The sequence below is a fragment of the Triticum aestivum genome, chromosome 3B (assembly GCF_018294505.1).
Source record: "Triticum aestivum cultivar Chinese Spring chromosome 3B, IWGSC CS RefSeq v2.1, whole genome shotgun sequence".
NCBI lineage: Eukaryota > Viridiplantae > Streptophyta > Magnoliopsida > Poales > Poaceae > Triticum > Triticum aestivum.
In genome coordinates this window covers 127,243,890-127,315,978 of record NC_057801.1, presented here as the reverse complement: position 1 = coordinate 127,315,978, position 72,089 = coordinate 127,243,890, and the positions used below count along the sequence as shown (strand labels likewise).

At 45.8% G+C, this 72,089-nt stretch overlaps 2 protein-coding genes across 2 annotated transcripts; both read right to left on the bottom strand.

Annotated features, from left to right (window-relative positions):
- Nucleotides 1-30,112: 30,112 nt before the first annotated feature.
- On the bottom strand, nucleotides 30,113-33,052 carry LOC123068959 (60S ribosomal protein L18a-like protein). The gene is made up of 5 exons (XM_044491666.1): nucleotides 32,786-33,052; nucleotides 32,079-32,221; nucleotides 31,395-31,527; nucleotides 31,193-31,310; nucleotides 30,113-30,601 (listed from the first exon to the last, which is right to left on the bottom strand). The coding sequence occupies exons 2-5, from the start codon at nucleotides 32,086-32,088 to the stop codon at nucleotides 30,533-30,535; spliced, it is 330 nt and encodes a 109-aa protein (XP_044347601.1). The 5' UTR covers nucleotides 32,089-32,221; nucleotides 32,786-33,052; the 3' UTR covers nucleotides 30,113-30,532.
- Nucleotides 33,053-36,395: 3,343 nt separating this feature from the next.
- Nucleotides 36,396-39,685, bottom strand: LOC123068958 (phosphatase and actin regulator 4A). Its single transcript, XM_044491665.1, has 2 exons — nucleotides 36,943-39,685; nucleotides 36,396-36,844 (listed from the first exon to the last, which is right to left on the bottom strand). The coding sequence occupies exons 1-2, from the start codon at nucleotides 39,244-39,246 to the stop codon at nucleotides 36,797-36,799; spliced, it is 2,352 nt and encodes a 783-aa protein (XP_044347600.1). The 5' UTR covers nucleotides 39,247-39,685; the 3' UTR covers nucleotides 36,396-36,796.
- Between the last annotated feature and the right edge of the window lie 32,404 nt (nucleotides 39,686-72,089).

Sequence of the window (72,089 nt, the reverse complement as noted above, 5' to 3'; positions counted from 1 at the left end):
AAACCAGGAGGAGGTGGTCCTGGAGGCGTCGCAAGGCGACCTCCCTGACTCCAGATCCCAAGGGGGTAAAGCCCCGGAGGGATGTAAGTTCGGCCCTGGGCCAGACACTGCTCCGGAACCTTCAGTGGTTCCGGAGTCCAGCAGGCGGCGCCTTCGTAAGAAGGGCAAGCCTACGACGCCAGCGACCTCCATCCACCCGGAGGCGCCGGACAATTTGCTGGAGGTGCTTAACGGCACCTCCATCAACGAGGAACACCGCACTGTTATGAGTGCGGTGATTCAGAAGGTTCAGTCCGCCAAGAGCGGGCTAACAGAAGCCTGTACAAGCCTGTTGACAGGCTTTGAGGTATGTATTCAAAACATATAAAAATGTTACCGCATAGACAGTAGCCCCTGATGCTCAGTTTGGTGTTCGGAAAGAAAAGCCGAGCTGAGGATCTAAAAAGATATATGCAGGAGTCTAACATAAATATGTCGATATGGGAATGCAGGCTACGCTGCTGACCTCTGCCGCGCTGACTACGGAGGTCAATGCATTGAAGGAGAGTCTCGAGCGGTCCGAGAACGAGCTCGGCCGTGCCAAGAAGCGGCTCGAGGACAAGGAGGGTATGTAATACCGTATGTAAATGTATATAGAAATACATGGTTGCAAAAAATGACAGGACCAACGCGAATGTTGCAGGGGCCACGACCGAGGTGGCGACCCTGAAGGAAGCGGTGTCCAAGGCCGAAAACAGTGCGGCCTTGGAGCGCACCGAGCGAGAGAAGCAGGAGGCGCGGGTGGCAGAGGTGCGGCAAGAGCTCCAGGCTCTCGTGGAGAAACACAATAGTTTGGAACGTGACTCGAAGACTCGAGAGTCCGAGCTCGCCTTGGCTCTTGAGAGTGCCAAAACCGCTAAGGCCGAAGCCCAGAAGGCCCTCCAGGAGATCGAGGCGATAAAGAAAATAGCGGTGGGTAAGGCATTCTTTATGCAAAGCAAGCATATAAAAGTAAATTATCTATTACTTACCTGAATCTGGAGCTCTCCAGGAGCGTTCGCCGATCTGCCCCGTAGTGTGTCTGATGCTCCCGCATTCTACCGAGCCAAGGAGGGGAGCTCGACGGAAAATGTGTTCTAGTCTCAATATGCTGAGGCCGGATATCCGGTGCCCCTAAGCGACCAGCTGAAGCAGCTGGTCGAGCTCCATAAGGTGGCCGAACAGGCCATGAAGGGTCTCATAGTTCGGTTGTGGCCTAGAGAAGCCATGCCTGGGAGTTACTTCGGTCTGGTGTGGCGGCTGGTGGACGCTTGTCCATGGATTGAAGTCATCAAGCGCTCTGTCTGTATTGAAGGTGCCCGTCGGGCCCTCACCTGTGCTAAAGTGCACTGGGGCAAGCTAGACGCTGAGAAGCTATTGACGGACGCGCAACCGTCGGGCAAGGAGTATCGCACGCCCGAGATGTATTATAAGGGCGTCCTGAAGGGTGCCCGCCTTATAGCGGGTGAATGCTCCAAAGATGTAATTTTTTAGTAGACTCGCATCTGTTATCCTGTACGTTGAAAACTTTGTTCATATGCGAAAAGCAACGCTTGTTAATTTAAAATATTACCTTCTATGCGGCCGTTTATCAAATCTGAGAGATGCAAGTCGTCGGCTTCTACCCCCATGCCACGAGTGTTGGGGTGTTCGGGATAAACCTGAGCGCTCTTGTTCCCATTCTTGGGTCCATCTAGGGAGGCGCTCAGCACAATGAACAAGGCCATCGGACTTATAATACTTTATCACTCTCACTTAGCCATAGAATTCTATAATTTTAAATTTCGGCGAAGCCCCTAGTATTCGGAAGACCGAGTTCGGGGCGCTATCCACACCTAGGCCAGATAAATCCGGCTCCTCTCTCTAAGCGGCATAAGTCTTTAGGGACTCGAAAAACCTCGCGAACAGCGACCGGCCTATCGCACTATCATGATGGTCAGTTTTAGCTTTCTCTATTGAGGTGTTAACCCAGCTCAACTGGGGCACAATCGCAGTAGTTCTCCCAGCGCTACCTTAGCCAACATTGCGGAACGTAAGGTACCAAAACATGGGAGCCGGGCAAACCCAACTATTGACCCAAGACATGATTCGGAGCCGATGCATATAGTGCTATAAGTTCGGGGTGCCGCACTCATGAGAGTGTTCGGTCTTCTCACACCATGTTATGGGGTGCTTAAGCCCCTGGTGTATTGGTCGTACCAAAGTGTACGGTTGCATAATGTCATGACTGAACATATTTGTATAAAAATAGATGAATACAATAATAGATAAGAGTTATGTATTGTTTATTAAAAAGGGCTGCTATGAAAGCAGAACAATACAAACAGTGCGATAAGCAAGAGATGGGATTATTTGACATGTCCCCCTCCAGGGGCAAGCTGCGGGACTTTAAGTAAAACAGGTATTTAGCTTGTTATAGAGACCACCTGGACATTTTGACGTGGCTTGTTCTCTCCCTGGCTGTTGCATCGTGAGTTCGGCGAGTGTATTGCCGGACAGGCCTTCTGAATAGTTGGTTCCTGAAAGTATATAAAAAAGGAAACGGCAGATAGGGAGCCCCTTAGTGGGGTTGAGCCGCATTCTGGGCATGCCGTAGTTGTGCCCCTCCCCTTATGCCCATGGTATTTCCAAAGCGTAATTATGTACGCGTGGTACCGATATCGCCATCTGGCAAGGGCTGGGGTTGGGTCTGCACTGCTATGCTTGCTCGGAACATGCCGACCGGTTTTGTTGTAGGTTACTTCGGGCGTGCTTGACGTTGTCCAGACGTTTAACACCCGGATTGGAATTGCCTTGAGAGGCTACTTTGTACTTCCGCCGCCAGGGCCGCTGTGTGCTCCTCCGTTCGGAGAGAGCGTTTGGTGTTTCCATTTACCATAATGACTCCGCGAGGACCTGGCATCTTGAGCTTGAGATATGCGTAGTGCGGCACCGCGTTGAATTTTGCAAATGTGGTTCGTCCGAGCAGGGCGTGATAGCCACTGCGGAATGGGACTATGTCAAAGATTAACTCTTCGCTTCGAAAATTATCCGGGGATCCGAAGACCACTTCGAGTGTAACCGAGCCTGTACAGCTGGCTTCTACACCTGGTATGACGCCTTTAAAGGTTGTCTTTGTGGGTTTAATCCTTGAGGGATCTATACCCATTTTTCGCACTGTATCCTGATAAAGCAGGTTCAGGCTGCTGCCGCCGTCCATGAGGACTCTAGTGAGGTGAAATCCGTCAATGATTGGGTCTAGGACCAATGCGGCGAATTTGCCGTGACGAATGCTAGTGGGGCGGTCCCTTTGATCAAAAGTGATCGGGCAGGAGGACCATGGGTTGAACTTTGGGGCGACTGGCTCCAACGCATAGATGTCCTTGAGAGCACGCTTCCGCTCCCTTTTGGGGATATGGGTTGCGTATATCATGTTCACCATCCGCACTTGCGGGGGGAAGCCCTTCTATCCTCTGTTGTTTGGCGGCCGGGGCTCCTCCTCGTCATCGCTATGCAGCCCCTTGTCTCTGGTTTCGGCACTTAACTTGCCTGCCTGCTTGAACACCCAACAATCCCTGTTGGTGTGGTTGGCTGGTTGTTCGGGGGTGCCGTGTATCTGGCATGAGCGATCGAGTATCTGGTCTAAACTGGATGGGCCCGGAGGGTTTATTTTGAATGGCTTCTTCCGCTGACCAGGTTTAGAGCTTCTGAATCCGGCATTAACTGTCGTATCCTCAGTATTGTCGTCGTTAATGCGGCGCTTGTGCTTGTTGCGACGTGACCTGCCATTGTTGTCCTTGGTATCCGAATTGCCACGGCTCTTGGTTATGTTATTGCTACGAGCTAGCCAGCTGTCTTCTCCCGTGCAAAAGCGGGTCATGAGTGTCATGAGGGCCGCCATAGATTTCAGCTTTTCCTGTCCTAGGTGTCGGGCAAGCCATTCGTCTCGGATGTTGTGCCTGAAGGCTGCAAGGGCCTCGGCGTGCGGACAGTCGACTATTTGATTTTTCTTGGTTAGGAACCGTGTCCAGAATTGTCTGGCCGATTCCTCTGGCTGCTGGATTATGTGGCTTAGGTCATCAGCGTCTGGTGGTCGCCCATAAGTGCCCTGGAAGTTGTCGAGGAATGCGGATTCCAGGTCCTCCCAGCAACTAATTGACTCTGCTGGCAGGCTGTTAAGCCAATGCCGAGCTGGTCCTTTAAGCTTGAGCGGGAGGTATTTGATGGCGTGTAGATCATCACCATGGGCCATGTGGATATGAAGGAGATAATCCTCGATCCATACCGCGGGATCTGTTGTGCCATTGGATGATTCGATGTTTACGGGTTTAAAACCCTCGGGGATTTGATGATCCATTACTTCGTCTGTGAAGCATAGTGGGTGTGCGGCGCCCTTGTACTGGGCTATATCGTGACGTAGCTCGGATGAGCTTTGTCTGTTGTATTCGGTCTGCCCGTATTTATCATATCCGGCGTGATGGTTATCATCACGTGACGTAGGGCGCCCACGCGATCCGTAGATCGATCTTGTTTGCCTTGCCTTATCCTCCAATATGTCTCGCAGGTCTGTTGTGTTTCCCCGTGCTCTGGTATTCTTGGAGCGGCGCCGGGGTGCGGCTTGGGTTGAGGGCCGAAAGGCCTCTCTGTCGCGGCCACGGGGTGGCCGATCGGGCGCATCGTACGCTGGTGATGTAGGTTTAGTTGCTTCCTCCTCTAGTTGGGGTAGCAGCCTGCGCTTTGGGTAACTCTTGGAGGGGCGTTCGAGTTTATACTCTTCGGCCGCCAGGACTTCAGTCCATCTGTCGGCTAGCAAGTCTTGGTCAGCTCTAAGCTACTGCTGTTTTTTCTTGAGGCTGCTCGCTGTGGCCATAAGCCTGCGTTTGAAACGCTCTTGTTCGACGGGATCCCCTGGCACGACAAATTCGTCGTCGTTGAGGCTTGCCTCGTCTTCGGAGGGAGGCATATAATTGTCGTCCTCGAACTCCCTATCTGTCGCTCTCTCACGAGGGCTGGCTCGTCCGTCCTCCTACGCTGAATCCTGCTGGAGGGGGTTGTCTTCGGCACTGTCCGGGGTGTTGATGTCTCCGGTGCCAGACTCGCCGTTTTTGCTTTGGCGGGATTTAGAGCGGCGCCGCTGACGTCGGTGCTTGGGTTGCTTCTTGGAGGGGTCATCCTCCATTTTTTCATCGCCATCCCCTGCTTTGGGGGTGTGCACCATGTATATGTCATATGACGAGGTGGCTTTCCAGTGCCCTATAGGTGATGGTTCTTGGTCGTCTCCTTCATCGGCGTCCATACCGTCGATGTCTTTGGAGTCGAAGTCGAGCATGTCGGTTAGATCGTCGACAGTGGCTACAAAGTGCGTGGTGGGTGGGTTTCGAATTTCTTCGTCGTCTGCATCCCAACCCTGCTGACCATAGTCCGGCTAGGGCTCTCCTGACAAAGAGAAAGACTTTAGTGAATTCAGGATATCGCCGAAGGGCGAGTGCTGAAAGACGTCTGTGGCGGTGAACTCCATGATCGAAGCCCAATTGGGTTCGATCGGAAGAGGTGCGGAAGGTTCGGAGTCCGGACAGGAGTAAGGCACCTTGGAGTCACTGGCCTCGCAAAGGACTAAGCCGGTATTCGGCTCTATCACCGTAGAGATTGCGGCTCCTGGGGCGGCGTCCAACCGTCCGTCCCCAACTGGCGCAGTCGGCTCCGAACTAATGGTCGGAGCGGACATCTGAGCAGCGCTCTGGGCGCTGTCTGGCGGCAAAGCTAGATCATGCCCATCGTGACAGTGCGGCGCGCTCGGCCGTGGCTCGAATCCGTCGAAGATCAAGTCCCCGCGGATGTCGGTCGTGTAGTTTAAGCTTCCAAACCTGACTTGATGGCCAGGGGCATAGCTTTCGATCTGCTCCAGATGGCCAAGCGAATTGGCCCACAGTGCGAAGCCGCCGAATACGAAGATCTGTCTGGGGAGAAAAGTCTCACCCTGGACCGCGTCATGGTTGACGATCAAAGAAGCCATCGGGCCTAAGGGTGACGACACAGAGGAACTCTCAATGAAAGCACCAATGTCGGTGTCAAAACCGGCGGATCTCGGGTAGGGGGTCTCGAACTGTGCGTCTAGGTGGATGGTAACAGGAGACAAGGGACATGATGTTTTTACCCAGGTTCGGGCCCTCTCGATGGAGGTAAAACCCTACTCCTGCTTGATTAATATTGATGATATGGGTAGTACAAGAGTTGATCTACCACGAGATCAGAGAGGCTAAACCCTAGAAGCTAGCCTATGGTATGATTGTTGTTCGTCCTACGGACTAAAACTCTCCAGTTTATATAGACACCGGAGAGGGCTAGGGTTACACAGAGTCAGTTACAATGGGAGGAGATCTTCATATCATATCGCCAAGCTTGCCTTCCACACCAAGGAAAGTCCTGTCCGGACACGGGATGAAGTCTTCAATCTTGTATCTTCATAGTCCGGGAGTCCGGCCAAAGGTCATAGTCCGGCCATCCGGACACCCCCTAATCCCCGACTCCCTCACTATGGTTGGGTTTTACCTTAATGAATCTTTAGTAGTTGCGGATGCTTGCTAGAGTTCCAATCATAAGTGCATATGATCCAAGAAGAGAAAGTAGGTTAGCTTATGCCTCTCCCTCAAATAGAATTGCAATAGTTATTACCGGTCTAGTAACATAGTCAATTGCTTAGGGACGATTTCACAACTCCTACCACCACTTTTCCACACTCGTTATATTTACTTTATTTGCTTCTTTATCTAAACAGCCCCTAGTTTATATTCGTGTACTCTTTATTATATTGCATACCTATCCTATCACACCTACAAAGTACTTCTAGTTTCATACTTGTTCTAGGTAAAGCGAACGTCAAGCGTGCGTAGAGTTGTATCTGTGGTCGATAGAACTTGAGGGAATATTTATTATACCTTTAGCTCCTCGTTGGGTTCGACACTCTTACTTATCGAAAACTGTTGTGATCCCCTACACTTGTGGGTTATCAAGACCTTTTTCTGGCGCCGTTGCCGGGGAGTCATAGCGTGGGGTGAATATTCTCGTGTGTGCTTGTTTTCTTTATCACTAAGTAATTTTTATTTGTTGTTCTTAGTTGTTCTCTATCTTTAGTTATGGATATGGAACACAAAATACCAAAAAAATTAGATGTACTTGCTACTCATGTAGATGGGGTAACTCCTAAAACCCCCGATTCTCATTATGTGAAAGATATTAAGTACTACTTTGATAATCCTGAGAAAACCCCATTCAACTTTATAATGGGAGGCACGTTGGATCAACGTGAATACTTTAGGGATTATCGCTCGACACAAAACGGAAACTATTATGGGATCAATTTATTATGTTGCGTTGGTATGCCCAGGATCTATGCTTGAGATATGATATTACTTGTTGCACTAGGATGAAGGCTCCACACCTTCCCTTTTCATGCAAATTTAATGATAATGAAACCTTAGCTTCTTATGCTAATGGTATGTATGATTACTATGATGTGGAACAAATAGAAGAATTTGTTGCTTTTAAGGCTGCTTATGAAATTGAAACTTTGTTTGAAAAGTATGAAGCTTTTGATGATGATGGTGTTTATAGGCCTGAAAATCTTGCTATACTTAGATATTGCTATGAAAATTATGAATACAATTACTATATTAATGCATTTATGGAGAAAGTCTCCGCTGTCCAAGAAGAGACTAATATTTTGCAGGAAGCTATGGAAGAAGAAATTGATGAAACAGTGAGCTCATTGGATGAAAAAGATGATAAGGAGAGCGAAGAACAAAAGGAGGAAGAGCGGATTAGCTGCCCATGCCCACCTTCTAATGAGAGTAACCCTCCAACTCATACATTATTTAATTCCCCTTCGTGCTTACCGAAGAATGATTGCTATGATCCCTTGAATTTGTTTGAAATATCCCTTTTTGATGATGCTTGCTATGCTTGTGGCCAAGATGCCAATATGAATTATGCTTATGGAGATGAACTTGCTATAGTTCCTTATGTTAAACATGAAATTGTTGCTATTGCACCCACGCATGACAGTCCTATTATCTTTTTGAATTCTCCAAACTACACCATATCGGAGAAGTTTGTGCTTATTAAGGATTATATTGATGGGTTGCCTTTTACCATTGCACATGATGATTTTGATGAATGTAATATGCATGTGCTTGCTGCTCCTACTTGCAATTATTATTAGAGAGGAACTATTTCTCCACCTCTCTATGTTTCCCATACCATGAAATTGCAAGAAACTGCTTATACTATGCATTGGCCTTTACTATGTGTGCATGAATTGTTCTTTTATGACATGCCGATGCATAGGAAGAGATTTAGACTTTGTTGTTGCATGATATATGTTACCTTGTGCTCACTACTAAATTACAAATCATTGTTAGTTAAAATTGGCTTTGATATACCTTGGGATCCGGGTGGATTCATTACTTGAGCACTAAATGCCTAGCTTAATGGCTTTAAAGAAAGCGCTGCTAGGGAGACAACCCGGAAGTTTTAGAGAGTCATTTATTTCTGTTGTGTGCTTTCATATAGTTTAAAAACAAAAAAATAAAGAGGGGAACCTAAAAACTTTTCAAAAAGGAAAGTGAAAGTGAGAGAGACAAGCATTCTTGAAGTGGGAGCTAGCCTTGAACTTTGTTCATGCTCACGGAAACTTTGTGAATCTTGATTACAGAAACTTTTCATAAAAAATAATTATCCCCTTGTACAATTCCATTGTATTATAAAAATAATGTGCCAAGGTTTGCCTTTAGGATGTTTACAATGCTTGTTGGTTTGTACGGTGCTGGACAGAAACTTTGGCTCTAGTGCGCGATTTTACATTTTTAATTGGAAGGTCCATTGGTTCTGATTCCTTTTGCACTGTCTTTCTATACAACTTTTTTATTGTTCCTAATTTTGGTAGAATTTTTGGGGTACCAGAAGTATGGTGAGTGCTCAGATTGCTACAGACTGTTCTGTTTTTAACAGATTCTGTTTTTGATGCATAGTTTGCTTGTTTTGATGAATCTATCAATTTATATTAGTGGATTAAGCCATGAAAAAGTTATACTACAGTAGACACAATGCAAAAACAAAATATGAATTGGTTTGCTACAGTACTTGGAGTGGTGATTTGCTTTATTATACTAACGGATCTTACCGAGTTTTCTGTTGAAGTTTTGTGTGGATGAAGTGTCTAAACGAGGAGGTCTCGATATGAGGAAAAGGAAGAGAGGCAAGATCTCAAGCTTGGGGTTTCCCAAGGCACCCCAAGTAAATATTCAAGGATACTCAAGCGTCTAAGCTTGGGGATGCCCCGGAAGGCATCCCCTCTTTCTTCAACAAGTATCAGTATGTTTTCGTATTTGTTTCGTTCATGCGATATGTGCAAGTCTTGGAGCGTCTTTTGCATTTAGTTTTCACTTTTCTTTTATGCACCATGCTGGTATGAGATAGTCCTTGGTATTTATAGAATGATCATTGCACTTCACTTAAATATTTTGAGTATGGCTTTATAGAATGCTTCATGTGCTTCACTTATATCATTTGAAGTTTGGATTGCCTGTTTCTCTTCACATAGAAAACCGCCATTTGTAGTATGCTCTTTTGCTTCACTTATATTTGTTAGAGCATGGGCATATCTTTTGTAGAAAGAATTAAACTCTCTTGCTTCACTTATATCTATTTAGAGAGATGACAGGAATTGGTCAATCACATGGTTAGTCATAAAATCCTACATAAACTTGTAGATCGCTGAATATGATATGTTTGATTCCTTGCAATAGTTTTGCGATATAAAGATGGTGATATTAGAGTCATGCTAGTGGGTGGTTGTGGATTGTAGAGACACTTGTGTTGAGGTTTGCAAGTCCCGTAGCATGTACGTATGGTAACCGTTGTGTGACAAATTTGAAGCATGGGGTGTTTCTTTGATTGTCTTCCTTATGAGTGGCAGTCGGGGACGAGTGATGGTCTTTTCCTACCAATCTATCCCCCTAGGGGCATGCGTAGTAGTACTTTGCTTCGAGGGCTAATAAACTTTTGCAATAAGTATATGAGTTCTTTATGACTAATGTGAGTCCATGTATTATACGCACTTTTACCTTTCCATCATTGCTAGCCTCTTCGGTACCGTGCATTGCCCTTTCTCACCTTGAGAGTTGGTGCAAACTTCGCTGGTGCATCCAAACCCCGTGATACGATACGCTCTATCACACATAAGCCTCATTATATCTTCCTCAAAACAGCCACCATACCTACCTATTATGGCATTTCCATAGCCATTCCGAGATATATTGCCATGCAACTTCCATCATCATCATATACATGACTTGAGCATTTATTGTCATATTGCTTTGCATGATCGTAAGATAGCTAGCATGATGTTTTCATGGCTTGTCCGTTTTTTGATGTCATTGCTATGCTAGATCATTACACATCCCGGTACACCGCCCGAAGCATTCATATAGAGTCATATCTTTGTTCTAGTACCGAGTTGTAATATTGAGTTGTAAGTAAATAAAAGTGTGATGATCATCATTATAGAGCATTGCCCCATAAAAAGAAAAAAAAGAAAAAAAGGGAAAGGCCAAAGAAGCCTAAATAAAAAAGGGGGCCAAAGAAGCCCACCCAAAAGAAAAAAAGAAAAGAAAAAGAAAAAAGGGGCAATGTTACTATCCTTTTTACACACTTGTGCTTCAAAGTAGCACCATGTTCTTCATATAGATTGTCTCCTATGTTGTCACTTTCATATACTAGTGGGAATTTTCATTATAGAACTTGGCTTGTATATTCCAACGATGGGCTTCATGCCCTAGGTCTTCATGAGCAAGAAAGTTGGATGCACACCCACTTAGTTTCTTTTGTTGAGTTTTCATACATTTATAGGTCTTAGTGCATCCGTTGCATGGCAATCCCTACTCCTCACATTGACATCAATTGATGGGCATCTCCATAGCCCGTTGATTAGCCGCGTCGATGTGAGACTTTCTCCCCTTTTTTGTCTTCTCCACATAACCTCCATCATTATATTCTATTCCAACTATAGTGCTATATCCATGGCTTGCGCCCATGTATTGCGTGAGGGTTAAAAAAGCTGAAGCGCGTTAAAAAGTATGAACCAATTGCTCGGCTCGTCATCGGGGTTGTGCATGATGGGAGCATTTTGTGTGACGAAAATGAAGCATGGCCAAACTGTATGATTTTGTAGGGATAAGCTTTCTTTGGCCTTGTTGTTTTGAAAAGACATGATTGCTTTATTGGTACGCTTGAAATATTATTGTTTTTATGTCAAATGATAGACTATTGCTTTGAATCACTCGTGTCTTAATATTCATGCCATGATTAGACATATGATCAAGATTATGCTAGGTAGCATTCCACATCAAAAATTATCTTTTTATCATTTACCTACTCGAGGACGAGCAGGAATTAAGCTTGGGGATGCTGATACGTCTCCGTCGTATCTATAATTTTTGATTGTTCCATGCCAATATTCTTCAACTTTCATATATTTTTGGCAACTTTTTATATTATTTTTGGGACTAACATATTGATCCAGTGCCCAGTGCTAGTTCCTGTTTGTTGCATGTTTTATGTTTCGCAGAAAACCAATATCAAACAGAGTCCAAACGGGATAAAAACGGACGAAGAATTATTTTGGAATATTTGGGATTTTCCGGAGGAAGAATCAACATGAAACGGTGTCTGAGGTGGCCACGAGACAGGGGGCGCGCCCTCCCCCCCTCCCCCCCTGGGCGCGCCCTAGACTCTCGTGGGCCACCCATAAGGCGGTTGACGCTCTTCTTTTGCCGCAAGAAAGCTAATTTTATGGGGGGGAAATCTGGGCGAAAGATTCACCCCAATCGGAGTTACGGATCTCCAGATATAAAGGAAACAGTGAAGGGGCAGAAACAGAGAACCCAGAAACAGAGAGATAGATCCAATCTCGGAGGGGCTCTCGCCCCTCCCAAGCCATGGGAGCCAAGGACCAGAGGGGAAACCCTTCTACCATCTAGGGAGGAGGTCAAGGAAGAAGAAGAAGAAGAAGAAGGGGGCCTCTCTCCCCCTTGCTTCCGGTGGCGCCAGAGCACTGCCGGGGGCCATCATCATCACCGCGATTTTCACCAACACCACCGTCATCTTCACCAACATCTCCATCACCTTCCCCCTTCTATATCCAGTAGTACACTCTCCCGCAACCCGTTGTATCCTCTACTTGAACATGGTGCTTTATGCTTCATATTATTTTCCAATGATGTATTGCCATCCTATGATGTCTGAGTAGATTTTCGTTGTCCTATCGGTGATTGATGAATTGCTATGATTGGTTTGAGTTGCATGCTTTATTATTGGTGATGTCCTATTGTGCCCTCCGTGTCGCACAAGCGTGAGGGATTCCCGCTGTAGGGTGTTGCAATGCATTCATGATTCGCTTATAGTGGGTTGCGTGAGTGACTGAAACACAACCCCGAGTAAGTAGGTTGTTGCGTATGGGATAAAGAGGACTTGATGCTTTAATGCTATGGTTGGGTTTTACCTTAATGAATCTTTAGTAGTTGTGGATGCTTGCTAGAGTTCCAATTATAAGTGCATATGATCCAAGAAGAGAAAGTATGTTAGCTTATGCCTCTCCCTCAAATAGAATTGCAATAGTGATTACCGGTCTAGTAATGTAGTCAATTGCTTAGGGACAATTTCACAACTCCTACCACCACTTTTCCACACTCGTTATATTTACTTTATTTGCTTCTTTATCTAAACAGCCCCTAGTTTATATTTGTGTACTCTTTATTATCTTGCAAACCTATCCTATCACACCTACAAAGTACTTCTAGTTTCATACTTGTTCTAGGTAAAGCGAACGTCGAGCGTGCGTAGAGTTGTATCGGTGGTCGATAGAACTTGAGGGAATATTTATTCTACCTTTAGCTCCTCGTTGGGTTCGACACTCTTACTTATCGAAAACTGTTGCGATCTCCTACACTTGTGGGTTATCACCCCTCATGCTAGCCAAATTCCTTGCACCAAGTAGAGATACTACTTGTGCTTCCAAATATCATTAAACACAGTTTGCCATGAGAGTCCAGCATATCTACCTATGGATTGAATAAGATCCTTCAAGTAAGTTGTCATCTTGCATGCAATAAAAATTTCTCTCTAAATATGTTTGACTTATTAGTGTGGAGAAAATAAGCTTTATACGATCTTGTGATATGGAAGCAATAAATGCGACGAACTGCATAATAAAGGTACATTTCACAAGTGGCAATATAAAGTGACATTATTTTGCATTAAGATTTCGTGCATCCAACCATAAAAGCACATGACAACCTCTGCTTCCCTCTGCGAAGGGCCTATCTTTTACTTTTGTCTTATACCTTATGCAAGAGTCATGGTGATCTTCACCTTTCCTTTTTATATTTTATCCTTTGGCAAGCACCTCATGTTGGAAAGATCCTGATATATATATCCAATTGGATGTAAGTTAGCATTAATTATTATTATTGACATTACCCTTGAGGTAAAACGCTGGGAGGCAACACTATAAGCCCCTATCTTTCTCTGTGTCCGATTAAAACTTCATACCCCTAAGTATCGCGTGAGTGTTAGCAATTGTGAAAGACTAAATGATAGTTGAGTATGTGGACTTGTTGAAAAGATCTTATGTTGACTCTTTTCGGTGTTATGATAAATTGCAATTGCTTCAATGACCAAGATTGTAGTTTGTTCATTTTCAATGAAGTTTCTGATTCATACTTGACATTGTGAACAGATTGTTACTTGAGCGTAAGAAATCATATGATGAAATATATATATATATATATATATATATATATATATATATGTTGTTGTTATAAGAATGATCATGATGCCCTCATGTCCGTATTTTATTTTTATTGACACCTCTATCTATAAACATGTGGACATATTTTTCAATATCGGCTTCCGCTTGAGGACAAGCAAGGTCTAAGCTTGGGGGAGTTGATACATCCATCTTGCATCATGCTTTTATATCAATATTTATTGCATTATGGGCTGTTATTACATGTTATGTCACAATACTTATGCCTATTCTCTCTTATTCTACAAGGTTTACATGAAGAGGGAGAATGTCAGCAGCTGGGATTCTGGGCTGGAAAAGGAGCAAATATTAGAGACCTATTCTGCACAACTCCAAAAGTCCTGAAACTCCACGAAATTCATTTTTGGAATTAATGAAAAATACTGAGCGGAAGAAATACTTAAGGGGGGCCACCCACCGTCCACGAGGGTGGGGGGCACGCCCTACCCCCCAGGGCGCGCCCCCTGTCTCGTGGGCCCCCTGGCAACCTTCCGGTGACCATCTTCTACTATATGAAGTCTTTTACCCTGGAAAAAATCATAAGCAAGATTTCGGGACAAAACATCGCCGCCACGAGGCGGAACCTTGGCGGAACCAGTCTAGGGCTTCGGCGGAGCTGTTCTGCCAGGGAAACACCCCTCCGGGAGGGGAAATCATCACCATCGATCCTCTCATCGGGAGGGGGTGAGTCTCCATCAACATCTTCACCAGCACCATCTCCTATCAAACCCTAGTTCATCTCTTGTATCCAATCTTTGTCCCAAAACCTCATATTGGTACCTGTGGGTTACCAGTAGTGTTGATTACTCCTTGTAGTTGATGCTAGTTGGTTTATTCGGTGGCAGATCATATGTTCAGATCCTTAATGCATATTAATACCCCTCTGATTATGAACATTAATATGATTGTGAGTAGTTACGTTTGTTCCTGAGGACATGGGAGAAGTCTTGCTATAAGTAGTCATGTGAATTTGGTATTCGTTCGATATTTTGATGAGATGTATGTTTTCTCTCCTCTAGTGGTGTTATGTGAATGTCGACTACATGACACTTCACCATTGTTTGGGCCTAGAGGAAGGGATTGGGAAGTAATAAGTAGAGGATGGGTTGCTAGAGTGACAGAAGCTTAAACCCTAGTTTATGTGTTGCTTCGTAAGGGGCTGATTTGGATCCACATGTTTCATGATATGGTTAGGTTTACCTTAATACTCTTTTGTAGTTGTGGATGCTTGCAATAGGGGTTAATCATAAGTGGGATGCTTGTCCAAGAAAGGGCAGTACCCAAGCACCGGTCCACCCACATATCAAATTATCAAAGTAACGAACGCGAATCATATGAGCGTGATGAAAACTAGCTTGACGATAATTCCCATGTGTCCTCGGGAGCGCTTTTCTCTATATAAGAACTTGTCCATGCTTGTCCTTTGCTACAAAAAGGATTGGGCCGCCTTGTTGTACCTTATTTACTTTCATTGCTTGTTACTCGTTACAAATTACCTTATCACAAAACTATCTGTTACCGATAATTTCAGTGCTTGCAGAGAATACCTTACTGAAAAACGCTTGTCATTTCCTTCTGCTCCTCATTGGGTTCGACACTCTTACTTATCGAAAGGACTACGATAGATCCCCTACACTTGTGGGTCATCACTTGTATTCTTACTACTTTACAGTGACCCGGTTGTGCTGCAAATGGCCACAGCCGGCTCATGAGAACTACACAAGTAAGTACTTCTTTTTACACAAGAATATAAAGGACCAGCTCATTCATGCTGATTAAACCGGCCCTTGGGGGCTACGGATTCAGTGTTAATCATTACAACTCTACTTTAAACCATATCCTTTAAGCCGGATTTTTAAAGAGTTTGACAAAGAGTGTTATTTATGCTCATGGTTAATCTAAGTCTACAATATATTCATCATAAACAGTAGACTTGGGGGCTGACAGGATGTGCATAATTCAATAAAGGAAGAGCTTATACCTCAAATTTTAGGTGCATTTCCTTCACCATGTCAACTTCAAGTTCATGGCTGATGTGTACTTGACTGAGATAGCCAGAATATACTTCGCCAATGCTTAATTGGGAGTAGTCAGCAACATAAAATCTTACTTTACGCCGTTCAGTGCACTCCTCCTTGGCAGAATGTTTGGCTAAAACAGTAGGCCTGCCCGGCTCTCTAAAGCTGATATTGGTAATCACCACATCGTCATCATGTGTCTCAGTTGTTTTAACTGGGCTTGATGCTTCAGTGTTCAAAGGGTCATCATTTGCTTGATCAATAGAAGAGCCAGGGATTTCTGGTGGAACATCAAGAACCGGCTCTGATGGTTGAGGAATAGAGGCCTCAGGCACTGCAGTTTGTTGCTCCGGTTCACTGACTTTCGGGTCTTCGACCGGCTTATTCACCTTTGCCTTCTTGCTGGGCTTGGCTTTTCCACTACATGAGTTATGAGAGGTCAGTATAAGTATCAAGGGGCACAATGAGCAAATAAGTAATTATTACCCGGGAGCAGTCTTGAAAGTCGATAGATGAGACTGAGATGAATTGCCGAAAGAGGAACGGGATGTTTCCTGATAATTTGAGTCGGAAGAATTAAGTGGTTGGCAGGTGAGACCCGCCAGAGGATAAAAAGAGCTTAAATCGAGGGTGACCTTGTTTCGACGCTTCCTCAGAGTGTTCGGTAAGCCGGAAGATAATTCTTCATCCCTGCTAGTCTGAGTCTGTCGCCGGCTCTCGTGTTGTTGTTGCTTCAAAAGAAAGTGAGGATCCATATGAGCTAAGGGGTGTGAAAAGCTTACTTTCCAGGTTACTCTTCGAATTTTCTGTCTTGGCAAGGGCTCGGAGTCGGAGGAAATGATAGTTGCCTCTTCTTCGATTGCTTGACTGGTCCCCGTGTCATCCTGATGATAATCAATGTCAATAAGATGGTTGAAAAAAGAGCCAAGGGAATCAAGGGCTACCTACGACTCAGAGCTGTCGTCCAGTTCAAGCATCTCAGAAGCACTGGTTTTCTTCCCCTTCTTCTTGGTCATTTTCTTGGCGGCTTTCTTGGCTTTTCTGGCCCTTTTGGCAGCTTCATGGTCATATTCCTTCTTCCAGAAGTCATCATCAGCCTGTGAAAGTCATCAAAGTTGAGTTAAACAAAGTATTTAAGGATGAAGGCAAAGTAAGTAATTTAAAGACTTACTTTTGGTGCCGGGTTAGATGTGCAGAAAGGGTTTAGGCCCACTTTGCTTCAGTCCACCGGGCTTTCATGCAGAAGGGACTTTGTCATTTCGTTGATGGCCAGTTAAATCCTCAGAGTTGTGGCGCAGTGGATCTTTTTTTCCACCAGTGTAAGTGCACATTAAGACGGTGCGGCGACACAATGGAATGACCCGCCATGAAACCCAGCATTGAACCAAGTCAATGTCAGTTAAGCCGTTTCCCAACAGAGCCTTGACCTTGGCAATGGTAGGGGTGAATTTCTTCCGTTCAGCGGTTGTCAGCTTGTCAGGAAGATGATGTTTTGAGTCCAGACGCAAGGGTGAAAGCCGGGAAGTCGGTTCTCGTCAGCCGGAGAAGTATCCTTGCAATAGAACCATGTCTGATTCCAATCCTTGGGATGACTCGGTAGGCGGGCATAAGGGAAGATAGCATCTCTCCTTCACTGAATTGAGATTCCACCAAGTTCTAGGCTGGGTCCATTTGAGTACTCGTTCTGGCGGTTCAAATAAAAGTACTCTCCGAACAGCTCAACACTGGGCTCCTCCTGAAGGTACACCTCACAGAAAACTTGGAAATTGCATATGTTTGACACGGAATTGGGTCCGATGTCTTGAGGATGAAGATTAAAAAAGTGCAGAACATCCCGGAAGAATTTAGAGTTGGGCGGTGAGAAGCCCCGATTCAACTGATCTATAAAGACAATGACTTCGTCCTCCTTTGGCTGAGGTTTCTCCTCTTTCGGCTTAGGGGCACGGTAGTGCATGACAGACTTCTTTGGCAAATAACCGGTTGTTACAAAGTCCTGGAGTGTTTTCTCAGTGACGATGGAGGGAACCCAGTTACAGAAGGTGGTTGTCTTCAGGGCCATAGTGAAAAAAGAAGCCTAAAAAGGAAAAGAACAAGTTTGCTGGTTCAAATTAAGCCGGAGGGAAAGTATTACAACACATATTCAGAATGGCGTCTTAGAAAGGGGCCTAATGGTATATGACTAGTTACATCGGGCTATGTAAGCCGCCATGACCAGTTTTTGATGTCTGTCAAAGGTGAAATTTGTTGAGTTTTGAATTTAACTACAACCGATGATGAAAGCCGACATGGTCAGATTGATTTATCAGGAAGGAAAATTTTTGCTAAGTACTGGTGTCGGTGTCAAAACCGGCGGATCTCGGGTAGGGGGTCCCGAACTATGCGTCTAAGGCTAATGGTAACAGGAAGCGGGGGACACAATGTTTACCCAGGTTCGGGCCCTCTCGATGGAGGTAATACCCTACTTCCTGCTTGATTGATCTTGATGATATGAGTATTACAAGTGTTGATCTACCACGAGATCATAGAGGCTAAACCCTAGAAGCTAGCCTATGGTTATGATCGTTGTTGTCCTATGGACTAAACCCTCCGGTTTATATAGACACCGGAGGGGGCTAGGGTTACACAGAGTCGGTTACAGAGAAGGAAATCTACATATCTGAATTGCCAAGCTTGCCTTCCACGCAAAGAGAGTCCCACCCGGACACGGGACGAAGTCTTCAATCTTGTATCTTCATAGTCCAACAGTTCGGCATATGCATATAGTCCGGCTGTCCGAGGACCCCCTAATCCAGGACTCCCTTAGTAGCCCCTGAAACAGGCTTCAATGACGATGAGTCCGGCACGCAGATTGTCTTCGGCATTGCAAGGCGGGTTCCTTCTCCGAATACTCCAAGGTAGATTTTGAACACATGAATCGTGTTCGGCTCTGCAAAACAAATTTCACACACCACCGTAGAGAGCATAGTATTCCACAAATCTAATCTGCTGACAACTTTTCATAGCGTGACATAACGCCGCGGCCCGGTCATTATACGAACCGTTTTTTTAGCCTGCTATTGCACGTATTGCGAGGCGATTTTATTGGCACGTCTTGTCGAAGCAGAGATCGTGTCCCCCTTATCACGGGATTCTCATCAATACGGGCGTGGGTAACCCAATCGTGCCGTTAGTATGACTCCTCGGTTTTAGGCAAGTTCCAAACGGCCACGCGGAGGACGCTTGATATTCACTTTTTTTATAAAGAGGTCCAGACCCGTCCTTTTCTTTCCACGCCCAATCCTTCCCTTCCCCTACCTCGAGTTCCAACACCCAAGGTTTAGGCTAAGCGCTTCGGACCTTCAATCATCTCCGGATCCAACCTTCAAGGCCGGTGGATGACCTTCTCTGTCACAGAGGAGGACATCAAGAAGCTTAGGGAGGCTAGGTATCTGACCGCCGAAATCCCCCACGGGCTACCTGCTCAAGGGCAGGTTATTCCTACTCCCGAATCCAACGGGAGTGTCGTATTTGTCTCCCACTTCCTTCGAGGGCTTGGCTTTAGTCTTGATCCCTTCATAAGAGGGCTCATGTTCTATTACGGGCTAGATTTCCATGATCTACCTCCAGATGCCATCCTTCACATCTCGTCGTTTATCATCGTGTGTGAGGCCTTCCTCCGCATTACCCCACACTTCGGCTTATGGCTCAAGACCTTTAATGTGAAGCCGAAGATGATCGACGGGTGACACGTGGAGTGCGGAGGTGCTATAATAAGCAAAGGTGCCAAGGCCCTATGGCCAAAGGGTTCCTTTCCGGAGGTGTCCGACTTATGGCAACGGGAGTGGTTTTACATCACAGCACCCCGAGGTACAAAGCAGGCGGCCGCCCCGGCCTTCCGCCCGGGCCCTCCGCCCCAGCTGGCATCATGGGTCAACAAAGGGCTGGACTGGGGGGGCAGCTAATGACATGCTGACATTGCAGAGTCGCATCCGAGATCTCCTCAAGAGGGATGTCAGTCTCGTTAAAGTAATTCAAGTAATGGTAGTTCGTCGGGTCCTTCCATGCCAACGTCGATCTCTCGTATGTGGGAGTTCATCCCGGAAGGACCACGAACTATTCAACACTTCTTCGGTGTGACGCTCGAAGGGATGTATCGATTGTTCTTCGGATCATGAATAAAGTGTCCGGACACCACCGAGGATGCGGGTTTGAACTGTAATCGTCCAGATACCCTAGTAAGTAACTCTGCGACCGATCCTGCTGTTATTATATTTGTCACAACATCACTCTAAAAAATTGCCCTCTGCCAGGACTGGATAAGGAAGGCGGAGAGGATCAGGTGTTCGGCCCCTCTTCCCGAAGACTCGCCAGATCCTTTGCTAATCAGGATGCTGGCTCACGCACCGTATCAAGTGCCCTCAAGAGAAGATGAGGGGAGGAACAAAGAAGCCGAAGGCAGGCTTCATACGTTACACATCCAAACCGGGGGAATTAGTGCCTCCGCGAAGGAGGATGTTCGGGGAGGTGAATCTAGAATCCCTTCTCCCCACGGGAAGAAAAGGGCCGCCCCTGAAGACTTGGAAACAGAGGTTTCCAGACGAAGGAAGAAACCTTCACCAGGGGGCCCTACCCCGGAGGGCATCCTTACCGCGCAGCACCCGCAAGGGAGCCGGCCGTGAGCCAAACTGTAAGTGATCAGAGGCACATTGGTAAATATGCCCTGCTCTTTTTCTGAGAATAACAACCGAAATATATGTTTTACAGTCCGGCTCATAGCCCCTCTCCACAATGTTCGTCTTCGGGGGATCTTCTTCCGGAGATGATAGAGAGCGAAACGCCTCCTCTTGCTTCCCCTCCTCGTGAGACGGACAACCCTTAGGTGTCGTCGCGGAGGATTTCCCCTGATCCGCAAAGGCCAAAAGGTAACTCTTCACCCGCCCGAAGTCCGGAGTTCTCGGCTCCTAAGGAGACCAACAGAAAAAGGCCGGGACTGTCCGGTGTACAACCGGACACGTTGATGGATCTTTTGGAGCAAGCGACTATCTTAGAGGCACATCGTACCTTAATGGGTACGGTGATTGAGAGGATCTCATCCGCCAAAAGCGGGTTGAATGAAGCTTTTGCGAGCCTGCTAAGAGGCTTTGAGGTACGCAAGGTAATATATGTATTTTTGAATGTACCCCACACGCTAGGTGTGCTCTGTATAGATAGTAGCCCCTGAGACTCTGGTTGCCGCCCAAACACGGTGAGGAGAGGATCATAGTCTCAGGTAATAACGGCGCTGCTTTCGTATGCAGGTGGCCGCAGATCCGGCGGTTGACCGAACTACTGATTTTGCCGAATTGAGGCGGCGGCTTGACGTGGCGGATGCGGACATCACGCTTGTGAACAAGCGGCTTGACGAGGCACAGGGATGCATATTCGGGTGGTCAGCAAATATTAAGAGGAGCATAATGCTAGCATCTATAATATGCTTTGGCTGTAGATGGAGCTGCCACCGTGGAGGCCCTTCGGGTAGAGCTTGCTCAAGCCAAAAAACAAGCCAGGAGAAGCGATGCGGCCACCCTGAAGGTAGCCGAAGAGTTGAAAGCCGAACAGGTTGCTCATCGTCGGTGCGAAGATAAAATAGCCAACATGGCTCTTGAGCTGCAAAATGCCGCCAGCCGCTATGAGCTCCTGGAAAGGGAAAACCAAGCGAAAGCAGCTAACTTGAAGAAGGCTTTGGAAGCAGCCAAGGAAACGCGCTCTAAAATCAGAGCGGCGCGGGAGGAGCTTCATCAAGCCGGAGATATCGCGGCTGGGAAGCCCTTCTTATTGCGGACAAAGTTCGGCGATCCGAAGTATGCCCCTCTTGACCAATTGTGGAGTTCGGTAGACGCATACTTGGATTTAGCAAAAAGTGCTACTGATGCGACTAAGTATTTCAATGATCAGAAAGATCATATGGTGGAAAGATTGTTCTGGTCGTAGTTCAGTAATCCAAGGCGTCCGTTGTTGTTGAATGAGCAAATGGCCGAATGGGCTGAGCTCCATAGGTTGTCCGGGCTTGCCATGAGGTCTGTCGTGGATCATCTTTGGCCGAAGGAACCAAGTTCGGATAGTTATTTTGGTTTAGTGCAATGATTTCTTCGTGCTGTGCTACATATCGATGCTGTTAAGAGGTCGGCGTGCATAGAAGGTGCGCAGATGGCTCTTCCCGTGTTAAGACATATTGGGCGGAGATGGAGGCCACCGCTGTTGCAGCCAGGGGTCAGCCCGGGGGTCAGGACTCGCCCGAGCACTATTTTGAAGAAATCTTGGAAGGTGCCCGTTTAATAAAGGCTCAGTGCTCAAAGGGTACCATGTTCCAGTGACATATATCTTGATTGTAAAAACAATGCTATTTTGATTATAAAGGCTACATTTTATACTTTTGCCCGTAAAGTATTGAGTGCCTCCTGTGCGGCCGTTTATCTATGTATGTATATAACCTGAAAGTTTGCAGTCGTTGGCTTCAGCCCCCACGCATATAATGCGGGGGTGTTCGGTAAATCACGTACTCACACTTGATCCAACGTCTTGGTCCATTTAAGGAGGTGATAGTGCGGCGAATGAGGCAATCGGACTATATAGCTTTAACACTTTCACTTAGCCATAGGAGTTTGACAGTGGGGCTACTATACAGCCCCTGGTATGTCCGCCTTCATCCGAATACGGTACGCATACATACGTGATCGGGAAGCCGGTCCTTCGTCAATACGGAGGAATCGTGAAGATTCCGCTGAGTCCTCGAGTGGTTGACTAGTCTCTCGCTTTATCATGACAGTCAGTTTTCGGCTTTCTCTACTGAGGTGCTCATCCAGATGAACCGGGCACAATCGCAGTAGTTCTCCGGGTGCCACCTTAGCCGATAGAGCGAAACATAAGGTAGCAAAACATGGGAGCCGGGCAAACCCAACTATTGACCAAAGACATGATTCGGAGCTGATGCATATAAGGCCAAACTTGCAACACTGAACACTCCCTAAGGTATTCGGACTTTTCAACTTATGCTGGGCTGAGAACCGCCCTCGATAATGAGCCCTGATTTTCCAGGTACATGCATTAATCTGGCATGACAAAAAAGCTTGCCAATAACGCCAGTATCCCTCTCGGTTGTTTTGAGTACCCGGGGGTGTGAAGCAACAAGAGACAATAAAAAAGGTTTATACAGGGTCTTAATCTAGAAAGAAACCTTTGAACGGGCCCTGCTGCACGGCTGCGCCTTTTTCTCCGTTGTGCAGTATCCTGGAAGGGTGTAGCACGATGATCATTTGTAAAGAGGAAAAACCCAGGTAAAAGAGTCTGGTGTAATCGTGCAAAAAGTTGGTTATTCTCAATGAACAATGAAAATGCAATCTATTATTGTATTAATAGGGTCGAGTCGAACTATGGGCCTTTTTTACATGCGGGCAGCCCCTAGCACCACCTATGGGGGTATATCCATCCACCCAAGCTCGGGTTTATCTGGGCTGCTACAACTAGTGGTGCACCGGACACGTCTAACCGTGTTTGTGGTCTTGACGACCGATTAGTTATTCCGGTTGGAGAGGCCGTTCGGCTGCTAGAGCCGCCACATATTCTTCCGCACGTAGAGAACGCTCTGTATTTCCGCTAATTATGATGACACCACGTGGACCGGGCATCTTGAGTTTAAGATAAGCGTAATGCGGAACTGAATTGAAACAGGCGAAGGCCGTTCTTCCGAGTAGTGCGTGATAGCCGCTTCGGAATGGAGCGATGTCGAAGATTAGTTCTTCGCTTCGAAAGTTGTCGGGAGAACCGAATACAACCTCTAATGCTAGAGAGCCCAAACAGCGGGCCTCTACGCCTGGTATTACTCCTTTAAAGGTAGTACTGCTTTGGCTGATTCTTGATGGGTCTATCCCCATTTTGCGGACAATGTCCTGATATATCAGATTAAGACTATTGTTGCCGTCCATAAGGACCCGGGTGAGATGGTATCCGTCAATTATTGGGTCGAGCACCAAGGCGGCCGAGCCTCCATGCTGGATACTAGTCGGATGATCCTTGTGATCGAAAGTGATCGGGCAGGCCGACCATGGGTTGAATCTGGGGGCAACAGGCTCTATAGCGTATACGTCTCGGAGTGCGTGTTTGTGCCTTCTCTTTGGTATGTGAGTTGCGTAATTCATGTTCACTGTTTTGATCACTGGTGGAATTTTTTTCTGCCCCCCAGTGTTCGGCTGGCGTGGTTCATCCTCATCTTCACTTGGCTGCTCCCTTCCCTTGTGTTCGGCGTTTAGCTTGTCGGCCTGCTTGAAGACCCAGCATTATATGTTGGTGTGATTCGCAGGTTTGTCGGGGGTGCCATGAATCTGACATGATCTGTCGAGAATTTTGTTTAGGCTGGACGGTCCATCTCTGCTGCCTTTAAATGGCTTTTTCCGTTGACCGGGTTGAGAGGCCTTGAATCCGGCGTTTACCGTCGTGTTGTCTGGGCTGTCTTCATTATTTCGACACTTGTTTTTATTGCGTCGCGGCTTCCCATTGCCATCCCTGACTTCGGATGTGCCTGGGTCGCTCGTGCCACTGCAGGCCAACCAGCTGTCCTCGCCCGCGCAAAAGCGGGTCATAAGGCTTGTTAGGGCTGCCATTGTCCTTGACTTTTCCTGGCCGAGGTGTCTGGCGAGCCATTCGTCCCGGATACTATGCTTGAAAGCCGCTAAGGCTTCGGCATCCGGGCAGTCGATGATTTGATTCTTCTTGGCGAGAAATTTGTTCCAAAGCTTACAGGCTGACTCTCCGGGTTGTTGGATTATGTGACTTAGATCGTCTGCATCCGGAGGTAGGACATAGGTCCCTTGAAAATTAGCCTTGAAAATGTCCTCAAGTTCCTCCCAACTTTCGATTGAGTTTTCGGGGAGACTTTTCAACTAGTGCCGAGCTGGTCCTTTCAACTTGAGTGGCAGGTATTTGATGGCGTGGAGATCATCTCCGTGAGCCATGTGGATGTGAAGAATAAAGTCCTCAATCCAGACCGCAGGGTCTATCGTTCCGTCGTATGCCTCTATGTTTACGGGTTTAAATCCCTCTGGAAATTCATGATCCAGCACCTCATTAGTGAAACATAGAGGGTGTGCGGCACCCCTGTATTTGGATGTGCCATGGCATGCCACCGACGGTTGTAGTGTTCGGTGTTGATTCCGAGCTGGTATTCGTTCAGTATAATCGTTTTGGTGGTCGTGATCCTGCGCTGGAGCACGCTTCCTGGATCCAAAGATGCACCTGGCCATACCGGCTTTTTGGTCCAGGTGCTCGCGTAAATCGTGTGTTGACTTGTGTGCGGCGCCATTAGCCGCCCTGTCGCGGCCACGGGGTGGTCGGTCCGGTGGATCGGCCGTATTATTTTTCGGCGGAATGGGCTCTATAGCCGCGTCGTCGAATTTGGGCAGCAGCTTGCGCTTTGGGTAGCTCTTTATGTGGCGATTGCCGCCGTATTTTTCTTCAGTGTTGAGCACTTTGTTCCATCTGCGGTTGTGCGTGTCCTGCGCGGCCTTAAGCCTTTGCTTCTGCTTCTTCAAGCTCCTCGCGGTGGCGATAAGCCTTCTATGGAGGTTCTCTTGTTCCAAGTGCCTTTCCGGGATGATGAGTGCATCGTTGTCCAGACTGTTCTCCTCTCCGGAGACAGGTTTATGAGTTTTATCTCTGCCATCGCTATGATTGGACAGCGGCCCCGGACTATGTTCGCCGTCCCCTGGCTTGTCCTGCTCCATCGTTGGGTCCATGGGGTCGTCGTTGCCTTTGGAGTCGACTAGGGTATTATTCTTTCTTGCGCTGTTATCGCTGTTTTTACTGTGGCAGGATTTGGAGCGGCGCCGACGTCGTCGCTTTGGTTGCTTCTCAAGAGGATTATCCTCCGTTGCATCCTTTCGTTCTTCGCCGTTGTTTTCTTTGGGTGTGTCCACCATGTATAGGTGGTTGTCCAGTGACCTTTAGGCGGTGGTTCCTGTTCTTCTCCTGCATCGTCGTCCATACCGTCGATGTCTTTGGAGTCGAAATCAAGCATGTCGGTTAGGTCATCGACAGTGGCTATTAAGTGGGTGGTGGGTGGGGAACGAATTTCTTCGACGTCCCCTTCCCACTCAAGCTGGACATAGTTTGGCCAAGAGTCTCCTGACACGGAGAGACTTTAATGAATTTAGCATGTCGCCAAGGGCGAGTGCTGAAAGATGTCCGCGGAGGTAAACTCCGAGATCGGTGCCCAATCAGATTCGATAGGCACGGATGCATGCGGTTCGGAGCCTATGATCGGAGGCGAGTCCGAGGGTCCGATGACACAGACCTCATTGGAGGCGAAGTATGTGTTCGGCTCTAACGCGGCTGAGTGTGCGGCCTCTGTGGCGGGGTCCATCCACCCGTCCTTGGATGGCACTATCTGCTCCGGATTAGGGGCCGAGGCAACCGCAGGTGTGATCTCCCGAACACCGTCCGATGCCAGATCTACATCATTCTCATTGTGACTGTTCGGCGCACCTATCATGGGCTCGAATCCGTCGAAGATCAAGTCTCCGCGGATGTCGGCGGTGTAATTCAGGCTTCCAAACCTGACCTGATGGCCAGGGGCGTAGCTATCGATCTGCTTCAGATGGCCAAGCGAGTTGGCCCGCAGAGCGAAGCCGCCGAATACGGAGATATGTCTGGGAAGGAAAACTTCTTCCTGGATTGCATCGTTGTCTATAATCGAAGGATCCATCAAGCCTTACAGTGACGACACAGTGGAACTCTCAATGAAAGCACCAATGTCGGTGTCAAAACCGGCGGATCTCGGGTAGGGGGTCCCGAACTGTGCGTCTAAGGCTAATGGTAACAGGAGGCGGGGGACACAGTGTTTACCCAGGTTCGGGCCCTCTCTATGGAGGTAATACCCTACTTCCTGCTTGATTGATCTTGGTGATATGAGTATTACAAGAGTTGATCTACCACGAGATCGTAGAGGCTAAACCCTAGAAGCTAGCCTATGGTTATGATCGTTTTTGTCCTACGGACTAAACCCTCAGGTTTATATAGACACCGGAGGGGGCTAGGGTTACACAGAGTCGGTTACAGAGAAGGAAATCTACATATCCGAATTGCCAAGCTTGCCTTCCACGCAAAGGAGAGTCCCACCCGGACACGGGACGAAGTCTTCAATCTTGTATCTTCATAGTCCAACAGTCCGGCATATGCATATAGTCCGGCTGTCCGAGGACCCCCTAATCCAGGACTCCCTCAACTGGACAAACAAGTTTCATAGATTACAATTATAATTTTGGATCAGTGACAGTTCAGAAAAAGAAAATAAATCAAACCCTACAAATAGTACAGGGGAGTTCATAAGTCCTGATGAGATCTTTTATGAAGGAAAATGGTCCGCTAGCGTTCAAGGAAAGGGTAAAACTACTACCAGGCAAGTTTTATGCTATCTTCAGATCAAAGGGTGCTAGGATTAAAGAACTACGAAGAACTATGAAGAACTACGAAGAACATGAAGAACTCCAGAAACCCTAATGCGATCTGGAGTGTAGAAGGAGGAGCGCTTACAGAGGCAGGTGAACTGCGGTGGAGCGCCGTCGATCTCTGGTCCGTTCAGGTTGATGCAGTGGTCAAGGACGAGGCGGGCGGTGAGCTTCGCGACGGCGATGGACCTCAAGTGACAGGAGAGTCGCGGGAGGAGGAAGACGAAGGAATGGGGGAGAATGAGAAAAGGCAGTCGACCCTATTTATAAGGAAGGGATAACAAGTGGGCACGAAAAACGAGGAGGCCAAAACATGATTATCCAGCTGCTCGAGCGCCTCGATTTTCAGGACAACCATTAAAGATAAAGATCTGTTGAGATATGTTGGATATTGTGTAAATTAATAACAGGTGATGTCATGGTGAGTTATCACAAGTCCAGGAGATGATGTCATGGCGGGTTATGAATTCTCGTACAAATGAAGAAGGAAGGATTTTTTTAAGTGTTGAAGATCGATATGAACCAGTTCAAATCAACCTGGGGCCTGATGTTGGGGATATAACTATTAGGTATGACCCGCCCAGGAGACCGGGTTATACTATGGCGATTCATGAAATGAAGCCCACGAGGATATTGAAGATGGCGGTTCACAAGCAAGGGCCCAAGACCCAAGGGCGACTTAAGGCCCGTAGGGGTAAACCGCCATATATGTAAGACTTGTATTGTAAGGCATGTATAGATAGTCACCGAGCCGGACACGTTGTCTATGAGCCGGCCGGGATTCCGTGAGCCGCTGGGCGTCAATCTGTGTATATAAAGGGACGACCCGGCGGCGGTTCAAGGCAAGAAACAACATATCGAAAGCTAGGTCAAGCGGATTCGCTCCCTGGTAATCGAGACATAAGCAATACCACCTCAAACTGGATTAGGCCTTTACCTTCACCGCAAGGGGCCGAACCAGTATAAACTCATGTGTCATTTGTCCCGTTTAACCCCTTTAAGCTAACCTAGTTGCGATGGCTCCACGACTAAGTCCTCACACTAGGACATCTGCCGTGACTATTCCACGACACCAGGGATCAGTTTGTTGTTCTGCCAGGAACACTCCTCCAGTTGTGTCTACCCCTCCTTCTGCTCTAGCCACCTCATCCACACCGGCAGAAGCATTGCACATGGATTCATCTCCACTCCATGGCACGCTACCAATGGTGTGAATGTTTGGCCTTCATCGCCAATGCCTGTCGACAAGTTAGTCTTGGGAGCCGTTTAGGACTCTTTCTCCCTTTTGGTATCTTGATGCCAAAGGGTAGAGATGTCATAGATCTTGACTAGCTTCAAGCGAGAGCTGTTTGGATCTTTGCTTTGATTACATGATATCATGGTCATGGGAGGATTTTGGATCCATATTTAAATGGACAAGCGGCGACATCTGTCTTTTTGGAAGCAACCTCAAGCAAGTGCAACAGAAGGCAAGCTGACCTCTAGTATGAGACCATCCTTTGGTACCGGTGAGTGAAGGAATTTCTTCACTTAGATCCATCCGGACTCCTCCGTAGCAAGATCCCCCATTCCACAGAGATCCATTCTTGTACAACTAGGGTTTGTAAACTCGATTCATGCTTGACTACCGGATCGTGATTCGGATATTCATTCGTATTGTCGTGGAGAACTACGGTATTATTGAAAGAAAAAATGCAGAAGTATTGTATTATTGATCTGATTCCCTTTTACTCGACCTCTTTGTTACACATTTATGGTCCTTCTAATATTTGTGATATCTATTCAAGTCTTAGCAATAGATTATAGATGCAATTGTTAAAATAATTTCGGTGACACAAAATCATGTGGCGGCTCAAGAGAACATTGCATTGCGAAGGGGCCGACTTCGGTGATATGAAATTATGTGGAGACTGGAGGAGAGCAACATTATGTGGAGACTGGAGGAGAACTCTATTATGAAGGGTTTGATTTAGGGATTGTTTTCAGACTATTCCGTTACCTTTTAGTTGGAAATCGTAGGCATATAGGTTGAAAACTTCAATCTTCATATAGATTGAAAGCTTCAATTTCCGCATTGAAAAGCTACGAGTGTTCAGCTTCACAGCCTGATACGATAGGAACATCCCAACCAAAATTACAACCGTCTTTTTGTTTTGCGGGTACTAACTGAATGTCTGCGTCTGTTGCTTGATATTTGTTACATTTTTTGGCATTTTAAATACATTCTGTGGCTTTCAAATAAGCATAGCAAATTACTGAAAAGTCCTTGATCACTTATAAAACTAATTTAAACACTTTATCATATATGTTCAAATGCGAATGCTGTATCTTGTTCGACATTGAGGCGCTTGCGAATTCATTCTTGTCTGCATATTTCAACCATGTCCGCCTGATACGAATAAGGCCGCACATGTTTTAGCTAGGGATGGTGAGCTTCCCTACTTTTTCTGTTTTCCATGATGTTGCCCCTGAGCTCATCCCTCAAATTTTCTATGATGATTCTCTGGAATAATGAAGTGCCAGATGTTTTGGAAAAAGAAATCCCGGTCGGACTTCAAACTGTAACCAGCAAATTCATCCTTGAACAGATCTGTGCCATAAATCAACTCTATATCCAAACAATGGAATCAACTGGAGAGACGGAATGGCTCGCTGAAGCGCGCGCTCTTGAGATGAACACTCGATCTGGATCACCGTCTCACATGGTACTACCATGAAAAACCCACCACAACACGCCCCGCAAGTAAAATAGGCGTATCGGAAATTTAACCTCTTAAGAATTCGACAAGTTCAGAGGACGGTGCTATACTAGATAATGACTTCCAGGTGTATCAGTGCATCATCTCCAATGGTGAGTTGGTGATAATGACTACAGTTTCAATCCCAGCAATTACCTGCTGAATGGGCTACCTGTATGGATTTTTCCTCTAATTTATGTAAATCGATCTGTAACCTCTGGATTGGAAGCTTTTCAGAAGAAACAGTCAACTGTTCGCACCCTCTTAGAAAGATTGAATAACTGACCCAGGAGAGATGACAATCAATAGATGAAGCCCTTCGATAAACACTTGCATATGCATTGCCACTATGATTACATGATGAACTAAGACGATCTGCTATCATCAACATTACAAGTTGCCTTCTGAATACCTCATCTGCAGATAAACAACCAATCAGCCCTGTTCTCCCTGCCTTAGAAATCACTTTTGTGCCCAGATTATCAGAATGATGGAGAGGGTAATAGTTGCCGCGGTAGTGAAGATGGCCGCCTGCACATACCAAAAAAATTGAAACATTCAGAAGAAAACTTACTGTAAATAGAACTATTTCAGAAAGCTATCAGGACAGAAGAAGAAAAACTGCAAATTGATGTAAAGAGTTGCCAACATGACCACTGTTTAGTAACTGAAACATTACGAACGACACTCACTGTGAAGAACAAGTTTGTCAAGGTCAAAAACTGTTACAAGGACTGCACACTGGTTTGAAACCTAGCTTTGATGTTTCCACAAGCAAACAACGGCGCGTAAAAATAGAAAATAGAAAATATACAAATGGATTCATTTCCACAGATGTGCATTTTCATAGAAAAGGAAGGAGCAAACGGGGTTAAAACACACCTTCACTACAAAAATGATCAATCTGTGAATCAATTTGGTGGCAGAACCATCAACACATCTGCTATCAGGTTGCATGATGGTTTACATGCATTAAGAAATGATTTTTTAGGAAAACTCTTTTGCTTTCCGTACCTAGATATGGTTTATCTATTACACTACTTTGCATCTATGAGTTGTTTTCTTTCAAGCTACATTGATTATAGCAACATGTTCAGGATTTACTGTGGAAGGACAACCTACCGCAATAGCAGAGGCAGCAAGACCTGGGCGCTCTCGGGGATCCCTATTGTAGTACTTGCAGCAGTAAAGAGTCGTTGCATAGTACCAAAGCAATGGACACAAGAAACCTAAAAGAAATCTGCAACCAGAACATGTTTGATATTGCCAGATGCAGAATTTGAAAACTGAACTGAAGTTTGTGTAGGTGGTAAGGGATTCTTACGAGGACCACCCTATTCCGCAACCAAAGCAAGGAAGGCGTCTCTCAAACTTTGCCAGCTGTGGGTTCTCTTCATCTCTGAGTAGGGTGTACTTGCCAAGACACCCTTGACAATGGCAAAGATCATCTGAGCTTGCTGTGCAATGCCAAGTGTGATTCAGATTAAGAAGTAATCGAATAAACAAAACTCAAATAATGCACATCATGATCAAGCTAAAGCCCTAGAGCAGTTTTAACATGGTCCCTCTTACCTCCTCTTTTCGTATGAGAGGTAAGAGTATGAAATAGATCTGAACCGTTGATCACATTAATTAGTGGCCTGAGTAACTCTTACCTTCTTACCTCATATGTAAAAAGAGGGGGTAAGAGGGACCATGTTAAAATTTGCCAAAGCCCTAATAAACAAGGAAAAACTGTAAACTCTGAATCATAATTAGGTTATATCTCCCTGGTGTTTATACACTAGTATTATGCTAAAGACCGGTATGTCAACATCATGTAATAGATGTTACTGTCTTTTACAATGACAGACTAAGGGTTCTGTTCTCCTGCATAATGTAAGCGATCTAGCGGCAAAGGAAATCTTAAGTTTAACTCAAAAGATCCTGCATAACGTAGGGGATCTAGCGGCAAAGGAAAACTTAAGTTCAACTCAAAAGACAGATACAAAGTTGGAAAAGCAGTTACCTTCTCCCATTTAATCTGGAGCTGTTTAGGGAAGATGCAAGCTTAACACCAAGCTGCTTTGCAGATTCCTCCTTGCTGGAATCAGCTCAACAAGTTTGATCCGAAGAATAAAACAGAAGAGTACGCGGCTTGGCACATAAATCCTGCAAGTGCGTCAGAATGGTCAGCCTGCCGCATCGGAGAGAAAATTGTATATACAATGTAATCTCTGTATGAACACGCATATCAGTCTAGTTGGTGGGGACAAATGTTCAGGAGAGTACTATATTTCTTGTTGCTCTGAACTCTAATACTCCAACTTTTTTTTTGGAAAAGCAGTACACTGGTTCTTTACTCAGGAGAGTACTGTATTTCTTGTTGCTCTGAACTCTAATACTCCAACTCTCTATATTAGAACAAATCTAGACGAATTTTATACAAAATAAGTTGCGGCCGCTCTAGGGGAGCATCTCAGATCGGTCTCGCGCGCCGAAGGAGAAGAAGCGGCTAAGCTAGCCAGACCGGGTACGGGTGGGTGGACTAGATTAGCAAGGGCGCACCTACCAGTCCACCACGCAGCAGACAGGCAAATCGGCAACTACCTCGACGGGGATTCAGACCTCGGTCGCCGGCCGCCACGCAGCAAACAGAATAAGGGAGCCGCAAGACGAACTCACACACAAATCCGTATCAAGATAATCCAGTCGGGACAGGATAGGGTTCCTTACCGGCAAGATAAGAAACCGATCCAGCACCAGGACCGCGTCGCCGCCGGCGGGGCGAACCGCGAGGTGGGGGAGGGAGAAGGGGGCGCCGGACGAGACCGAGGTGGGGATGGAGAGCGGTAGAGAGCACTAGAAGAGGCGAGGAGGGGGGGGAGAAGCGGAAGAGTGGAGCCGAGGAGGAGGAGGTCCAATGGGTGTGGTTTTGTGGACACGCACCCGCACCGGTACCGGCGGTGTGGATGTCGTGCACCTACCGCCACGCTATGTGCCGCGTCGGTGAGCCGGAGGATGGAGACACGAGGGAGGGCGGCCCTTTTTAACACACGGATAATGACCCGTTCCTTGTCGACAATACAAAGAGGGGAGAAAAAGTCCTTTTGTGTCAAAATACCACGTCATTATTAAAACAGATCTATCTTTAAAACCGTGGTTCCAATTGAAAAGGCGACCAATGTCACTTCATCATGGACTGGAAGACCGTCTACCGTTGTTTTTCGACACGGTTCAATGGTGCCCTCGGGCTTCTTTGGGTTTTGCTGCAATGGACGATCATGAAAGGTTGTGGACAAGCTCCCTTGCTCTGATGATGACAATCGACTCTTAATGCTTTTGATGATGACAGTAACCCTCGGAGACGGAAACAAGGCCTTATTTTGGCATGACAGATGATCAGAGAAGGAGGCCTTTGGCCGAAGTTACCCTGAGCTCTTCGGTATGGTGTCGCCAAAGTTACGGAGGGAGTGGCAAATAGCTTTTCTATAGAAATTGTATTAAGTTGGTTGCAAGAATCAACATGTCGACACAGATCATCTGGTCCATTCACTTGTGTTAACATTGAAAGAGATCCTCCTTGACCGCCAAAGGTGTGCTTCAGTTATTTACCTCTAGACCTCTTCCAGGAAGTACTCTCTCGGCTCAGTCTATAAGCCAAAATTTCATAGATACCATGAAAAATTGTCAGGGGAAAAGGATGTAGAAAGTCCCATCAGAACTAAAGTCAAAAACAAAAAATCTCAAGTCTCTTCCTTCATAGTGGATCCTCTAGCTATGTGTGGTTGACTAACGAATCATGCCAACATTGCCTTGGGGGAGGGGGTCGAATCCACCAACCACTAATGCAAAGATTTTCATTTCATCCTCGAGGTCCGAGGGCTCATGCACACTTGGATATTCAGCTACCGGTGGTGTCTTTGAACACCGCCGCTATCATCGATATCTAGTGGGATGTCATGATGTGCCGAACGGATAGGGACATAAGCACAAGTACATCTTTGGAAGGGGGAGAAGCGGAACATCTTCAAGGGTAGGAGAATGTCGTATGTTCTAGATGCCCACTGTGCCTTTGAGGACATCGCTCACATGGATTCCCACGAAAACCCCTGAGAGAGTAGGGTGTGGTTCTAGGTGTTTTGGCATATTAGGGCAACTCCAACGCCGTGCACCAAACGCCCATAAGTGTCTGAAGTGTGCGCTCCAGATACTTTTTGTCATCCAACGTCATATGCACCAAACGTCTACGGCATGGTCCAGGTGTCCGAATTCCCCTAAACCAGTACCAAACCAGGAGGGGTACGAATGTCCACCTGGCTCATTTGTGAGGTGGACTACATTTCCTCACACCACATGTGCTTTTTCCTCTAGGTCTATATGGCCTACCCTGTTGTCCGGGTTTGATGCCTATTTGATGTCTACGGTTGGATGATCGCCCCCCCTATCTACGTACATGTCGTGACGTAATATTTGATGTGTTTATTTTGATGCACACCATTAGAGTTGGCCTTGTATAACAAAGTGTGGCCACCTGCTTATACATACTTTTTCTATTCTTCTGATGAAAAGGCAGTACTCCTAGTGTCGGTTGATCGAAAAGAGTAAGTCCTATGCGTAGGGAAAATGACATGAATACATTGGCGGTCACTGAAGTTGAATCAAAAGCACACTATGGTCGTTGTACTTCTGAATACGCTCATTACGGTCATTGAATACGCCTTGTGGTGATTATGCGGTCATTGGCTCACCGTAGAGCTCTGTATTCTGCTTGGTTGACTGTTCAGCATTTCCAAGTAAGCAGTCAAGCATGCATACATGGTAGTCGGTTACACCACCCTGCCTATATGACTGGTCGGCGCTGCATAGGTAGAGAGAGTGTTGTGACGGGCTGCAACTTATGCATGATTGACCGGCAAGGTTGACCAGTCAACTCAGCAGAATATAGTGGCTCTATGGTGAGTCGGCAACCATATAATTACCGCAACACGTATTCAATGACCGTAACGAGAGGAAGTACGAGGGCCGTATTGTGCTTTCGACTCAACTTAAAAAAAATAGAAAAGGAGGATCACCCCTGACCTTTGCATCAACTTCAATGACTATCAGTGTATTTACCTCGTACACAAAATACTGCCCTTCCGAGATGAACGAAAGTAGCAGGGTGTTTATGTGCAAGTTTTCTCGTTTAGTCATTTGTAAGTTCCTAAAAGAATTCTGAAAACAATTCATGGATGTGTCCATTTGTGTGCTCCCAAAAGACAAACTCGGTGCATTTGCACAATCTGTTTTTGACATTGTCTTCTTCTTTTTCTAAATCATCTAGGCCGTGTTTACATTTTAAGCTTTCAAGTTGCCAATGTGAAATTATGATAAGATCAACGAATTTGATTTTCATGCCAAGAAAACACTTGTTTGAGTGTAAGACAAGGCATGGCAGCACATGAGGATGCCTAGCTTGATAACGGCGGCAGTAGATACAGTCATACAGATATGGCTAAGATAAGTTAGTGGCAGGTTCATGTGGGAGCACGGAACTAGATCCTCTAACATTAAGAAAGAAAATTAAAGAAGCTGCAATACCCTAACTTTCTTTCTTCCTGTCTATATCATTATGATTAAAACAATTTAAGTTAATTTGTAAATTGATGATCTACTCTGCACATTTATATTAATTACATGCAAACAAACTCATGGTGAAATAAAATTAATTTTAAATTATTTATATTTACAGTAAATACCAACAGCAAAAGGCCTACTAATACTCCCTCTGTCCGAAAATACTTGTCATCAAAATGAACAAAAAGAGATGTATCTAGAACTAAAATACATCTAGATACATCCTCTTTTATTCATTTTGATGACAAGTATTTCCGGACGGAGGGAGTATATACTAACAGTTCTTAACTTTTCTTTTTCATTTTACACTAGACTAGCACTATAGCATCGAGACTTTACTTCTCCATCTTAGAGGATCCGGTTCCGTGGGAGCACCTGACCGACTGACTTATTCAGGCACTTGCCGATTCAGATTTAGGGCTTCATTTCAACATTTTGAAAGCAGCATTGTCCCCTTGTTTTGTTTCTTTTTACCTGGAAAGATAACGTCAGAACTTGTTTCTATCTGCACCGGGAAATGTTATCATCTTGGACCAAGTTGCTGAGAGTGAAAATTTGTGATTGTCAGCGATCTGAAGATGCGGTTTTGAATTCTTTAGTCACATCAAGCAGCGAAGATGCTCATTGCCTGCACTACTTCGCACGGAGGTGATTGCACGCTATTATAATCTGCTAATTGGGTTACTGAATAAATTCCGAGGCAAATCCTAATGCTTGCTCGCAACACTGTGGAAAATACATGCTCTTATTTCAATATACTGACACCAAATTACAACTAGAGACTGTTAATCCAGCCTAGACTTCAAACTCTGCTTATTGAAAATAATCCAAGTCTCTAAGAGGTAGGAACAACCCAACTTCTTGACATCAGAAATGAGCTGAAGCTTAACAGCTAGTACTACATGCTTTCTACAGACTACACCATAAAACTGTGCCAATAGAACTCCAAAGTAACTACATGCCATGAGACACCTCTAATCTTCTACCATATCTGAAGATCGCAGAAGGCACACCAAAAGGAGAAAATAAAAACACTAGAACAATGACACAATCCTAGACAACTATGAGATGCAATTCTTCACCATTCCATAGCAATTGATCGCCAGATTCTTCTCTTCCATCTCCATGTCATTGCTGCCCTCTAGAAACAATCTTGTACTTGCCAGTCAGTTGTTGCTGCACCAACACATACACAAATCCAACCAAAAAGTTTCACATCAGATCGCTGAAGCAAGCTCAAACAAGACAATGACAAGAAAATCACAGGATTTTACCTTCTCCCAGAGCTTGGTGTGCTCCCTACAGAAGCCGGCGACGACGCCGCCGCCCTTCTCCTCGCGGTACTCGATGCAGAGGCCGCCGTTGAGGCCGCAGGAGACGTGGAACCCGAGGTCGCACTTGGGCTGGGAGCACTCGAGCGCGCAGCCCCTGCTGCTCTCGCAGATGTAGCAGTGCCTGGTGAACCGCCGGCCGGGCACGAGGGAGCAGTCGATGGCCTCGCGCCCGTCCGGGTCCCCGAAGAACACCTCCGGCACCAGCAGCGCGCACGCGATGTGCGCCCACGCGCCGTCCGTGGTGCGTTTCATGGCGCCGCCCCTCGCCGGGCAGAGGCGGCAGGGCGGGCGTGCCGGCTTGCCCTTCTTCCCCGCGGCGGCGGCGGGCTTGACGGAGCAGAGCGAGCAGAACCAGTCGCCGTCCGGGATGGACTGGGCCAGCGGGTTGCCGTAGCACGTGGCGTGCACCATGAGGTCGCACCCGTCGCAGAACACGATGGGGTCCGACTGGTCGCCGTCGGTGCTTCGGCAGACCGCGCAGAGGATGCCGTCGTCCTCTTCTTCCGCGAGAGCATCTTGCCTTCGCTCGGCCGCCACTTCTTCGTCTTCCTGCGTGTGTTCCTCCTCGCGTGCTGGCGCTGCCACTTCAGGAACAATCGCGTGGTCGAATTTCGTGAGCGCCTCCGCTTGAACTTGACACTGTTCGTCATCGACTACATTGGGGAGCTTCTTGCAGTGCACATCAGCCGTTTGCTCGAATTTCTCAAGCACTTCGGCTTGAGCTTCAGATTGTTCGCCGTTGACGGCATTGGAGAGCTTGCAATGCAGATCACTCGTTTGCTCGAATTTCTTCAGCACTTCGGCTTGAACTTCAGACTGTGCGTCATTGACGGCATCGGGGAGCTTCTTGCAGTGCAGGTCACTAGTTTGCTCGAATTTCTTGAGGTCTTCGGCTTGAACTTCAGATTGCATGCTACCGACGACATCAGAGAGCTTCTTACAGTGCAGATCACTAGTTTGCTCGAATGTCTTGAGCGCTTTGGCCTGAACTTCAGATTGTGTGTCATTGACGGCATCGGAGAGCTTCTTGCAGTGCAGATCACTAGTTTGCTCGAACTTCTTGGGCTCTTCGGCATGAACTTCAGACTGCATGCTACCGACGACTTCAGAGAGCTTCTTGCAGTGCAGATCACTCGCTGGCTCGAATTTCTTGAGCTCTTCGGACTGAACTTCAGATTGCATGCCATTGATGACATCGGAGAGCTTCTTGCAGTGCAGGCCACTCGCTCTTTTTGCGGTGTTTGTTCTGCGGGATTTCTGGAACACCTGATCCTTGACTTCGTCGGGCTTGTTGGTCATCTTGGACGCTTCAGCACCATTCGCCGCCTTAGGATAGGTGGCGGCGCCGCTTTCAACGAAGCCTTGAGGACAGGCTTCTTTGAGGGCGCCGACGCGAGCCCCATCTGACTTCATCGATGAAGATGGAGAGGGCGGGATGAACTGCGACATCACGCGCTTATTCGCCGGGAGGCAAACCGGGGCCCGAGCAGAAGCGTCCTCCGGGGGCGATTGCCACGGAACGCGCTTGTTGGTCTGGACGGAGGGGGCGGTGGCGACGCCCTCCGGGCACGACCGCACAGGGACGCGCTGCTTGGCCGGGACGGAGAGAGGAGCAGCGGCGATCCCCAGGGGCGACGGCGCCTGGACCCGCTTCTTGGCCGGAACGGTCGGGGGAGGGGCGGCGTGCTCCAGGGGCGATGGAGCCTGGACACGCTTCTTCGCCGGGACGCCTGGGGTAGCGGCGACGATGCTCCCCGGGCGCGGCGGCATCTGGGCATGGTTCTTCACCGGGACGGGGGGCGGAGCAGCAGCGTACTCCGGGGGCGACGGCGCCTGGACGCGCTTCTTGGCCGGAACGAATGGATTGGCGTTGACGACGCGCTGCGGGAGCGGCGGCACCTCGACGCGCTTCTTCACCGGAACGAGGGGAGGCTTCTTGTACGGGACGGAGGGAGGAGGAGCGTTATCCTCCGGCGGAGGGGGGCGCACGTGGACGCGCTTCTTGGCCGGAAGACACGCCGGCGAGATGGCATCCAGCGGTGGCGCACACGCGCGCTTCTTCGCCGGAAGGCAGGCAGGGGCAGGCGCCGCCTCCGGCAGCGGCGGGAGCGCGCGCTTCTTGGCGGGCAGCGGCGGGCACGGCGCTGACCCGAGGTTGGAGCCGACGAACTTGAACCGCTTCAGCGGCGGCAGGTCGCGGATGCCGCGGCCACCGCTCGCGGCGGCGTCCCCGGCGATCTCCATGTGCGGGGCGGCGAGATTTGGATCGGTGATTTGGCTACGAAACAGGCTCGCGGGGCGCGGGGTGATTTGACCGAGGAGGGAAGACGGGCTTAAATGATCCCGGCGGAGGCGAAAAATTCCGGGATTGGAATCGAGACGAGCGCGCGAGGATTTGGAGAAACGAATTTGAGGGGGCGGTAGGAGGAAGATTGCCGAAATGGAAGGGAACGCGATGGCGTCTCGGGGATTTTCGGCTTGAAATTTCGAATCCGGCCGCGAAAGCGCCTGTGGTTCGCGCGGAAATTTGTTGTTTCGTTCGTTCGGGGGCGATTTAGCGATGAAATCGTGGCGGCGCGGCGCGAATTGGTTTTTCCTTTTTCTTTTTGAGGGATGGCGCGAATGACGAATCAGTTGCGCGGGCGCGCGGGTCGGGCTGGGGATTTCGTTTTGGGACCGGGTTAGCCTCGTGGGCTTAGATGTGAACTGGCCCTTTTTAATGCTGCAGCTCGAGATTCGCACTTTCAAGTTAGTTTTGGTGTCTTGACGAAAAATAGTTTTGTTTCTCAAATAAATAGTTATAAAAAGTATTGTGAGGACCCAAACTGAGGACATGGATTTTTGGAACCTCGGTGCAGATAAACAAAAACAACAACTCGAAAAAATAGCAAACACAGTCGAATGTGCTACTCACGTGTGAAGTTTCGCGAAAAAAAATGAAGTTCATCAAATTCTTGACCAAAAATAAAATGTTTTCACAACTACTTTCCGACTGTTTACTACAACAAGTTGTCCGGCTCCGGTGAATAAGGGGCGATGACGGCGGCGCGCCTTTGGATCGCTTCAGTGCGTGTACTTGTCGCCAGGTGGTCTACGAATCTGGATGCAATACTTTTTTCTTGTGTTCGCTGTATAGGCATGATTGAAGATGAATATATACAAATAAGATGGGGAAAAGGCGAATGTCATTCCTTTGAGAAACTTTGCATGTGAGTTTGAACAATTGTTCATGTTTGTTATCACCGACAAATGGAATTGTTTGAGTTTTTCTTCTATTTTTCAGATTTCACTCTTCATCCGGGTGCCCGTGCACACATGTTCACCATTGTATTTCAACTCATGGTCACATACGAACGCGCGCGCACACACACTCACATCACCCCCACACAAAACTAATATTGGTGCAAATATGTGTGTGTATTTATGTCTGTGCTCGTGAGTGTGGACGTATGTGATTGAGTATCAATGTGTCACACCATCACGTGAGTGCACATTCAATGGTAAAACGTGTCATATTGTTATTATGGTTTTAGATCAATCATGTACTTATAGGTTAGGTTGGTACAACCACCACAAGCCTAACCATATCAACGGATCACGGCTCATGTCATTGAGTTTCAATTTCAGAACTCTCCCGCAACGATGTTATGGGTTCTTTCTTTTACATGTTTATCTCTCCTTTGTTCTTATTATTTATCATTTTGCTTTATGTTTACTTTTAGCATCATCATCCCATTTCCCATTATTTTCCTTCTTCTTCGTTTTAACCTTCTTTCATTCTTATATTCCATTTCCCACATAACATGCTAACTTTATTTTCTTATTTTACATTCTGACTTGTATTCTTAGGTTTCTTTTGCTATTATTATTTTATTTCAGTGTTTGATGATGGACTCAAATCCTTTTTTTTACGAAAATAACCAACAAATGTGAATGAGATTTGTCTTTAGGAACATGAATTAAAAATGCTCCACTTTTCAAGATATGCAACCATCTATTTTAGTAAGAAAAAAACTTATGGATATCAATATTTCTTTTAGAATACGTGAACCTTTTTGTAGGCATTAACATTAATGACTTACCGTAGGCAAGAGATAAATTTATGGTTCTGTTGGAATATTTGGGCTAGTATATTGCATTTAATATTCTTGAACAAATCACTCAAACTCTACAAACAAATTTAAAACCAAATAGAATATTGTTTTCCTTGGCCTAGGAAATCATTTTAAATAATAAATTCAAATTATTAAAGTGTTTTAATTTCAATGCAAAGTATTTTATATGTGTGTGCATGTGTGTGTGTGTGTGTGTGTGTGTGTGTGTGTTGTCTTTATGTACGCACACGTGAGACACAATGCAACATTCCACCCGAGTGTAATTGCTCATGTTATCTTCTGACCATTCCTCTTATGATTAATTGAGGTCAAAGTTCTCTTGAGCAGCCTAAACCAATAAAATCTCCACTAATTCCCTGAAAAACTAATCTCCACCGAGTTCCAAACAACACTTACTATGTTCTTAGATTCTTATATCTACCCCTCTCTCTCCATACTGCAGTGCCACCGACCAAGCCTTCACGACCGGTCGCAGGCTCACAGCCGGAGACCTGTGTGTTGTTGCCGGTTCCGAGCCTCTTGATCATCGCCCCTATATGTACCTCTCTTGAAGCCCCATGATCCCTGGCTAAGCATCAACCTAATGATCTGCATGTGCCACCGGCGCCTTGTCCAACATCACTTGCGTCATAGGTGGGTTCTTTCCTTCCTCTTAGGCCCTGTTTGTTTGGGCTTTTGCTTTTGCAGCTTTTTCACTTTGACAAAAAGCCACAAAACCTCCTAAATTGGTCATTTTTGCTTCGCCTTTAGGCTTATGAATAAATATTGTTATATGATGATATACACCAAAAGCTGAAGCAAAAAGACCCAAACAAACAAGGCCTCAACCTTCTCATATATGAACATCTTTTTTTAAGTTAGCTTGATTAGACGAGTTGATTTTGTGTGTGCTGCTTCGAGTTAGCTTGATTGGACGAGCTGATTTGTGTGTATTGGGTAGTTTTCTTGAAGCTTTCTCCCCATCTCCACACACCTACCAAGCAACAACTCCAATCCGACTCTCTCACCTAAACGCCTATCTAACTCAATACTGCCGACACACATGTGTCCACGTGAGATGGATCATTGATGTCTGCCCAATCCGATTTTTTAATGGAAGTGCTAGATGGTGAATATATCTTCTATGTTTTGTATTCTTTAGTGTTCTTGAATGAAGAAACAAATGAACTACACCATTTCATATGCCCATGGTGTTAGTTGAGCCAAATGGTTAGTGTCGTGGTACTAAGTCTGACAGTAAGAGTAGGGGGTACGTATGAGGAGGCAAGGTCCTAGCTACGGCGAGGTTGTACACACGAGTTTACGAGTTCAGGCCCCTCTCGGAGGAGGTAAAAACCCTACGTCTCGGTGCCCTGAGGCGGTCGACTGTAATATGGGCGTGTTTTACAAGGGGTGCAAATCCTTGTCCCAGAGGAGGGGGGTGGCTTATATAGAGTGCGCCAGGACCCCAGCCATCCCCCATTACAGGGTTCAATGTACATTAAGACAGGGCGTTACTGGTAACGCCAGCTATAAAGTGCTATTAATGATCTTTAAGACTATTGAGTGAACGCCTGACCGTTGCCATCCTGAGTGACTCTAGGTCTTTTGTACTCCGAGTGGTTTCTTGTATTGTCGAATGGCTTCATCTTGGTCGAGTGAAATTGGGGGTATCCGAGTGGGGTAACTGGTCGAGTGGATTGCACTCCTTGGTTACTTCAGTCGGTATCTCTTGCTATACTCTGAATGTCCTTGGTTATATGGTAGTGACCTTGGGTAGGGCGTATAGGTCAGGCCTATGACCCTACCCTAGGTCCATGGCATTGTCATTAGCCCCCGAATGGATTGATGTCCGAGTGAAAAGAGAGTTGAAGTTGATCCTGCCCTGACTCTTATGCTTCATGGGCATTCTTACTGAGTTCGAGAATTGTGCAGAGACTTCGACTTCATTTCAGTCGCCTTGATCGATTCAGAGGTTGTCGAGTGAACTTGTACTGGCAGTCTTTGAGTGTCGATATGGTGCGAAATCTTTTGCGTGATTGGTTACTGCGGTTCCCGGATCTCACGGGGTTCAAAACTTTGGGAGAGCGCGTGAGACAAAACGCGCCGCAATAAACGGGACGGATAGACAGGGGCTTCTTGATTCTCGCGCCACCTTTTTTGCCACATATCCGACGTGCGACTGTTGCGGGATTTGACAGGCTCGCTCGGGCCCACGTGTTAGCCACTCGGAAGCAGGCCCGTAAAAGGCGTCGAGGTCGATGCATTTGCACAATGCGCACCATTCCCCTTCCTCCTCCTCTGCTTCCCCACTGCGTCCTCCTCCACTCTCGACGCCACCGCCCTGCCCGTGCGCAGTCCGCCACAATGTTGAAGGACAAGATGGCGGCCCTGGAGCTCGTGAAGAAGGCGACGGTGACGGCGAAGGGCAAGAAGGCGAGTCGGGGATTGTCGTCGAGGTCTGGGTTGCCACCTGGCTGGATCCAGGGGGACTGGATTCGATCTACACTCTAGAAACAAGATCTGGAGGATCTGGCCACCGTGGGCTTAATCACTGACGGGTCTTGGAGGCTGCCGGGGGACGAGATTGAGCCTTAGCCACAGGAGGGTGAGCGCGTCCTCCTTGCAACCCACGTCGACCGTAGTTTTTCTCTACCTCCGCATCCTTTCTTCCAGGGTTTTCTGAACTTTTTCAGTGTCCAACTTCACCATTTCTCTCCCAACACTATCACATACCTTGCTGCATATGTTTATCTGTGCGAAAACTTCTTGGGCTATAGACCGCACTGGGGTCTATTCAAGCATATCTTCACTTGTCGTTCTTAATCTGTGAAGAAAGCGAACCCAACTAACGAGAGAACGCACATGATTCAAATGTGCGGGGGTTTAGGGATTCATATGAGGGTTAGAGTACTTTTCCCCCTATGACACTTCCCGAGTCAGTTAGGAGATGGCAGTCGACCTGGTTCTACTGCCAAGATATTTCGACCCCCGGTCAGTCGACCGGTCTTCCTCCCTTCACCCTAGATCGAGTCCAGCAACCTTCTTCACTGATCGTGTCTGTAGCTGAGAAAGTAGAGGTGAACATGCTAGTCGAGCGGGTAGTCCAGTTGGTCCATGAGGGCGTGACCGGCATGGATTTATTGAAAGTGTTTCTCACTCGATGCATCCAGCCACTCCAAGCTCATGATCATTCAATGTGGATGTATTCGGGCTCCAATGGCACCGCTTGGGTCCACCCAGACGAGGTCACTAATGAGACGGTGGCCCAGTGGCTGAAGAGCATTACTGGAAACAAAGACAACCCCAGGGGGTCCAGGAGAGTCAACCCATTCGACGCCGAAAACCAGCCGGACAAGGTCTAATCCTTATTACCGATTGTCTTTTCAATCTGATTTGCAACCATCTTTGAATCCGACTAATGTTTGTTTAACTTCTTGCCTTGTAGATTTATACTGAGATGTACTCGATGCCGAATGGGGAGCAAGCCCAGGAGGGAGTGGAGAGCGCGGACGAGAGTGCCGACTGGCAATCCACCTATGATGATGATGAGGAAGAAAGTGATGAATCGGATGATGAAGAAGAGGTCGACTCACCACCCCGCACAGAGCACCGATCCAAGTAGTCCCATGATCCTGCAGGTGGGCGCAACAAGGCTGCACCTCCAAGCATGCAAGTGCACAAACGCACTCGGACTTTGACTCCAGAGCCATTTGAAAAGGTCGCCAAGCAGCCCAAGGTTGTCCCTTCAAAGTCTCGGAAGGCCTTGCTCAGGATCAAGATGGGCGTTCTCGTCGCTTCTGCGTAAGTGTTCTGTCTTTCTGTATTTTACTATCAGCTTGTACTTCTGCTTTGACCGAGTGAGTTTTGAATCTTTCAGTGCTGCAACTTCTGGGACCTCCATGGACATTGACAAGGCTCGGGATGATGAAGTAACTGAAGACGCGGCTACCTCCAAAGCGGGTACGATCCTACAATCTTGTGCTTATTTTGTCGGTTGATTGAGCTCTTATGGTTGAATTTTGTGTAGCTCCACAAAATGTCATTGAACTTACAAACGATGATGATGAAGTGCCTTAGAAGAATACGAGAAGGAGGGGAATGACTTCAAGTAGGAGGATGCCTGTCAGCCAGGTGCCTCAATCGACAACAGCACCGGAAACAGTGGTCCAGCGATTCGGAGATCCGATTCGGGCCTCTGTTGCTGGGGAACGTAGTAATTTCAAAAAAATTCCGACGCACACGCAAGATCATGGTGATGCATAGCAACGAGAGGGGAGAGTATTGTCCATGTACCCTCGTAGACTGTAAGCGGAAGCATTATGACAACGTGGTTGATGTAGTCGTACGTCTTCACGATCATCCAAGTACCGAACGTACGGCACCTTCGAGTTCAGCACACGTTCAGCTCGATGACGATCCCCGGACTCTGATCCAGCAAAGTGTCGGGGATGAGTTCCGTTAGCACGACGGCATGGTGACGATGATGATGTTCTACCGGCGCAGGGCTTCGCCTACACTCCGCGACGATATGACCGAGGTGGAATATGGTGGAGGGGGGCACCGCACACGGCTAAGGAACGATCTTGAAGATCAACTTGTGTGTCCTAGGGTGCCCCCCTGCCCCCGTATATAAAGGAGGGAGGGGGGAGGTGCGGCCGGCCCCCTAGGGGTGCGCCTGGAGGAGTCCTACTCCCACCGGGAGTAGGACTCCCCCCTCTTGCCTTGGTGGAGAAGGAAAGGGGGGAGGGGAAAGAGGAAAGGGGGCCCCCCTTCCTTGTCCTATTCGGACTAGGGGGGAGGGGGCGCGCGACCTGCCCTGGCCGGCCCTCCTCTTCTCCCTCATGGCCCACTAAGGCCCATTAACCCCCGGGAGGGTTCCGGTAACCCCCTGGTGTTCCGGTAAAATCCCGATTTCACCCGGAACCATTCTGATATCCAAATATAGGCTTCCAATATATCAATCTTTATGTATCGACCATTTCGAGACTCCTCGTCATGTTCGTGATCACATCCGGGACTCCGAACAATCTTCGGTACATCAAAACTTATAAACTCATAATAAAACTGACATCGTAACGTTAAGCGTGCGGACCCTACGGGTTCGAGAACTATGTAGACATGACCTAGAACTATTCTCGGTCAATAACCAATAGCAGAACCTGGATGCTCATATTGGCTCCTACATATTCTGCGAAGATCTTTATCGGTCTAACCACATAACAACATACGTTGTTCCTTTTGTCATCGGTATGTTACTTGCCCGAGATTCGATCGTCGGTATCTCAATACCTAGTTCAATCTCGTTACCGGCAAGTCTCTTTACTCGTTATGTAATGCATCATCCCGCAACTAACTCATTAGTCACATTGCTTGCAAGGCTTATAGTGATGTGCATTACCGAGAGGGCCCAGAGATACCTCTCCGACAATCGGAGTGACAAATCCTAATCTTGAAGTATGCCAAACCAACATGTACCTTCGGAGACACCTGTAGAGCTCCTTTATAATCACCCAGTTACGTTGTGACATTTGGTAGCACACAAAGTGTTCCTCCGGTAAACGGGAGTTGCATAATCTCATAGTCATAGGAACATGTATAAGTCATGAAGAAAGCAATAGCAACATACTAAACGATCAAGTGCTAAGCTAACGGAATGGGTCAAGTCAATCACATCATTCTCCTAATGATGTGATCTCGTTAATCAAATGACAACTCATGTCTATGGTTAGGAAACTTAACCATCTTTGATTAACGAGCTAGTCAAGTAGAGGCATACTAGTGACACTATGTTTGTCTATGTAACACATGTATTATGTTTCCGGTTAATACAATTTTAGCATGAATAATAAACATTTATCATGATATAAGGAAATAAATAATAACTTTATTATTGCCTCTAGGGCGTATTTCCTTCAGTCTCCCACTTGCACTAGAGTCAATAATCTAGTTCACATCACCATGTGATTTAACACCAATATTCATATCTGCATGTGATTAATACCCATAGTTCACATCGTCATGTGATCAACACCCAAAGGGTTTACTAGAGTCAATAATCTAGTTCACATCGCTATGTGATTAACACCCAAAGAGTACTAACGTATGATCATATTTTGCTCGTGAGAGAAGTTCAGTCACCGGGTCTGTCACATTCAGAGCCGTATGTATTTTGCAAATATTCTATGTCTACAATGCTTTGCACGGAGCTACTCTAGTAATTTCTCCCACTTTCAATATGTATCCAGATTGAGACTTAGAGTCATCTGGATCGGTGTAAAAGCTTGCACCGATGTAACTCTTTACGATGGGCTCTTTTATCACCTCCATAATCGAGAAATATTTCCTTAGTCCTCACTAAGGATATTCTTGACAAATGTCCAGTGATCTACTCCTAGATCACTATTGTACTCCCTTGCCAAATTCAGAGCAAAGTATACAATAGGTCTGGTACATAGCATAGCATACTTTATAGAACCTATGACTGAGGCATAGGGAATGACTTTCATTCTCTTTTCTATTTTCTGCCGTGGTTGGGATTTGAGTCTTACTCAGTTTCACACCTTTGCAACACAGGCAAGAACTCTTTCTTTGACTGTTCCATTTCGAACTACTTCAAAATCTTGACAAGGTATGTATTTATTGAAAAACTTATCAAGCGTCTTGATCTATCTCAATAGATCTTGATGCTCAATATGTAAGTAGCTTTACTGAGGTCTTTATGTGCTTTGATCAACTTATCAAAGCGTATATTCCAACTCTGAGATGCTTGCACCAGTCCATAGATGGATCCCTGGAGCTTGCACATTTTGTTAGCACCTTTAGGATTGACAAAACCTTCTGGTTGCATCATATACAACTCTTCTTTAATAAATCCATTAAGGAATGCAGTTTTGACATCCTTTTGCCAGATTTCATAAAATATGGCAATTGCTAACATGATTCGGACAGACTTAAGCATCGATACGAGTGAGAAAATCTCATCGTATTCAACACCTTGAACTTGTCGAAAACCTTTCGCAACAAGTCAAGCTTAGTAGATAGTAACACTACTATCAGTGTCCGTCTTCCTCTTGAAGATCCATTTATTTAACATGGCTTGCTGATCATCGAGCAAGTCAATCAAAGTCCATACTTTGTTCTCATACATGGATCTCATCTCAGATTTTATGGCCTCAAGCCATTTCGTGGAATCTGGGCTCATCATCGCTTCCTCATAGTTCGTAGGTTCATCATGGTCTAGTAACATGACTTCCAGAACAGGATTACCGTACCACTCTTGTGCGGATCTTACTCCGGAAGACCTACGAGGTTTGGTAGCAACTTGATCTGAAGTTTTATGATCATCATCATTAACTTCCTCACTAATTGGTGTAGGAATCACTGGAACTGATTTCTGTGATGAACTACTTTCCAATAAGGGAGAAGGTACAATTACCTCATCAAGTTCTACTTTCCTCCCACTCACTTCTTTCGAGAGAAACTTCTTCTCTAGAAAAGATCCATCTTAGCGACGAATAACTTGCCTTCGGATCTGTGATAGAAGGTGTACCCAATAGTTACCTTTGGGTATTCTATGAAGACGCACTTCTCCGATTTGGGTTCGAGCTTATCAGGTTGAAACTTTTTTCACATAAGAATCGCAGCCCCAAAATTTAAGAAACGACAACTTTGGTTTACTGCTAAAACATAGTTCATACGGTGTCGTCTCAACGGATTTAGATGGTGCCCTATTAAACATGAATGCAACTATCTCTAATGCATAACCCCAAAACGATAGTGGTAAATCGATAAGAGACATCATAGATCGCACCATATCTAGTAAAGTACGATTACGATGTTCAGACACACCATTACATTGTGGTGTTCCAGGTGGCGTGAGTTGCGAAACTATTTCACATTGTTTCAAATGAAGACCAAACTCGTAACTCAAATATTCGTCACCACGATCAGATCATAGAAACTTTATTTTTCTTGTTACGATGATTTTCCACTTCACTCTGAAATTCTTTGAACTTTTCAAATGTTTCAGACTTATGTTTCATCAAGTAGATATACCCATATCTGCTCAAATCATCTGTGAAGGTCAGAAAATAACGGTACATGCCGCGAGCCTTAACACTCATCGAATCACATACATCGGTATGTATTATTTCCAATAAGTCAGTAGCTCGTTCCATTGTTCTGAAGAACGGAGTTTTAGTCATCTTGCCCAAAAGGCACGGTTCGCAAGCATCAAATGATTCATAACCAAGTGATTCCGAAAATCCATCCTTATGGAGTTTCTTCATGCGCTTTACACCGATATGACCCAAACGGCAGTGCCACAAATAAGTTGCACCATCATTATTAACTTTGCATCTTTTGGCATCAATATTATGAATATGTGTATCACTACGATCGAGATCCAACAAACTATTTTCATTGGGTGTATGACCATTGAAGGTTTTATTCATGTAAACAGAACAACAATTATTCTCTGACTTTAAATGAATAACTGTATTGCAATAAACATGATCAAATCATATTCATGCTCAACGCAAACGCAAAATAACATTTATTTAGGTTTAACACTAATCCCGAAAGTATAAGGAGTGTGTGATGATGATCATATCAATCTTGGAACTACTTCCAACACTCATCGTCACTTCCCCTCTCTGTTTATTATGTAACTCCTGTTTCGAGTTACTAATCTTAGCAACCGAATAAGTATCAAATACTCAGGGGCTACTATAAACACCAGTAAGGCACACATCAAACACCTGTATATCAAATATACCATTGTTCGCTTTGCCATCCTTCTTATCCACCAAATATTTAGGGCATTTCCGCTTCTAGTGACCATTTCCTTTGCAGTGTAAGCACTCAGTTTCAGGCTTTGGTCCAGCTTTGAGCTTCTTCGCGGGAGTGACAACTTGTTTGCCATTCTACTTGAAGTTTCCCTTCCTTTTCCTTTGCCCTTTTTTTGAAACTAGTGGTCTTGTCAATCATCAACACTTGATGCTCTTTCTTGATTTCTACCTTCGTCGATTTCAACATCACGAAGAGCTCGGGAATCGTTTTCGTCATCCCTTGCATACTATAGTTCATCACGAGGTTATAGTAACTTAGTGATGGTGACTAGAGAATTCTGTCAATCACTATCTTATCTGGAAGATTAACTCCCACTTGATTCAAGCAATTGAAGTACCCATACAATCTGAGCACATGCTCACTAGTTGAGCGATTCTCCTCCATCTTTTAGCTATAGAACTTGTTGGAGACTTTATTTCTCTCAACTCGGGTATTTGCTGGAAATATTAACTTCAACTCCTGGAACATCTCATATGGTCCATGACGTTCAAAACATCTTTGAAGTCCCGATTCTAAGCCGTTAAGCATGGTGCACTAAACTATCAAGTAGTCATCATATTGAGCTGGCCAAACGTTCATAATGTCTGCGTTTGCTCCTGCAATAGGTCTGTCACCTAGCGGTGCATCAAGGACATAATTCTTCTGTGCAGCAATGAGGATAAACCTCAGATCACGGATCCAATCCGCATCATTGCTACCAACATCTTTAAACACAATTTTCTCTAGGAACATATCAAAATAAACATATGAAAGCAACAACGCGAGCTATTGATCTACAACATAATTTGCAAAATGCTACCAGGACTAAGTTCATGGTAAATTTAAGTTCAATTAATCATATTACTTAAGAACTCCCACTTAGACAGGCATCTCTCTAGTCATCTAAGTGATCACATGATCCAAATCAACTAAACCATGTCCGATCATCACGTGAGATGGAGTAGTTTTCAATGGTGAACATCACTATGTTGATCATATCTACTATATGATTCACACTCGACCTTTTGGTCTCCGTGTTCCGAGGCCATATCTGTTATATGCTAGGATCGTCAAGTTTAACCTGAGTATTCTGCGTGTGCAACTGTTTTGCACCCGTTGTATTTGAACGTAGAGCCTATCACACCCGATCATCACATGGTGTCTCAGCACGAAGAACTTTCGCAACAGTGCATACTCAGGGAGAAAACTTCTTGATAATTTGTAGTGAGAGATCATCTTAAAATGCTACCATCAATCAAAGCAAGATAAGATGCATAAAGGATAAACATCACATGCAATCAATATAGGTGATATGATATGGCCATCATCATCTTGTGCTTGTGATCTCCATCTCCGAAGCACCGTCGTGATCACCATCATCACCGGTGCGACACCTTGATCTCCATTGTAGCATCGTTGTCGTTACGCCATCTATTGCTTCTACGACTATCGCTACCGCTTAGTTATAAAGTAAAGCAATTACAGGGCGTTTGCATTTCATACAATAAAGCGACAACCATATGGCTCCTGCCAGTTGCCGATAACTTTGGTTACAAAACATGATCATCTCATACAATAAAATATAGCATCACGTCTTGACCATATCACATCACAACATGCCCTGCAAAAACAAGTTAGACGTCCTCTACTTGCTTGTTGCAAATTTTACGTGGCTGCTACGGGCTGAGCAAGAACCGTTCTTACCTATGTATCAAAACCACAACGATAGTTCGTCAAGTTAGTGCTGTTTTAACCTTCACAAGGACCGGGCGTAGCCACACTCGGTTCAACTAAAGTTGGAGAAACAGACACCCGCTAGTCACCTGTGTGCAAAGCACGGCGGTAAAACCAGTCTCGTGTATGCGTACGCGTAATGTCGGTCCGGGCCGCTTCATCCAACAATACCGCTGAACCAAAGTATGACATGCTGGTAAGCAGTATGACTTGTATCGCCCACAACTCACTTGTGTTCTACTCGTGCATATGACATCTACGCATAAAACCTAGGCTCGGATGCCACTGCTGGGGAACATAGTAATTTCAAAAAAAATCCTATGCACACGCAAGATCATGGTGATGCATAGCAACGAGAGGGGAGAGTATTGTCCACGTACCCTCGTAGACTGTAAGCGGAAGTGTTATGACAACGCGGTTGATGTAGTCGTACGTCTTCACGATCCGACCGATCCAAGTACCGAACGTACAGCACCTTCGAGTTCAGCACACGTTCAGCTCGATGATGATCCCCGGACTCTGATCCAGCAAAGTGTCGGGGATGAGTTCCGTCAGCACGACGGCGTGGTGACGATGATGATGTTCTACCGGCGCAGGGCTTCGCCTACACTCCGCGACGATATGACCGAGGTGGAATATGGTGGAGGGGGCACCGCACACGGCTAAGGAACGATCTTTAAGATCAACTTGTGTGTCCTAGGGTGCCCCCCTGCCCCCGTATATAAAGGAGGGAGGGGGGAGGTGCGGCCGGCCCCCTAGGGGTGCGCCTGGAGGAGTCCTACTCCCACCGGGAGTAGGACTCCCCCCTCTTGCCTTGGTGGAGAAGGAAAGGGGGGAGGGGAAAGAGGAAAGGGGCCCCCCTTCCTTGTCCTATTCGGACTAGGGGGGGAGGGGGGGCGCGACCTGCCATGGCCGGCCCTCCTCTTCTCCCTCATGGCCCACTAAGGCCCATTAACCCCCGGGAGGGTTCCGGTAACCCCCTGGTGTTCCGGTAAAATTCCGATTTCACTCGGAACCATTCTGATATCCAAATATAGGCTTCCAATATATCAATCTTTATGTATCGACCATTTCGAGACTCCTCGTCATGTTCGTGATCACATCCGGGACTCCAAACAATCTTCGGTACATCAAAACTTATAAACTCATAATAAAACTAACATCGTAACGTTAAGCGTGCGGACCCTACGGGTTCGAGAACTATGTAGACATGACCTAGAACTATTCTCGGTCAATAACCAATAGCGGAACCTGGATGCTCATATTGGCTCCTACATATTCTGCGAAGATCTTTATCGGTCAAACCGCATAACAACATACGTTGTTCCTTTTGTCATCGGTATGTTACTTGCCCGAGATTCGATCGTCGGTATCTCAATACCTAGTTCAATCTCGTTACCGGCAAGTCTCTTTACTCGTCGTAATGCATCATCCCGCAACTAACTCATTAGTCACATTGCTTGCAAGGCTTATAGTGATGTGCATTACCGAGAGGGCCCAGAGATACCTCTCCGACAATCGGAGTGACAAATCCTAATCTTGAAGTATGCCAACCCAACATGTACCTTCGGAGACACCTTTAGAGCTCCTTTATAATCACCAAGTTACGTTGTGACGTTTGGTAGCACACAAAGTGTTCCTCCGGTAAACGGGAGTTGCATAATCTCATAGTCATAGGAACATGTATAAGTCATGAAGAAAGCAATAGCAACATACTAAATGATCAAGTGCTAAGCTAACAGAATGGGTCAAGTCAATCACATCATTATCCTAATGATGTGATCCCGTTAATCAAATGACAACTCATGTCTATGGTTAGGAAACTTAACCATCTTTGATTAACGAGCTAGTCAAGTAGAGGCATACTAGTGACACTATGTTTGTCTATGTATTCACACATGTATTATGTTTCCGGTTAATACAATTTTAGCATGAATAATAAACATTTATCATGATATAAGGAAATAAATAATAACTTTATTATTGCCTCTAGGGCATATTTCCTTCATCTGTTTCTTTTGCCAATCCTGTGTTGACTGACCATCCTTCGGCATCGATTGCTCAAGTCTCTGCTTCGCCTGTGCATCTCCATGCCTCAGATCCTGTGATTGCTCCGACTGTACTACCGTCACCGCTCTTTGATACTCATCATACCATAGATGGCCCGGTGGTTGCAGCCAAGGAATCCATACTCCAAGCAGGCCTTATGATGGAGCGGACGAAGATGGTGCACGAGGCCAGCCAGGCTGCCTATAATGCCAGCTCTGCTCTGCACATTAATGTCAAGGTCAATTGATTTCCGACTGATTTTCTAGTTTGATTTTTGCCCTGCTACGATATGGTAGTTGTAAGCTGCTGGTTCATTATCCGTAAGATGTCCCTAGATGAGTGTTTTGGAACCCTTTATGTGCATCTATCATGAGTCTGCACTTTACATCCAATCACCCACTGGGTCGACCAAGTTAAGTTGAGTGTATCTCTGAACCAGTGAGGGCACGCAAAGTGCACCCACTGGGTGTAGTCCCCAAGACCGCAGTCGGATGTTTGATTCGGCTGGGGTCTTTGTCGAATGACTCTTCATTGTTCTTTCACTCGGCGGAATAGTTTGAACCGAGTGTGTTCCATACCAGTAGGGGCACGCAGAGTGAACCCACTTGGTGTAGTCCCTGAGACCACGGTCAACTGGGGCCGTCGGCCGGGGTCTGAGAATCTCTTTTATTTTTTTATATATGCATACTCGCGCTGGGCTGACCATGCCGAGTGGTAAACCAGACCAGTGGGGGCACGCCAAGTGCACCCACTTGGTGTAGTCCCCGGGACTGTTGTTGAATGTTTGATTCGACAGTAGTCTTAGAACACTTTTTGTTGTGATTAACTTTTGTTTCTGTCGACTGACGTGTCTTATTAGCTGACCACAGAAAACTTGTGAGCTCGGGGCCCGATTTGCTGAGTTGGAGAAGAAACAGATTAGCCTCAATCTTGACCTGGAGCTGGCGAAGAAGAATCATCAGAAGGCCAAGGATGATGTTGCTGCTATGGGAGGTAATAACTCGCCGACTGTCCACCTTATAGTTTTTCTCTTTTAGTCTTTTGAACCGAGTGACTCCACTCAAACAGATGTGCGTAGTGAAAACCGTCAACTCCAAGCTCATCTGAAGAATGTTATTTCTTTAGTAAAAATTAAGCAAGCTCTAGAGCAGAAGGACCTTGACCTTGCCGCAGCATAGTGGGAGGCGCGAGAGAAAACAGAACTTACTGACAAGAACCTGGCTTCAGTCAGCAAGTTAGAAGATTAAAACGCCAAGCTGAAGACTGTTTTTACTGAATCTAACAAAGAAGTTATGAAGCTAAAGAAGGACAAGGAGACCCTGTCTGACAAGGTTGGAGATCTCACTCAAAAGAATGGTGAACTGGAGGCTTATCTGGGAAGACTCGCCGAGAAACTGCTCCTGAAGCTTGAAGGTACTTTCTCTTGTCCGACTGATTTGCAACTGTCGACTCATCATAAAGCTATCGACTCATCATAAAGCTGTCGACTCACCATTTTTCCGGGTGTGCAGAATTCTGCTAAGACTGCGAGGCAGAGACTGGGTGGGTCAAGATGGATCTAGACCCCATAAACTCTCCCGTCAAGGACGATGTTGCGATGAATGTGATGCAATTGGAGTCTTGTCTTGACAGTGCTGTGGATTACCTTGCTCGTTTGAAAGTGGCAATGTCACAGATCGACGCAGAGCTCTGGCCCCGAGTGGAGTTCCAAAATGATCTCGAGTCCCTGATGACTCGACTCAACGAAATCCCTGATCGAGTGCAAGAGTGGAAGAAGTCGCCTGCTCGCTATGGCGCTGATGTGGCTCTGTCCTTGGTCCGAATCCACTGCAAGGAAGTCAAAGAAGACAAGTTGGTGGCTCTCAAAGTTTCCAACACCAAGAAGCTCCAATTCCAGACCTTCATCGATGCTGCCACTCGCATTGCAGATGGCATCGACCTTGACAGTTTTGTCGGGCCAGCAAGCCCTCCTCCTGTTGAGTGAACAAACTTTATGCCCCACCTTTATTTGCCTCCAAATGCCGAGTGATTTTGTAACCGTTAAACTCTTTCAGGCCTGATGCCTGAGTACTTCTGCCCGTGGTTCGGAACTTTGCTTGGTTTATCTGAACTTGTTTTTTTTCTTGAATATGGTGGCTTTGCCTTTACCACTTTTAGATCTTTTTCTTAATTCTGAGTGGAACTTGACTTCTCACTTGGAACGGATGTTGTACTTGTGATGCAGCTCCGACGATGTGCACAATTGGCACCTCATCGTCCTTGCAGATCAGGATGTAGCGGACGTTGTACTTGTGACACAGCTCCGACGATGTGCTCGACTGGCACCTCGTCGTCCTTGCGGATCAGGATGGAGTGGACGTTGTACTTGTGACATAGCTCAGATGATCTTTGCGATTTAGGTGAGTGCGGGATCGTAGCTAAGCCTCCGAGTGGGAGGATTGCTCTCCACTCGGAATAGTTTTTTTTAACTTAGGCGAGTACGGGGTCGCAGCTAAGTCCCCGAGTGGGAGGGTTGCTTTCCACTCGGAATGGTTTTTTAACTTAGGCGAATCAGGTTCGTGGCTAAGCCCCCGAGTGGGAGGATTGCTCTCCACTCGGAATGGTTTTTTAACTTAGGCGAGTATGGGGTCGCAGCTAAGCCCCCGAGTGGGAGGATTGCTCTCCAGTTGGAATGGTTTTTTAACTTAGGCGAGTACGGGGTCGCAGCTAAGCCCCCGAGTGGGAGGATCACTCTTCACTCATAGTGGTTTTGAACTTAGGCGAGTATGGGGTCGCAGCTAAGCCCCCGAGTGAGAGGTTTGCTCTTCACTCGGAGTGGTTTTCAACTTAGGTGAGTACGGGGTCGCAGCTAAGCCCCCGAGTGGGAGGATCGCTCTTCACTCAGAGTGGTTTTGAACTTAGGCGAGTACGGGGTCGCAACTAAGCCCCCGAGTGAGAGGGTTGCTCTTCACTCGGAGTTGTTTTTAACTTAGGCGAGTACGGGGTCGCAGCTAGGCCCCTGAGTGGGAGGATTGCTCTCCACTCGGGGTGGTTTTTAACTTAGGCGAGTACGGGGTCGCAGCTAAGCCCTCGAGTGGGAGGATTGCTCTCCACTCAGAATGGTTTTTTAACTTTAGGCGAATCAGGTTCGTGGCTAAGCCCCCGAGTGAGAGGGTTGCTCTTCACTCGGAGTGGTTTTGAAACTTAGGCGAATCGGGTTCGCGACTAAGCCACACACTGGAGGATTTGAACACATGTGTTTACGGAAAAACAATCACTAAGATACTACAAAAATCTTGTCTTTGATAAGAAACTAAAGGATTCTTATTACAACTCGTCGATCCGAGTGGTTTAGGTATATTAACGATGGAGCAGCTCCGCATTCCACAAGCGTGGCTCATCCACTTTCTTTGCTACATTGTAGAGATGATATGCCCCGTTGTGGAGCACCTTAGTGATGATGAAGGGACCTTCCCAGGCGGAGCGAGCTTGTGAGGTCTTTTCTGATGCACTCGAAACACAAGGTCTCCTTCCTGAAATGCTCGACCTTTGACATTACGGGCATGGAATCGGCGCATGTCTTATTGATAGATGGTCGACCGGATCAGAGCCATCTCTCGCTCCTCTTCTAGGAGATCAACTGCATCTTGTCGTGCCTGTTCTGCTTCGGCTTCTGAGAAGAGTTCCACTCGGGGGGCATTGTGCAACAAGTCACTCGGAAGCACAGCTTCAGCACCATACACCAAGAAGAAAGGAGTTCGGTCAGTCGACCGATTCAGAGTTGTTCCGAGTCCCCATAAGACAAATGGCAATTTAGTCACCCAGGCTCCAACAGCGTGCTTGAGGTCGCACATCAGTCGAGGTTTCATCCCTTGAAGAATCAAACCATTTTCCCTTTCCGCTTGCCCATTCGACTGTGGGTGCGCAACAGATGCGTAATCGACCCGAGTGCCCTGGGAAGCACAAAACGTCTTGAACTCATCAGAATCAAAGTTGGTGCCGTTATCTGTGATGATGTTGTGTGGGACCCCATATCTGAATATCAGCTCTCGGATGAAACTGATGGCAGTGCTTGAGTCAAGGTTCTTGATAGGCTTGGCTTTGATCCATTTGGTGATTTTTTTGACTGCTATGAGCAAATGAGTGAAGCCACTTCTGTTGGTCTTGAAGGGTCCGACCATATCTAACCCCCAGATTGCAAACAGCCAGATGAGCGGAATAGTCTTCAAGGCAGATGCAGGCTTGTGAGACATGTTTGAGTAGAACTCACAACATGCGCACTTGTCAACTATATCCTTTGCCATCACATTTGCACACGACCAATAGAATCCCGCTTGGTATGCTTTGTCCATGATGGTCCGAGAGGACGCATGGTGACCACAGGTCCCCGAGTGGATCTCGTTTAAAATCATTCGACCTTCTTCTGGGGTGATGCAACATTGAGCCACTCCTGTGACACTTTCTCTGTAAAGCTGCCCTCTTATCACGGTGAAAGCCTTCGATCGATGAACGATTTGGCGGGCCTCATCCTCATCTTCTGGGAGTTCCTGCCTGAGCAGGTACGCGATATATGGCACCGTCCAGTCGGGCGTGATCACTAAGACTTCCATGACCAAGTTGACCACAGGTGGGACTTCAATCTCAGTCGGATTGGTTGAACTTATCGGTTGTGGGGGCTCTTACTTGAAGGGATCTTCTTGTACTGACGGGGTGTGGAGATGCTCGAAGAACACATTACTGGTAATAGGCTTTTGAGTGGAACCTATCTTCGCCAGATCATCAGCAGCTTGATTCTTGATTCGAGGTATGTGGTGGAGCTCTAACCCCTCAAACTTCTTCTCTAGCTTTCTTACTGCATTGCAATAACCGGTCATTGCTGGACTCCTGATGTCCCATTCCTTCATTACTTGATTAACCACGAAGTCTGAGTCGCTGTAGACCATCAAGCGTCAGATGCCAAGTGAAATGGCCATACGTAACCCATACAACAGTGCCTCATACTCAGCTTCATTGTTTGAAGAATCAAAGTGAATATGCAGGACATAACTGAGCTTGTCTCCTCTTGGAGATACTAAAACCACTCCTGCACCAGAGCCGTTCAACATCTTGGATCCATGAAAGAACATAGTCCAATGTTCCGAGTGAATTTGAGTCGGTTGCTGCTGTTCAATCCACTCTGCAAGGAAATCTGCTATTGCTTGAGACTTGATGGCTTTCTTTGCCTCAAACTTGATATCCAAAGGAAGGAGTTCAATTGCCCACTTTGCCACTCGATCATTTGCATCTCTATTATTCAGAATTTCTGACAATGGAGCATCGCTGGTGACTGAAACCGAGTGGTCTGAGAAGTAGTGCACAACTTTCTTCATGGTCAAGTAAATTCCATAAACAAGCTTCTGATGATGAGGATATCTCTGCTTGGACGGAGTCAAGACTTCAGAAATGTAGTACATAGGGCGTTGTACTCTGTAGGCTTTTCCTTCTTCTTCCTGCTCGACCTTGAGCGCTGTGCTGACAACCTGTCCAGTGGCTGCGATGTAAAGCAGTAAAGGCCCTTTGCTGATTGGAGCGGCAAGCACCGGCTGGGTGGAGAGCAGGTCTTTGAGCTCTTCAAATGCTGCTTCAGCTTCATCATTCCACTCGAACTTGTCAGACTTATTCATCAGTCGGTAAAGAGGTAATGCCTTTTCACTGAGGCGTGAGATGAATCGACTCAATCCAGCCAAACAACCAGTAAGCTTCTGAACATCGTGCACACGCACAGGGCGTTTCATTCGGAGGATTGTGCCAATTTTCTCTGGGTTTGCGCCGATCCCTCGTTCGGAAACGAGGAAACTGAGTAACTTTCTACCTGGGACTCCAAATGTGCACTTTGACGGATTGAGCTTGATATCATATCTTCTTAAGTTGGCAAAGGTTTCAGCAAGGTCAGTCAGTAGGTCAGAACCTTTGCGTGACTTGACCACTATGTCATCCATGTATGCTTCCACATTCCGACTGATTTGAGTGAGCATGCACTTATGAATCATGCGCATGAATGTGGCACCAGCATTCTTGAGGCCAAAGGGCATAGTAACATAGCAAAAACACCCGAATGGGGTGATGAAAGTTGTCTTTATCTCGTCGGGTCCATATAGACGGATCTGATGGTACCCGCAATAAGCATCCAAAAAGGACAATCGCTCACACCCCGTAGTTGAGTCGACTATCTAGTCGATGCGCGACAGAGGAAAATGATCTTTCGGGCAGGCCCGATTGATATGCTTGAAATCAATACACATTCGAAGCGATTTATCTTTCTTGGGGACCATAACAACATTGACGAGCCACTCGGAGTGGTATATCTTGTGGATGAACTCAGCAGCCAGAAGCAGAGCCACCTCCTCACCAATTGCTTTCCTCTTCTCCGTGGCGGACCGACGGAAATGCTCTTTAACAGGTTTTTGCTTTCGGGTCGACTCTCAAACGGTGCTCAGCCAGTCCCCTGGGTACACCTGGCATGTCAGATGACTTCCATGCGAAGATGTCCCAGTTCTCACGGAGGAACTGGATGAGCGCTTCTTCCTATTTGCCGTTGAGTGTTGTTGAGAGATGAGTCAGAGCGGCATTGGGATCGGTCGAGTGAATGTGAACCGGCTTTGTTTCACCATACGACTGAAATGCAGACTCTGAAGCAAGTCTCTTGGCACGCAGCAAATCACTCGGATCTGCATTCTTCTGAAACTCTTGCATTTCTACTACCGCCATTTGTTCATCGGCGATCTTTGAGCCCTTATGGAGGCAATCTTCTGCTCTCTGCCGATTTCCAATGACTGTGATCACGCCATTGGGGCCAGGCATCTTTAACTTGAGGTATACGTAACACGGTCGAGCCATGAAACGAGCATAAGCAGGTCTGCCTAGAATAGCATGATAGGCACTATCAAAATCCATCACCTCAAACATCAACTTTTCCTTGCGGTAATTCTTTGAATCACCGAAAACCACATCAAGAGTGATCTGACCGAGTGAGCCGGCTTTCTTTCCTGGGATGACACCATGGAATCTTATGTTGCTCTCACTGAGTTTGGACATCGGAATGCCCATCCCCCGGAGGGCCTCAGCATACAATATATTCAATCCACTGCCACTGTCCATCAAAACCTTGGCCAGTCGGGTACCCCAACGACTGGGTCGACCACCAACGCTTGCCGCCCAGGGGTAGCAACATGTGTGGGGTGGTCAGACTGGTCGAATGTAACAGGGGTTTTTGACCACTTCAAATATCTGGGCGTTGCCGGGGCAACCATGTTTAATTCTCTATTAATAACTTTCAGTCGACTTTTGCTCTCGAGGTCAGCAAAAATCACCAAAGTGGCATTAACATTGGGGTAACCACCATCTTCCTCTTTGTCCTCCTCCTTATCAGACTCTTTGTCCTTTTCACTAGGATGGCTCTCTTTGAAGCTCTGAATCAGGAGTCGACATTGTCGACTGGTATGCTTGGGAAGAATCAAATTTCCCTCTTCATCCTTTTTGGTGTGTATATGACACGGTAAGTCAAGCACATCATTTTCCACTTGATCTTTCACTTTTTTTAGGGGTCCAAGGCCCTTTAGGCTTCCCCTTGAACTTCCCTTGATTCAAAACTGCTGCCTCAACTTTCCGTTTCTGCTTCCGACTGGAGTTTCCTCCTCCGGTATCCTGGGCAATTGACTTATTTTTACCGCTCCAAAGTCGGTCCTCCTCTTCGCTGTTAGCGTATCGAGTGGCAATCTCCATCATCCGAGTCAGAGACATGTCTCTGGTCTGACCGAACTTCAGATTGAGCTCTCTGTAGCGAACGCCTTCTTTAAAGGCACAAACTGCTTGGTGCTCTGACACATTCTCCATTGTGTGATGAAGGGTAGTCCACCTCTGGATATAATCTCTCAAAGTCTCATTCTATTTCTATACACAATGTTGTAATTCTGTCAAACCAGCACGTCGCTTGCAGGTGCCCTCAAATGTTTTGGTAAACACTTGGGCCAATTCTTCCCAATTGAAAATGATCCCAGGGGCCAACTGATTCAACCAAGCTCTGGCAGAACCTTCAAGCATCAAAGGGAGGTGCTTCATGCCACCTCATCGTTGCCGCCACTGATGTCTACTATGCAACCTTCTCCTTGTAGAAGTTGTTGGGCCTCCTAGTGCAGAGGTTTGTAGGACAGTAGCAAATTTCCCTCAAGTGGATGACCTAAGGTTTATCAATCTGGGAGGTGTAGGATGAAGATGGTCTCTCTCAAACAACCCTGCAACCAAATAACAAAGAGTCTCTTGTGTCCCCAACACACCCGATACAATGGTAAATTGTATAGGAGCACTAGTTCGGCGAAGAGATGGTGATACAAATGCAATACGGATGGTAGATATGAGTATTTGTAATCTGAAAAATATAAAAACAACAAGGTAACAAGTGGTAAAATTGAGCATAAACGATATTGCAATGCTAGGAAACAAGGCCTAAGGTTCATACTTTCACTAGTGCAAGTTCCCTCAACAATAATAACATAACTGGATCATATAACTATCCCTTAACATGCAACAAAGAGTCACTCCAAAGTCACTAATAGCGAAGAACAAACGAAGAGATTATTGTAGGGTATGAAACCACCTCAAAGTTATTCTTTCTGATCGATCTATTCAAGAGTCCGTAGTAAAATAACACAAAGCTATTCTTTCCGTTCGATCTATCATAGAGTTCGTACTAGAATAACACCTTAAGAGACAAATCAACCAAAACCCTAATGTCACCTAGATACTCCAATGTCACCTCAAGTATCCATGGGCATGATTATACGATATGCATCACACAATCTTAGGTTCATCTATTCAACCAACACAAAGTACTTCAAAGAGTGCCCCAAAGTTTCTACCAGAGAGTCAAGACGAAAACGTGTGCCAACCCCTATGCATAAGTTCACAAGGTCACTGAACCCGCAGGTTGATCACCAAAACATACATCAAGTAGATCACGTGAATATCCCATTGTCACCACAGATAAGTACTTCTTCCTCTTGAGCACTGCGTTGGTTTTCCCTTGAAGAGGAAAGGGTGATGCAACAAAGTAGCATAAGTATTTTCCTCGTTTTTGAGAACCAAGGTATCAATCCAGTAGGAGGCTCCATGCAAGTCCCTCGTACCTACACAAACAAACAAGAACCTCGCAACCAACGCGATAAAGGGGTTGTCAATCCCTTCACGACCACTTGCGAAAGTGAGATCTGATAGAGATAATAAGATAAGATAATTTTTTTTTGGTATTTCTATGATATAGATTGGAAAGTAAAGATTGCAAAATAAAGTAGATTGGAAACTTATATGATAAAAGATAGACCCGGGGGCCATAGGTTTCACTAGTGGCTTCTCTCAAGATAGCATAAGTATTACGGTGGGTGAACAAATTACTATCGAGCAATTGATAGAAAAGTGCATAGTTATGAGAATATCTAGGCATGATCATGTATATAGGCATCACGTCCGCAGCAAGTAGACCGACTCCTGCCTGCATCTACTACTATTACTCCACACATCAACCGCTATCCAGCATGCATCTAGAGTATTAACTTCATAAGAACAGAGTAACGCATTAGGCAAGATGACATGATGTAGAGGGATAAACTCAAGAAATATGATATAAACCCCATCCTTTTATCCTTGATGGCAACAATACAATACGTGCCTTGCTGCCCCTGTTGTCACTGGGAAAAGACACCGCAAGATTGAACCCAAAGCTAAGCACTTCTCCCATTGCAAGAAAGATCAATCTAGTAGGCCAAACCAAACTAATAATTTGAAGAGACTTGCAAAGATAACCAATCTATACATAAAAGAATTCAGAGGAGATTCAAATATTTCTCATAGATAAACTTGATCATAAACCCACAATTCATCAGATCTCAACAAACACACCGCAAAAAGAGTCACATCGAATAGATCTCCAAAAAGACCAAGGAGAACTTTGTATTGAGATTCAAAGAGAGAGAAGAAGCCATCTAGCTAATAACTATGAACCCGAAGGTCTGTGGTAAACTACTCACAACTCATCGAAGAGGCTATGGTGTTGATGTAGAAGCCCTCCATGATCGATTCCCCCTCCGACGGAGCGCCAGCGAAGGCTCCAAGATGGGATCTCACAGGTATAGAAGGTTGCGCCGGTGGAAATAGGGTTTCGTGGTGCTCCTGGATGTTTTCGGGGTACGTATATATATATAGGAGGAAGAAGTAGGTCGATGGAGCCACGAGGGGCCCACAAGGGTGGGGGGAGCGCCCACCCCCCTAGGGCGCGCTCTCCTGCCTTGTGGCTTCCTCGTCTGCTTCTTGACGTCCACTCCAAGTCTCCTGGATTGCGTTTGTTCCAAAAAGATTGCTCCCGAAGGTTTCATTCCGTTCGGACTCCGTTTGATATTCCTTTTCTTCGAAACACTGAAATAGGCAAAAAAACAACAATTTGGGCTGGGCCTCCGGTTAGTAGGTTAGTCCCAAAAATGATATAAAAGTGTATAGTAAAGCCCATAAACATCCAAAACAGGTAATATAATAGCATGGAACAATCAAAAATTATAGATACGTTGGAGACGTATCAAGCACATGCAAGACATACATCAAGTGTTCTCGAATCCTTAAAGACTAAATCCGATAAGATAACTTCAAAGGGAAAACACAATCCTTTACAAGAGAGTAGAGGGGGAGAAACATCATAAGATCCAACTATAATAGCAAAGCTTGCGGTACATCAAGATCGTGCCAAATCAAGAACACGAGAGAGAGAGAGAGAGATCGAACACATAGCTACTGGTACATACCCTCAGCCCCGAGGGTGAACTACTCCCTCCTCATCATGGAGAGCGCCGGGATGATGAAGATGGCCACCGATGAGGGATCCCCCTCCGGCAGGGTGCCGGAACAGGGTCCTGATTAGTTTTCGGTGGCTACAGAGGCTTGCGGGGCGGAACTCCCGATCTATTGTGCTCTCCGATGTTTCAGGGTATATGGGTATATATAGGAGGAAGAAGTAGGTCGGTGGAGCTGCGAGGGGCCCACGAGGGTGGGGGGCGCGCCCAGGGGGGCAGACGCGCATCCCTGCCTCGTGGCCTCCTCGCTTCTTTCTTGACGTCCACTCCAAGTCCTCTGGATCACATTTGTTCCAAAAATCACTCTCCCGAAGATTTCATTCTGTTTGGACTCCGTTTGATATTCCTTTTCTGCGAAACACCAAAATAGGCAAAAAACAACAATTTGCACTGGGCCTCCGGTTAATAGGTTAGTCCCAATTATAATATAAAAGTGCATAGTAAAGCCCATTAAACATCCAAAACAGATAATATAATAGCATGGAACAATCAAAAATTATAGATACGTTGGAGACGTATCAGCCACCAATGTGCACAGCCACTCGGTAATCCTCCAACCAAGTGTCAGGCTTCGACTCTTCGGTGAACTTACTGACGCCAGTCGCCAACCTGAAGTTGTGAGGGATCTCAACGGCTTGGATGGCTCTTCCGAAGCACTCGGGGCCGGAAACGTGCACCCTGCTTCCACCAGGTCGATCTCTATCCAACCCTTCTCTGTATGCTTTGTTTCGGTCGACCAAACCTTGTACAAGGACTGACCTTGCATCGAACCCAGGCTCTCTTGGGTCGTCTGGAACTCTACGGTCATTACCATATGGGCGCCTGTCGTCATACCGCCGGGGCGCGTATGACCCGTCCCTCGGAGGGGGCGAAGGCACTCGACGGTGGCTGTCATGGGCATACTCACAATCAAACTCTCCATGAGCTCTTCCCAGATGCCGATCTCGATGGCGATCACGATCTTCACGTTGCAAAGGCGACCCAGGATTGTGCACCGACTGAACTGTATCTGCCCTCACTGACCTATTGTGGATCCTATTCCACGACTGAGAAACAGCGGAGTTTTGCTCTCCTGCTGCACGGAGCAGCGCTCGGATCTGCTCCAAACCTCTTCCAGCTTCTGAACGGGACGGCTGAATAGACTCTGCTATACGTGCAACAACTGTAAGATTCTGGATCGGAGTGCGGTATACCTGGGGTTCAGGCGGAAACAATTGTCGTTGCCGTCGACTGGATTCGGGGATCAGTCGACGGGCGCGTTCATCGAGAGAATGCTGGAGATTCTCCATACGCATGCGCTCAGCCAACGTGGCTAGGCGCGCAGCCTCCAAGGCCCGAGCCTCGGCAGTCTCCCCTATGATGGGGGTCTGGAGGACCTCCACGTTGCGGTGGTGCAACTCTTCCCTCTGCTGTGAATTGAGAGGTTGGGGCTCGTACTCATCGTGGTCGTATGACGGGCCATCACCATCATCGTTGTTGCCGTTGCGACGAAAACCGGGTGGGCTGCGACGAGAGTCGACCATGAGGACTTCTACTGCAAGATCATTGCTCCCGTGCTTGGAAAGAATATCCGCAGAGCCAGTCGATGGGTCGGCTAGTTGATGTCTACTACACAACCTTCTTCTTGTACACGTTGTTGGGCCTGCAAGTGCACAGGTTTGTAGGACAGTAGCAAATTTCCCTCAAGTGGATGACCTAAGGTTTATCAATCCGTAGGAGGCGTAGGATGAAGATGGTCTCTCTCAAGCAACCCTGCAACCAAATAACAAAGAGTCTCTTGTGTCCCCAACACACCCAATACAATGTTAAATTGTATAGGTGCACTAGTTCGGCGAAGAGATGGTGATACAAGTGCAATATGGATGGTAGATAAAGGTTTTTGTAATCTGAAATAATAAAAACAGCAAGGTAACTAATGATAAAAGTGAGCGTAAACGGTATTGCAATGATAGGAAACAAGGCCTAGGGTTCATACTTTCACTAGTGCAAGTTCTCTCAACAATAATAACATAGATAGATAATATAACAAGCCCTTAACATGCAACAAAGAGTCACTCCAAAGCCACTAATAGCGAAGAACAAACATAGAGATTATGGTAGGGTACGAAACCACCTCAAAGTTATTCTTTTGGATCGATCTATAAAAGAGTTTGTACTAGAATAACACCTTAAGATACAAATCAACCAAAACCCTAATGTCACCTAGATACTCCATTGTCACCTCAAGTATCCGTGGGCATTATTATACGATATGCATCACACAATCTCAGATTCATCCAACCAACATAAAAGTACTTCAAAGAGTGTCCCAAAGTTTCTATCGGAGAGTTAAGAACGTGTGCCAACCCCTATGCATAGGTTCCCAATGTCACGAAACCCGCAAGTTGATCACCAAAACATACATCAAGTGGCACATGATATCCCATTGTCACCACAGATAATCACGACAAGACATACATCAAGTGTTCTAATAAAAGACTCAATCCGGTAAGATAACTTCAAAGGGGAAACTCAATTCATCACAAGAGAGTAGAGGGGGAGAAACATCATAAGATCCAACTACAATAGCAAAGCTCGGGATACATCAAGATTGTGCCATAGAGGAAACACAAGAGAGAACACGAGAGAGAGAGATCAAACACATAGCTACTGGTACATACCCTCAGCCCCGAGGGTGAACTACTCCCTCCTTGTCATGGATAGCACCGTGATGATGAAGATGACCACCGGTGATGGGATCCCCCTCTGGCAGGGTGCCGGAACGGGCTCCCGAGAGGTTTTTGGTGGCTACAGAGGCTTGCGGTGGCGGAATTCCCGATCTATCTTCTGTTCTAGAAGTTTTAGGGTACGTAGGTATATATGGGTGCAAGGGGTACGTCGGTGGACCTCCGGGGTGCTCACGAGGCAGGGGGTACGCCCAGGGGGGTGGGCGCGCGCCCCACCCTCGTGGGCAGCCCGGGACTCCCCTGACGTGCACTCCAAGTCTATCAGGTTGCTTTCCTTCCAAAAATAACTTCTCCAGTTGATTTCGTTCCGTTTTGACTCCGTCTGATATTCCTTTTCCTCGAAACACTGAAATAGGCATAAAACAACAAATCTGGGCTGGGCCTCCGGTTAATAGGTTAGTCCCAAAAATAATATAAAAGTGGATAATAAAGCCCAATATTGCCTAAAACAGTAGATAAAGTAGCATGGAGCAATAAAAAATTATAGATACGTTGGAGACGTATCAAGCATCCCCAAGCTTAATTCCTGCTCGTCCTCAAGTAGGTAAATGATAAAAAAAGAATTTTTGATGCAGAGTGATACTTTGGCATAATTTCAATGTAAATCTTCTTAATTGGTATATGAATATTCAGATCCGAAACATTCAAGACAAAAGTTCATATTGACATAAAAATAATAATACTTCAAGCATACTAATCAAAGCAATCATGTCTTCTCAAAATAACATGGCCAAAGAAAGTTATCCGTAGAAAATCATATAGTCTGGCTATGCTCCATCTTCCCCATATAAAATATTTAAATCATGCACAACCCCGATGACAAGCCAAGCAATTGTTTCATACTTATGACATTCTCAAAACTTTTTCAATCTTCACGCAATACATGAGCGTGAGCCATGGATATAGCACTATGTGGAATAGAATGGTGGTTGTGGAGAAGACAAAAAGAGGGAAGATAGTCTCACATCAACTAGGCGTATCAACGGGCTATGGAGATGCCCATAAATAGATATCAATGTGAGCGAGTAGGGATTGCCATGCAATGGATGCACTAGAGCTATAAGTATATGAAAGCTCTACAAAAGAAACTAAGTGGGTGTGCATCCAACTTGATTGCTCACGAAGACCTAGGGCATTTTGAGGAAGCCCATCATTGGAATATACAAGCCATGTTCTATAATGAAAAATTCCCACTAGTATATGAAAGTGACAACATATGAGACTCTCTATCATGAAGATCATGGTGCTATTTTGAAGCACAAGTGTGGAAAAAGAGATAGTAGCATTGTCCCTTCTCTCTTTTTCTCTCATTTTTTTATTTGGGCCTTTCTCTTCCTTTTTTTATGGCCTCCTTTTTTTGTCCGGAGTCTCATTCCGACTTATGGGGGAATCATAGTCTCCATCATCCTTTCCTCACTTGGGACAATGCTCTAATAATGATGATCATCACACTTTTATTTTTCTTACAACTCAATAATTACAACTCGATTCTTAGAACAAAGTATGACTCTATATGAATGCCTCCGGCGGTGTACCGGGATATGCAATGAATCATGAGTGACATGTATGAAAGAATTATGAACGGTGGCTTTGCTACAAATACAATGTCAACTACATGATCATGCTCGCAATATGACAATGATGGAGCGTGTCATAATAAACGGAACGGTGGAAAGTTGCATGGCAATATATCTCGGAATGGCTATGGAAATGCCATGATAGGTAGGTATGGTGGCTGTTTTGAGGAAGGTATATGGTGGGTGTATGATACCGGCGAAAAGTGCGCGGTATTAGAGAGGCTAACAAAGGTGGAAGGATGGGAAAAAGTGCGTGTAATCCATGGACTCAACATTAGTCATAAAGAACTCATATACTTGTTGCAAAAATCTAGAAGTTATCAAAGCAGAGTATTACGCGCATGCTCCTAGGGGGATAGATTGGTAGGAAAAGACCATCGCTCGTCCCCGACTGCCACTCATAAGGAAGACAATCAATAAATAAATCATGCTCCGAGTTCATCACAAAACGGTTCACCATACGTGCATGCTACGGGAATCACAAACTTCAACACAAGTATTCTTTGAATTCACAACTACTTAACTAGCATGACTCTAATATCACCATCTTCATATCTCAAAACAATTATCAAGCATCAAACTTATCTTAGTATTCAACGCACTCAAAAGAAAGTTTCACATATCTTGAACACCAAGTATATTAACATCAAGCGAATTACCATGCTATTAAAGACTCTCAAAATAATCTAAGTGAAGCATGAGAGTTCATCTATTTCTTCAAAATAAAACTACCACCATGCTCTAAAAGATATAAGTGATGCACTAGAGCAAATGACAAACTACTCCGAAAGATATAAGTGAAGATCAATGAGTAGCTAAATAATTATGCAACTATGCAAAGACTCTCTCTCATTTAATCTTTCATATCTTGATACTTTATTCAAACAGCAAGCAAAGCTAAAGAAAACTACATTGCAAGGATAGCACAACTCATGTTAAGAAGCAAAAACTTAGGCCCAACCGATACTAACCGATAGTTATTGAAGAAGAAAGGTGGGATGCCTACCGGGGCATCCCCAGGCTTAGATGCTTGAGACTTCTTGAAATATTATCTTGGGGTGCCTTGGGCATCCCCAAGCTTGAGCTTTTGTGTCTCCTTAATTCCTCTCATATCATGGTTTCTCTTTTTATCAAAAGCTTCATTCACAACAAACTCAACAAGAACTCATGAGATAGGTTAGTATAAACCAATGCAAAACCTTATCATTTTCTACTGTAACAAATCACTTAAATAATTATTCAACATTGAATACTAAATGCCTCAGCATATTTAATACTCCTATCCTCAAATAGAGTCATTAAACAAGCAAACATATGCAAACAATGCAACCATAACAGCAATCTGCCAAAACAGTATAGTCTGTAAAGAATGCAAGAGTCATCATATTCCCTAACTCCAAAAATTATGAACTAAAATTCCCACTGTAATAAATTTATCAGAGCTCAATATTCAAAAAGTTTCAACATTATATCATGCTCTGAATTTTCTAGGGAATTTTTGCAACAGCGGTAAACTTTCTGTTTTCAAACAGCAACATGCATACTAGCAAAATAAGCATGGCAAAGGCTATCCTTGACTTTTTTTTATTGAAACTAAAGGTGCAAAACATTAATATAAATTACAGCAAGCAAAAACTAACAAAAGGAAATGATTCTCCAAGCAAAACACATATCATGTGGTGAATAAAAATATAGCTCCAAGTAAAGTTACCGATGAATGAAGACGAAAGAGGGGATGCCTTCCGGGGCATCCCCAAGCTTAGGCTCTTGGTTATCCTTAAATATCTTGGGGTGCCATGGGCATCCCCAAGCTTAGGCTCTTTGCCACTCCTTATTCCATAGTCCATCGAATCTTTACCCAAATCTTTAAAACTTCACAACACAAAACTCAACAGAAAACTCGTAAGCTCCGTTAGTATAAGAAAATAAAACCACCACTTAGGTACTGTAATGAGCTCATTCTAAATTCATATTGGTGTAATATCTACTGTACTCGAACTTATCTATGGCTCATACCCTCCGATACTACTCATAGATTCATCAAAATAAGCAAACAACACATAGAAAACAGAATCTGTCAAAAACAGAACAGTCTGTAGTAATCTGTATCAAACGTATACTTATGGAACTCCAAAAATCCTACCAAATTAGGAAGACCTGAGCCATTTGTGTGCCAATCCATATCAAAAAGAATCAGATAAGAAGCACGTTTCTGTGAATTAACACAACTAATTTACTGGGTGCAAAAGTTTCTGATTTTCAGCAGGATCAACACAACTATCACCGTAAGCTATCCTAAAGGTCTTACTTGGCACTTTATTGAAACAAAAGCTATAAAACATGATTACTACAGTAGCATAATCATGTGGACACACAAAAACAGTAAGGGTAAATATTGGGTTGTCTCCCAACAAGCGCTTTTCTTTAATGCCTTTTTAGCTAGGCATGATGATGACAATGATGCTCACATAAAAGATAAGAATTAAAACATAGCAGGAGCATCATGAAGCATATGACTAGCACATTTAAGTCTAAACCACTTCCTATGCATAGGGATTTTGTGAGCAAACAACTTATGGAAACAATAATCAGCTAGCATAGGAAAGTAAAACAAGCATAGCTTCAAAAATTTAAGCACATAGAGAGGAAACTTGATATTATTGCAATTCCTACAAGCATATGTTCCTCCCTCATAATAATTGTCGGTAGCATCATGAATGAATTCAACAATATAACCAGCACCTAAAGCATTCTTTTCATGACCTACAAGCATAGAAAATTTACTACTCTCCACATAAGCAAAATTCTTCTTTATGGCATGCGTATCATCACAATAATCATCATAGATAGGAGGCATGCTTTCATCATAGTAAATTGGCTTATCATTCACATATTTTATACCAAGCATTCTATGTAATTCTTCTTCTAGTACTTGAGCACAATTTTCCTTCCCATCATACTCACAAAAGATATTAAAAGGTGAAGCGTATGAGACAAACTCAATTACATTTTTTTTGTAATTTTCTTTTATAAAACAAACTAGTGATAAAACAAGAAACAAAAAGATTCGATTGCAAGATCTAAAGATATACCTTCAAGCACTCACCTCCCCGGCAACGGCGCCAGAAAAGAGCTTAGTTGACGGGGTGTGAGTGAGTGCCCTTTACCTAGCCTCCCCAGCAACGGCACCACAAAAGAGCTTGATGTCTACTACACAACCTTCTT

Coding starts and splice junctions, on each gene's coding strand:
- LOC123068959 (XM_044491666.1), bottom strand. Junction 31,311..31,394: donor TGCGGAATAGGGTGGTCCTC/GTAAGAATCCCT, acceptor TTCTGGTTGCAG/ATTTCTTTTAGGTTTCTTGT. Junction 30,602..31,192: donor TTGCTGCCTCTGCTATTGCG/GTAGGTTGTCCT, acceptor TGGTATGTGCAG/GCGGCCATCTTCACTACCGC.
- LOC123068958 (XM_044491665.1), bottom strand. CDS start 39,246: ATGGAGATCGCCGGGGACGCCGCCGCGAGCGGTGGCCGCGGCATCCGC. Junction 36,845..36,942: donor ACACCAAGCTCTGGGAGAAG/GTAAAATCCTGT, acceptor GTGTTGGTGCAG/CAACAACTGACTGGCAAGTA.